This window comes from Adiantum capillus-veneris, chromosome 24 (assembly GCF_014529385.1).
Source record: "Adiantum capillus-veneris isolate H3 chromosome 24, ASM1452938v2, whole genome shotgun sequence".
Taxonomy (NCBI): domain Eukaryota; kingdom Viridiplantae; phylum Streptophyta; class Polypodiopsida; order Polypodiales; family Pteridaceae; genus Adiantum; species Adiantum capillus-veneris.
Genome location: NC_140954.1, coordinates 76,981,264 through 77,053,352, shown reverse-complemented (window position 1 = coordinate 77,053,352; position 72,089 = coordinate 76,981,264). Strand labels below are relative to the sequence as shown.

Below are 72,089 nucleotides of genomic sequence, written 5' to 3'. Positions count from 1 at the left end.
TAGGTATGTGTGCATACTATAGACGCTTCATAGAAAAGTTCTCACAAATTGCGGGACCATTACATGACCTAACAAAGAAAAATGTTAGGTATACGTGGTCTGCTAAGGAGAACAATGCTTTCGAAAAGCTTAAAGAAAAGCTTATCTCTCAACCTGTGCTTACACTACCGGATCTCTCAAAACCATTTGAGGTCCAATGTGATGCTTGTGGTGATTGCCTTGGGGCTGTTTTGCTCCAAGAAGGGCACGCCATAGGCTATGAGAGTCGAAGGCTCGACCCTGTTGAGCAAGCTCTAGGCATATACGAAAAAGAACTCCTTGCAGTTCTACATGCCTTAGACTCATGGAAGCACTATTTATTGGGGACTCCTTTCATTCTGCGAACGGATCACCAAAGTCTTAAGTACTTCATGACGCAGACCAAGCTCTCCGACAAACAAATGAGGTGGGCAAATTTCCTTTCGCAATTTCATTTTCATATTGCTCACATTGCTGGCAAGCATAATCAAGTAGCCGATGCACTCTCAAGACGACCGAGAGTGAATGCGGTTTCCATAGCAACTCACAATGATCTATCTTCAATGATAGATGAGTATGCTATTGATCCCGATTTTAGAGATGTGATTTCAGCCCTTGCATTAGGGAAGAAAGAAGAACCATTTACTTTACAAGATGGTTATCTTCTCTATGGCAATAGACTATGCGTTACTAACTCACTACGTGAGAAAGTAATGTATGAATCTCATGCTCCCCCATATGCGGGGCATAGAGGGATTCAGTCTACCCTAAAGGGAATTGAAACATATTTCTATTGGCCTACCATGAAAGTGAACATACATGAGTATGTTTCCAAATGTGTGGTATGTCAAAAGACAAAATTTGATAGAGGGAAGCAACTTGGATTGCTTCAACCCTTGCCAATCCCTAATTCACCGTGGGAGAGCATATCCATGGATTTTATCTTTGGATTGCCTAAGTCTATCCATGGGAATACGGGAATATGGACGATAGTAGACAGGTTCAGTAAACAAGCTCATTTTATACCTGTCAAAAAGACTATCAAAGCCCATCAAATGGCAACCCTCTTCATTTCACAAATTTTCAAGTACCATGGCTTGCCAATGTCCATAGTGTCGGATAGAGATCCTAGAATGACCAGTAATTTCTGGAAGGGTCTCTTTGAGAATTTAGGAACAAGGCTAAACTTCTCTTCGGCCTATCATCCACAAACTGATGGCCAAAGTGAAATAGCTAACCTAACTATTCTCGATCTACTAAAAGCCTATGTAACGGAAGTAGATCAAAGATCCCAATGGGAGAAGTACTTACCCTTAGTAGAGTATGCTTACAATAACACTGTACATACTTCTACAGGAAAAGCACCTTTCGAGGTAATTGAGGGAAGATCAAAAAGTCCCTTGCTACTTAAGGTACATGGGAAGATCTTCGTTGCAGATGAGTATAGCCGAGACCTACAAGAATCTTTCCAAAAGATTAAGGATGCTATCTCTATCTCACAGCAAAGGCAAAAGGCTGCTGCTGACAAGCACAGAAGAGCCCAAGCCTTTAAAGAAAACGATTGGGTCTTGTTAAAATTTCCCAAGGCTCGATTAAGGCACACGACGGGCAAGAATCCTACGGGCCACCAAAAGTACTATGCTAAACTAGCAAAAAGGTACTATGGTCCCTTCCAGATTCTTAAGCCAATCAATGAGATGGCCTATCAACTTAAGTTGCCCAATCATTGGCTCATACACAATGCTTTTCATGTGAGCCTCTTAAAGCCTTACAAAGGAGAGCCACCTCAAGAACCAACTATTGAAGACCCACCGGAGATCGAGGACCACGAGGAGGTGCTGCAGCCCGAGTCCATTCTCCGACATGAAGACAAGGTATTAAGAGGCGGTAAGACTATCCGACGATATCTTATTAAGTTTAAGAATTATCCTTTTGAAGATGCTAGATGGATGCAAGGCATACAATTAAAGGATAACCTAAACCTTGTCAATGCTTACAATGCTTCCCAAGAGTAAGCAAATGTACAAAATGTTAAAAATGAACAAAAATTTTTGTCTTATAAGACTCTCTTTTTCTTTATTTGTGCACAAAAATGAAGTAGTATGCATGCTTAGATCAAGTTTGCGGAGACGACGTCTCCCGAACACCAAGTAGAGCTTGTCACTCTACTATGGAAGACTGATAGGACTAATGTGCAGACATGCTTGCGGCAGCCTCAGGCTCTCAAGCGCCAAATGGACTAGTCATCCATTATGGAATGATGTCGTAGGGTAACATAGGGATCCTCTACCCGCTAAGAAAAGGACTCATGCATATGCTTTATCTTCTCTACACCATAGTCGAGGACGACTATGATTTCAAGAGAGAGGTAATGTCATAATAATCAATATCTAATTCTCCTAAATGATTTTCTCATATTAAACTGATCATTTAATGTGGGGAAGTGCCAAGGGAGAAAAAGCTAGAATATTGGTTAAGTTAGCAGACCGGCCACAGTAGGGATCCAAAGGAGGGAAAATAGGGATCCAAAGGGGGGGCCATCTGCAAAAGAGCCATGTGAAACAACGGGCTAAAAAGACCCTAAGGTTCAGCCCATTAAGACTTCCAAAATGCTAAGGTTCCAAAATTCAAAGGTTGTGTCCAAAGGTCAACCTTAGGGAAAATTGGATGCTTAGTGTGTGCCCAAAAAGTCTTTCTACATCCCTACATGGGAGGGGGCGAGCCCCAAAGCTAGGGGATGAGAGAGAAAGCCACACACACACACAGGCTCCCTTTACACAAAGGGAATGAGGGACACATGTCAGCTCCCTAGGCCAGATGCCCACAAGGTATGCCCAATTCCTATTGGAAGACCCTTGAAGTGGACCAATGAGAATTAGGCTAGAGTAAATCTAGTTTAATTAATTTAAAAACATTTAATAAAAGAAACCAATAAGAATTAAGTGTCCTAGAAGACTATTGGGCAGTCTCCCAAGGGGTCCAATGAGCATTCAGGAGCCCCATGGCTTGCCTGATTCCTATTGGCCAGGAGGCAAAGGGGTCCAATGAGAGTTTAGTTTAATTATTTAATTATCTAAAGCTCTCACAAAAGGGGAAAGGGGGACACATGTCAGAAGGCTATCACTTATGCTGCTTAATCCCTATTGGCTTGACCTGGGGAGGTCCAATGAGGCAAAAGCCAGACTAACTTAGCAGCTAGGGCTCGCCCAAGAGAGAGAGGGGGCTGATTTTTGCTTGGCATTGACACACACACTCTCACACTTGACCATGTGTGAAGGGAAAATACTCTATCTCCTCCCAAGCTTTAATGGAGAGCTCATCACCTACTCCAAGCTTGTGAGATAGAAGCCTACATCAACACTCTCTTGGCATGTGGATGCAAATCCAACCAAGAGCCAAGCTTCAATGCATGCTCATCTTCTCTACCAAGCTAATTACTAAGCTAAGCTATGCTAATATGAGTGATTATGTGAGGAGATGTACTTCTTTCTCGTAAGATACTTCTTTTTCCTCTCAATCTACTCTCATACCCTGCTAGCTCTCACCATCTTCGAAGGTGTGTGAGGTCTTGGGTCTGAGAACGGGGATAATTCAAGTTGTGTTTGATTAAGTGTTTTGCTTGGTGTATGAAGCTTCCATCTTCATTGCACTAGCTAGTCTTGAAGGAACACAAAGAATTGTATTGTACAATGTCTCTCTTGATGGGAGAAACCATAATACAAAGCCTTTTGGAGGGGGGACCGGCTCCATGCAAATCCGGTCCTCAACAGTTGTCAATAGCTTAATTGCTCTCTCTTTTGAAAGTATTGTCGATGCTATCTAACTAGGTGTTATGCTTTTTGTTGCTCTCTCCACCCAAGCACTCTTGTAATTCTCATTAGGAATCTATTCTAATGAAATGCCCACTATGTTCATGCTAATTTCCGCTACAAATAAGATTTTAGGCCATTAAATGTTACATTGGTATCAGAGCTCAAGGTTTCTCTTTTCTTGCTCAAGAAGGGAGGTCCTCAAGCTAGCTACAAATGGTTGGTATTATTAATTGCCTGTGAGTAAGTAGAATAGGGATTTTTCAGCCTTTCAGTGCGCCTGCCTTTGTGCAGTTAACGGGGCATCACCGTCGAGAGCTATGGTCTTAATAGTGGAGTCCTACGGGGCTTGCCTACGGCTTAACCACTATTGAGCTATTAGAAGCTTGACAGGAGCCGGTGCTGTTTTGGTGTCGAAAGACCCTCTCTTCTATTCCTTGCAATTAATGGTATTCGAGCCGCGGGTACAGTAGCTTGAGTGCTTTTTCTAAAGGGATAAAGAGGAGTAGCAACTAGATCTCATTGCTAGTAGGCTCGAACTCAACTCACTTTGTGATGAGAGATCGTCCGCTAGTTGAACCCTGAACCACTTGTTTGCTTCCGCTATAGATCTAGTGGCCACCAGGTTCACCATCAGATCCGTCGTTTGATACGGCGGGGTGGGGACCTCACACCTGGTATCATAGAGGCAAATAAGTGGCTGCTCCTCCACCAATGTAGATGGAAATATGACTTCAGAAGCAAGCCAAAACATAATTACAAAGCCACAAAAAAAATCCAATATGACTTCACACCCAACATTGTATTCTCAAAACATGTACTCACAATGTGGTGGAAATGGAGCAGGTTGTTGCAATTGCATGCTTGACATTGCGAAAACATATTGCACAATGGCTACAGTCCCCTTGTCCTTGCAGTTATTGAAGCCAAGGAGCTTTCCTTTCCAATGATGATCCAAGTTTTGAGCGTTTCGAACACGGTGAGGGCCAATAAAAGATTGTATCATGTATACCCAAGCACCTTTGGTGAACTCTCTTGGCACCTACTCACCATATACACCTCTTGTGTTGTGGCATGCAAGTCTAGTGACCTCATCCTTTGGCCGCCTTTGCGGAGTAGAGCTTGCCATGTGTGAGTAAAGAACATTAGGAGGAGGAGGAGGAGGAGGAATTTTCTTGTTGCTACAATGCAGGTGGGAGAAAGGGAATGAGTTTTCTTGGCATGCCAATGGGAGGTGGGACTGGTGGAGAAGGGGGAGGATCTGGTTTGATGCCACAATGGAGATCAGAGAAGGTGGATGAATCTTGCTTACTGTGGCAATGGGAGGTGGGGGGGAAGAGAGAGGAGCTTCCTTGATGCTAGAATGCAGGTCGTAGTAGAGAGAGAATGTTAGAGTAGAGGTTGAGTGTGATAGTTGCAACAAAGAAGGGCTTGGAAGAGGAGTTCTAGTGAGAGAAAATCACTTTTAAGATATGGGATGGGTTTGGGGGGCTTTGGAGAGTAGAAAATGATGTTTCAATTTTTTTTTGAAAACAATTTCAATTTTAGAGGTTTTGGTATATGTTTTTGACTTTTAGAGGTCATAATATGCTTTTGTGACCCTAAAATAGGCTTAGATGGTTTTTAAGGAGATAAAATTTGAATTTTGAAAATTTTGAAAATTTTGGGACTTTTTCGAAACCGGGTCAAAAAGGAGGGAAACTTGGAGGTTCCAAGGGACCCCCCCTCAACACTATTTGACACCTCTTCTTTTGAAGGGGATCTACGCTCCCAGATCGTTGCTAATCGTGGATCGTCCAATCCATTTGGAGAAGAAATATGGATTGGATGGGGTTTGCCCTCACGACCTCCCCATCATGAGGCCAATGGTTTATGACTACACTAGCGCACATATTTTAATATTCAAGGGAAAGGTAGCATTATGTTAAGTAGTTTCCTCACGCCCACGATCCTAGTTAATACCGAGTTCACATTCAGTTACACAATGTTCACATTTAGTTCACACCACCAAAATGCACTGCACATACCTTGTAGAGTTCGCATGTAGTTTACATTTAGTTCACAACAAGTTCACGTTTGTCTAAGTTTACACTTAGTTTACATTAAGTTCACATTGGACATCAATGGTTGTAATCTTCACCGACACGCAATGCTGATTTCTAGCCACCATAGATCCCTTCTAAAATTGAGAAGTCATTTAGTGATGAGGAGGGGTGTGTCTCCAGGTAAGAGGCCATTTAGAATTGTAAGCCTACTTTGTCCTCCTCCTATTTTGAGGGCATAGAGTGTTTCACCACCCTCTTTCACTTGGTTGGCTTCTAATTAACCTTAATACCAAAGGACCCCTAGAGGGTTCATATTTTTCCTAATGGTTCTCTCTAGAAGTTTTGAAAACAAAGCAAGACACACCCTTTGTCAATGTTGATACACATCTTAGTAAGTCATCAATAACAAATGAAGGTGCCACTCAAGTAGTGAATAAAAGGACATGGTCACATCTTATGAGGAAAGACAAAATGTTGAGCAGAAAGGTGAGCTAACAAGAAGCAGCAACGATAGTGCTCTCAAGTGGAGCTTGCATTTATCATCAACAATCTCATCTCCCTCTATCAGATTTTGATAGGTTCTTAAATGAGAACTCCATAACTTTGAATATAGTGGTTGGAAAGGATGAAGAGAAGGTAGTTGTGCTGCTAATGTATATCTCTTGTGGACTTATTTTTGCATGGCTCATCAATTTAAGTGAGGTAAACTAGGGCTACATTGATTCCCCCCTCCCTCCCTCCCTAAATATAGAAAGAGTAAATACAATATAGGTACAACATAGCTAGACTAAGTAGATGTAGGTCTTGGGGCTTCATTTGCCAATCTGATTCTCACTGACCTACTTGGTTAGTGCCTAAACTATTTCACATTCTTTGACACGACACACACACACACACACACACACACACACACACACACACAGAGAGAGAGAGATGTTACCATATACATGTGGTAGTGATGTGTGAGAACACACTAGGACCATCGGGGCATTTTTTCCCTCTTTAGGAGGTTTTTTCCCCCGAGCATTGTATATACGTCCATCACTCTAGGGCTATCTATCTTTTGATTGCACACTAAGTAATACACTCACAGTTGTGTGCCTTGAGCTTCCTTCATCTTCTCCAAGATGTGCGCGTTTCTTTGCAACCCTAATTCCAACAATTGAATTCAGAGCAGGTTGCATCCTCCCAGGCTTCATCGCAAGCATCTCCAACACACGCCTGCTCACTTTCTCCGATTTTGGTGAGCTTTGGCGAGCATTCGCAGGTCGACAAAATTTTTGGAAAAGCTCGTAGAGTTTAGTCTGCTCAAATTTCTGATTTGGGCTCATTTCGGCCTCCATTTCCACTACAAGCAGTAATGCACAGGCTATTTTGTCATTTTGTGCAAAATTTTTGTCAGTGTTGTTCTTTACATATCAGGTGCCTTAGAGTCTTCTACGGTTTGTGCTATGTTGTTCCCGCTTTGTTTCTCCTCTTTACGGGCAGTTTTCACATCAGGTGCAGCATTTACCATGGCTGACAACAGCACAGATGTGTTCAAGATGTTTGTTGTTGAGGACAGGTTGGATGGGGACAATTACCCTATGTGGGCTTACATGATGCAACATGTTTTTGTGTCAAAGGGCGCTTGGAATATTGTGCATGGCTTTGATGTACGTCCTGGTTCTGAGGATGTAGGCGACATTGAGGATGTTGTAAGTCTTGATGCAAGGATTGCTGCTATTAGAGTTGTTTTGCCTACGGCACAACAAGCTTGTTGGAATGTGAAGGATACGCAGGCTCATGCATTGATTGTGTTGTCTGTGAAGCGCACCATTGTTCCTCACATTCACTCAGAAAAATCTGCAAAACAGGCTTGGGATATTCTAGCAAGTCTTTATCCAAGCCGCAATGAGGCTAAAATTGCTTTGCTGCGTAAAGAGCTGGAGTCGAAGATTATGCATGAGAAAGATGATATGGACACTTTCCTGTTGGTATCAAGGATATCAATGAGCAACTTATTTTTGCAAGTGGAGTCATTTCAGACAGTTCCCTTGTGCAGACTGTTCTTGATGCCTTACCAGATCCATACCAGAGTTTTGCTAGCACTTGGAGACATAGGACCTAAGGAAATCCTGAAGTTGTCAAGTTTGATGCATTATGCACATTGCTGTTGCAAGAGTCACTTTCCAGAAAAAACAGGACTAGGCAGCGTGCAGTTGAACAGGCTTTTATTGCTTTTCAAAGAAAGGGTGGTAACAACAATGTAGCCACTTATTATGGTTCTATTGTGAGTGGAAAAAAATTTGTTCCTAATGCTTTTGCTGGCAGCAATTCATCTGGAAATTCTGGTGATAAGGGCAAAAAGAAGATGCGTTGCCATTATTGTAGAGCTAATGATCATTTGATCAAGCAGTGTCCTAAGTTGAAGGCCAAAGAGGATAAGAAGAAAGAGGGTGGTTCTACTACCAATGGTGGTTCCACTACAAGTGCAGCCATTGTTGAGTCTTCTGTAAAAGGAGACTGTGATGCTGATGTTGATGTAGAATGGGCTTTTAGTGCAGAGTGCACTTACAATCCTACTGTCCATGGTGCATGCTTGTCAGTTGCTGTAGATTCACATGTGTGATATTTCAATAGTGGTGCTACAAAGCACATTACCTCACATCGTGAATTGTTTACCTCTCTCGAGTTTGTCCCTCATGGGAATTTAGTCACTTGTGCCAACTATGCCTCTTATCCGGTTCAAGGAGTTGGAAAGATTGTGCTTACTGCTCCAAATGGCAGTTCCTTTACACTTGTTGATGCACTTTATGTACCTGGGATCAAGAAGAATCTCTTGTCTGTATCCGCACTTGCTAGACTTGGACTTGTAGTCAAATTTGTGGATGACAAATGTACAGTTCATGATCTCAGTTTTGGTGATGAAATTGTTGCATCTGGGCTTTTGTGCCGTGGGTTGTATAAGCTCACTTTGTATGACAAGTGTAGACAAAATTTTGCAAATGCAGTTGCTGATTCAAGGGCTATTTCAGATGCAAAACTTTGGCATGCACGTTTTGGTCATCTGAATTTTGCGAGTTTGCTGCGTTTGCAGAAATCTGATATGGTTGCTTCTTTGCCACCTCTTGAAGCACCTGTCAAACATGTTTGTCAAGGTTGTATTTTGGGTAAAATGCAGTGTTCTAAGTTTCCAAAGGATGGTTCGGTTAGGGCTACATGCAGCTTGCAGCTTGTGCATAGTGATGTTTGTGGGCCCATGCAAACTCCATCCTTGGGCAATTAGCTATACTTCGTGACTTTCATTGATGATTACTCCACGCATGCATGGGTATTTCCGCTTAAAGCAAAGTTCGAGTTTTTATGTGCTTCAAATAATCTCTGGCTATGGCTGAAAATGTATCGAAATGTACTATGGGCACCCTCCGTTCCAATTGAGGAGGGGAGTATATGTCTCATGAATTTAATGCATTTCTGGCTAGTCGTGGGATAAAACACAAATGTACAGTGCCATATACGCCTCATCAAAATGGTGTTGCTGAGAGGAAAAACAGGTCTCTTACAAAAATGGCATGATGTATGGTCAAAAGTCAAGATTTGCCGCATTCTTTTTGGCTTGAGGCCATCATGTGTGCCATTTATGTACTAAACAGGTTTCCTACGAAAGCTTTGCAGTCTATTACTCCATATGAAGCATGGCATGATAGAAAGCCTTCTATTGAGCACATGCGTGTTTTTGGCCGTTTAGCATATGCTTTGGTGCCACAAACACAACGCAAAAAATTGGATGATAAGACTGTCAAATGTATTTTTGTTGGTTATAGTGCTGAAAGCAAAGGTTACATGTTGTATCATTTGCAAACAAAGCATATTTTGGATTCACGGAATGTACAGTTTGTGGAAGATTCTGTTTAGCCCTTGTTGTCATGTACTAGAGACAATAATGTAAGATCACAGGACATTTATGACACTTTGTTACCTCTTTTCAATGGTGGAAGTTCGAATGTAAATTCCAATGAGGCAAATGTACAACCTATGGGGGTTTCAAAGAATGTTACAGAACAGCCTATTACTGATGCAGATGTACATGATGTACTTGATGAGGAAAGGGCTGAAAATGAGCAGCCTAGAGGTATGCCAAAATAGCTGGTGCATACATTGCGTGATAGAAAATTGGATGCACCTTTGTCTAGTCATACTTGTTCAGGCTCTTGCCATGCATCTTATGCATGAGATTGTTATGCTTTGGCTGTGTCTAGCTGACATGTTGAGGAACCTCTGTCTTTTGATGAAGCACAAAATTCAAAAAATTGGATGGCTTCCATGCAATAAAAATATGATGCACATGTAGAAAATGACACATGGACTTTATGCGATTTGCCTCCTGGCAAAAAGGCCATTGGTACGAAGTGGGTTTACAAGTTGAAACACAAGATGGATGGTGAGATCAATCTCCATAAGGCTCGACTTGTTGCAAAGGGTTATGCACAACAAAAAGGCATAGAGTATGAAGACTTTTGCTCCCACTTGTCGTATGACTACTGTGCGTTTTCTATGTGCATTGGCAGCTCATTTTGGTTGGGATGTACATCAATTAGACATTGTTATTTCTTTCTTGAATGGTGAAATATTTGAGGAAGTTTATGTAACGCAACCTCGCAGTTTTGTCATAAAAGGACAAGAGGACAAAGTGTGCAGATGTAAGAAGGCTTTGTATGGGTTGAAGCAATCTCCTCGTGCTTGGTATGAGAAAGCTGACACTCATTTGGTCAAACGAGGCTTTCGTAACAGTCCAACAGAAAGCACATTGTATGTAAAGCCTGAGGCTGATGTACTTCTCATTGTGGTTCTTTATGTAGATGATTTGCTGATCACTGGACCAAATGAGAGACGTATTGCTGAATTTAAGGCTGATTTGAATGCTACTTCCAAGATGAAAGATTTGGGGCTGTTGCATCATTACTTGGGTATACAATTGAAGGAGTGTGATGGTGGTATTTCCTTGTGTCAGAAAAGTTACATAGAGACATTGCTATGTAAGTTTGGACTTGAGGATTGCAAACCTATTGCCACTCCCATGGAAATAGGTTTGAAGTTGAGTCTACATGATGCTGGCGATGCTGCTGATGTCACTCTTTACCAAACTACTGTTGGCCGCCTCATTTTTGTGTGCAACACAAGGCCGGATATTCAGTTTTTTCAGTCTCACAAGTTAGCAGATTTATGCATAGCCCAGGGTCTAAGCATTGGGAGGCTGTGAAGAGGATTTTTTGCTACCTTAGTGGCACTTTACATCTTGGCTTGTTTTATCCCCAGGGGGATCATTGCCGCCAGACTTAGATGCTTTTTTGGACTCAGATTAGGCTGTTTGTTTTGGCACGCCACGAGCTAATTTTGTTTCATGCTTGGCAGTTCATGTATATCATGGTTGAGCAAGAAGACACCTACTGTGGCTACTTCAAGTTGTGAGGCTGAGTACATGGCAGCCTTCACAGCTACGATTGAGTGTGTATGGCTCAGACGCCTTATGGATGATTTGGGTGTTGGACAGGACACTGCCAACACTATCTACACTGACAGTCAGAGCGCATTGGTAGTTGTGCAAGGAATCAAATTTTTCATGCTCGCTCAAAGCACATTGAGGTGCATTACCACTATGTCAAGGAGAGGCTCTCAACAGGAGAGATCAGCTTGGCTTATGTGCCAACACAGGACAACCTTGTAGATCTTTTCACAAAGGCATTGTCTCGTGAGAAGCTTGAAGCTTTCTACAAAGCTTTGGGCTTACTCCCCTTTGTGGACTGATCATGTCCTCAAGGCATGGCACTTCCCTTTACTCATGTGCCAGCTCTCGTTCACCACATCACTCCAAGGGGTTACCATATACATGCGGTAGTGATGAGTGTAAACACACTAGGACCACCTGGGCATTTTTTCCCTCTTTATGAGGTTTTTTCCCCCGAGCATTATATATATGCCCATCACTCTAGGGCTATCTATCTTTCCATTCCACACTAAGTAATACACTTTCAGTTGTGTGCCTTGAGCTTCCTTTGTCTTCTCCAAGCTGTGTGCATTTCTCTGCAACCCTTATTCCAACAAGAGAGAGAGAGAGAGACTCGACCTTTTTTTTGAGTGCCCAAGCAAAGTTGGTTATTAATTTTTAAATTTTTTCTCTTACACATTCTCATTCTTCATGGTCATGCTTTATGGGCTCAATGTGGATTATAATGCCATGTTCACAGCTATCACATTCATTCTCTTTGTGGAGCTTGTAAACATAAGTTCTTTGTGCGGAATCATGTTGGAGTTTTTCAGCTAGGTTGGAGCCGAGCACATGGTAACTGCAAGGATGTAACAGTTTACTAAATAGAACACGCCTTTCTAAAGGTTGTTCTTCAAATAGGGAGTTCTATAAGTATGTTCCTGAAGGTTGTTCTTCAAATAAGGAGCTCTATAAGTATGTCCATTAATTTTTAACTCTAGATTTACAAGGGATGTTTTTAATTTTTCTACCCTTGCTTGGATCTAGAGTTTTTGGACTACATGAGGAGTCCTTAGTAAAGCATTGGATTTTTGGTGCAATTGTGGACCATTGAATAAAGCTTGCGGATTAGTTCCACATGGCAAAAAATTTTATTTTTCAATATTTCTTCTAGGTATGTGTGAGAGGTGCTTACATCTGTGTACCTCTCTCTTTAAAGAGGGCCATTGAATATTGGTTCACACACAACCTTTCTCGTCCTTTTCCACCTTTAATTCTTTTTTTTTTTGCTATAATGCTTCGAAGTGGTTTTTCAAACATTATTTTTTATCTTTTTGGAATATATTGTAGTTTAAATAGTTTATTGTTACACTTTTTCAAGAAACATAATATTTTATTGTGATAACAATTTTTAAAAAAAAATTGGTGTCACTTTCATATTTTCTCTTACAAAGAAATATTAAATTCTTCTCATAGCCTTATGTAGACCATAGTGAATTTTCACCTTGTTGCAATTGTAAAAGATAGAGCTCATGCCTTATACGAGAAGTAAAAAAGGCTTATAATCTTTGTATGGCTATTTACACCCTGCCTCGCCTCTTGTGACTTTCTTGTCATTTTGGCATGGTAAAGGTCTTAATACCGATATGGTGAAGGTCGTTCAATCTTCATTGTTAGACAAGTGTCCCCAAAGGGGCCTTAAAAGCCTTGTGCTATTTTTCAAAGTTGCATTCACTTTTTTGGATTAAAGAGTGTACTCATATGAGTTTGATCCCAAGATGTGAGGTAGCGATAAAGGGTCCTTTCATTTAAGGACTTTATAAAGATTCATTTCACTAACTTGTTCTATTATTTTCTATGCTTATTAAATTTATATTTTCTTATGAAGAAAGCACTAAAATATTTTTTTGTATTAATTTTTCAATGTGTCTTTCTTATTTATTGTTTCTATTTTACTTTTCTTCTTATTTGATTGTGTTTTAAAATGTTGACGTGCAATGTGCACCTTTCACATTATTTAGGTGAGGACCTTTATGATATATAAACCATTTGTATGCATAGTAGATAATATAATTTCATATTAAAACATAATAAAGTTTCCATGTGATTGTAGGAACTTATTTAAACTTACTCTCCCCCATACCCCCTTAACTTAGTAGGCCTTTGTGCCTCCTCACCTTGTTTTGTTTTAGAATGCCATTGTAAGGCTTGAGCCTTCACCTTATTTTTCAAAATTCCAAAGTGGATGCCGTTGAAATCAAGTGGGCTGTTGAACGTTCACCTCTAATAATCAATTATAGGTTTTATTTGGCAAGTGTACATAAGTAGCCTCTAGTCATTGTCAATCATTTATACATGTGTGTGACCCGTGTGCTGCTGTGGCCAAGAAAAGCATGGCCATCGGGTCACACACATACACATATTTGCATGTATGTGCACACACAAACATGCAAGCATGCAAAAGTGAGGAGGGTGGACTATAGTCTCTTTAATCACTCCAGGAAGATGTAAATTTTCTTTCTCACATAGATCTTGAGATAAAGATTTGCTGAATAGATCTTTGATATCACACTAAAAACACTCTTCTTCTTAACCCTCCCTCTCTTTCTCTCTCTCCTCCTCCTCCTCTTCTTAACCCTTCTTCCCCCCCCCCCCCCCCTCTCTCTCTCTCTCTCTCTCTCTCTCTCTCTCTCTCTCTCTCTCTCTCTCTCTCTCTCTCTCTCTCTCACACACACACACACACACACACACACACACACACTTATGGCTAGTTCTAGCTTGATTGAAATTTCCTATATATTTATTTTGCTGGGATTATTAGCCGAGGGTGCCCTGGGTGTACTATTGGCTTGGTTAAAAAGATTTTTTTGGGACCTTATGGTATCTATACTTTGTGTATAAATTGGGTGGACCTTTTGCCCTGCTAGGATAAGCTTTGAACATTAGGAAATAATGGCTTGAATTTACTAAGGTGGGACCTTACTGGTTCCTAACCTTGTAGTTAATAGAGGTTATATGAGTGTGGCGGGTTTCATGACTCTGCATTACCTATCTTTTTTTGCTTTAACCATGGTGGCTCCCTCCTGGAAAGTTTGTGCTAATATCTCATCCCCATTTTCTCTCTCGTGCTCTCCCCCTTCTATGTACATGTGGCGCGTGTTGACTCTACTTCTAGTGAATGGGCCTGCTATACTATGCCGACGGTTGGATGAAACTTTCTCCAAAGCCCCCCTCTTTCTCTCTCTCCCCCCTTCTCCCTCTCTATCTGGCAGCATGTTTTTGCTTGAGTCACCTAAGGTCGGGCCCACTATACAACCATGAAGAGGATACTACCTGCTCCTAAACCCTATAAAAGGTGAGCTTTTCTAGCTCACTTAGCATTGGTAGTGTATGCGTGTGTACTTGGTGTATTAGTCTGCATATTAGGACTATATATGACTTGCCCTACTAAGTGGTATTGTTAAGTATTGGATCTATGGCAAAGAGCAAGGAGAAGCAGGCCATTGTGGAGTTGGTGGCTCCGACTTAATCTCAGGTGAATGTTGGCATTAAAATGGACTCATGTCCGGCAGTATGATGGTGTTAGTCTCTGATTGGTTTTCTCATGCACAAATAGGACTTGTATGACAACTTATGCTAAATCTTTTCGGTGTTCACTACTGTCCGAATGGTAAGGTTTGATTAACTTGAAGTTATGATGCTATTTCTCATACTTAGTTTGTAATGTCACTTATGCTGAGCCTTTTATGTAAATGGCTTGGTCAATTTATGCTCCTATAAGAAAGCTTTCAACTGCTTGATAGAACATTAAGGTACAAAGCTGTATCCGCGGCCTTGGTTGTGGTTCCCTTTCATAAGTGCGGGATTTTTTGTCGATACACATATTCGGTCCTATCCTTGGCTTGGGTGGTTTTAACATAAGTGGGGGAATTGCAGCCTGTTATGCTGTGTGTTTGGCACCCTATAAAAGCTTAATAATAGGAGTGATGATATTCATAACACTTGGTGATGGAACACATATGGTAATGTGGACCTACTTGTTTGGTGTGTGACTTTTGGGTTGGTATAGTAATGCCCTTGGTTTTTTAATAAGATATCCTCTTGCAATACTAGAAGTTGTTACCTTGGGCCTTTGTTTAAGTTAAAATATGATGAGTGATGTCATTAACACTTAGGGATGGAAACTACTTGATGTGGTTGACCATCTGGAGGGTTGAATACTGTTACCTATTAGTTTGCGTGTCTTGAATAAATGATACATATGGTATTCCTCTATTGATATGTTTCTGGGTTGGATGCCGCACTCACTATGCTTGCTCTAATATAGTCGATGCCGTCTATGTATGGTGGTCTCTTGGAAAAACTTCTCAATTTGGCCGCTCTAGGTAGGTGCTTTGTGGTTTATGAACTTACTAGTCTTGCTCTATTAGGACTTTGATGTCTGAGGATTGTGCTCCCTTTGATAGCTTGTCATAATAACTAATACCTAGTTCTCCTAAATGATTTTCTCATGTTAAACTAATCATTTTATATGGGAAGTGCCGTGGGAGAAAAAGCTAGAATATTGGTTAAGCTGGCAGACCGGTCACAATAGGAATCCAAAGGAGAGTAATAGGGATCCAAAGGGGGGTCCTTCTGCAAAAGAGCAATGTGCAAACAGTGGGTTTCAAATACCCTAATGTTCAGCCCATTAAGACTTCATAAATGCTAAGGTTCCAGAAGTCAAAGGTTAGGTACAATGGTCAAAACCTAGGGCAAATTGGATGCTTGTGGAAAGACTCAAAAGCCTTCCCACATCCCTATCTTGAAGGGGGTCATCCTTTCTAGTAGGGGATGAGAGAGAAACACACACACACTCTAGCAGGCTCCCTTTACACAAAGGGAATAGGGGACACATGTCAGCTCCCTAGCCCAATTGCCACAAAGATGCATTCAATTCTTATTGGATGGCCATGGAGGTGGACCAATGAGAATTAAGCTAGAGTAAATTTAGTTTAATTCATTTAAAAAAACTTGATAAAAGAACCAATAGAAATCAATCTCTCTAGAAGACTATTGGACAGTCTCCCAAGGGGTCCAATGAGCATTTAGCAACCTAATGGCTTGCATGATTCCTATTGGCCAGAAGACTAAGGGGTCTTAATTGCATTAATTAAATGCCTAAATCTCTCACAAAAGGGCAAAGGGGGACACATGCCACAAGGCTATCATTTATGCTTCTTAATTATCATTGGCTAAGCTTTGTAGGGTCCAATGGGGTGCCAACATGAGTAAAAATCATGAGGGGTCGACCAAGAGAGAGGGGGGGCTGATTTTGGCAAGGCATTATCACACACACACTCACACAATCTCATGTGTGAAGCAAAGAAGACTCTCTGTCCTTCTCAAGATTTAATGGAAAGCTCATCATCTACTCCAAGCTTGTGAGAAGGGAGGCCTACACCAACAACTCTTGGCTTTGTGATGCAAATCCAACCAAGAGCCAAGCTTCAATGCATGCTCATCTCCTCTACCATGCTAATTACTAAGCTATGCCAAGATTTTAGGAGTGATTATGTGAGGAGATATACTTCTTTCTCATAAGAATACTCCTTCTTCCTCTCAATCTACTCTCATACCCCGCTAGCTCTCACCATCTTCAAAGGTGTGTGAGGTCTTGGGTCTGAGACCATAAGGGAATTGATGCTGTGTTTTATAAATGTGAGCTTGGTGCTTGAAGCTTCCATCTTCATTGCACTAGCAAGTTATTGAAGGAACACAAAGATTGTATCGTAAAATGTCTCCCTTGATGGGGCAAACCCATAATACAAAGCCTTTTGGAGGGGGGACCGCCGGCTCCATGAAAATCCAATCCTCAATTGTTGTCAATAGCTTAATTTGTCTCTCTTTTGAACTATTGTTCATGCATATCTAACTAGGTGTTATGATTTTTGTTGCTCTCTCCATCCATGCACTCTTGCTATGCTCATTAGGAATCTATTCTAATGAAATTCTCACTATGTTTATGCTATTTTCCGCTACACACAAGCTACTAGGCCATTAAATGTTACATTGGTATCAGAGCACAAGGTTTCTCTTTTCTTGCTCAAAAAGGGAGGTCCTCAAGCTAACTATAAATGGTTGGTATTATTAATTGAAATTGAGTAAGTAAAATAGTCAAGAGCTATGGTCTTAATAGTGGAGTCCTACGGGGCTTGCCTATGGCTTAACCACTATTGAGCTATTAGAAGCTTGACGGGAGCCGATACTGTTTTGGTGTTGAAATACCCTCTCTTCTATTCATTGCATTAATGATATTCGAGCCACGGGTACAGGAGCTTGAGTGCTTTTTCTAAAGGGGTTAAGAGGAGTAGCAACTAGGGCTTGACACGCCAAAGTACACCTAAAATTGTTAGAACGACTGACAATAGTAAAGAGAGTAAAATTTATGTTGATAGCTTTGATTTGCTAATAAGCAGGCTACTAATGATGCCCCTATGCTTGTTAACTACCTTGTTTCTAGGCTTGAACAAGCCATGGGAAATCCATCCCTCCAAAGTGAAGTGCAGCGGCAGCTATGTGCTCATGGGATACTCCAAACTCCCCACCAAGAAGAGAGAGTACCTAGGAAGCCTCCTTGTGAGACTTCCAAAAGAGGCCTCTCTCCGATTCAGCAAGAAGAAGAGGATCCGTATGAAGGGCTCAAAAATCTTCTACTTGATGACGCATCTCCTTCCCAAATAAGAACTCAAGAGACCCCACCAAAAGAATGAGAAAGAAGTGAGTCTTCTGCCACCTCGGCGGAGATGGATCCATGAAGACGGCGGGCAAAATGCTCTGCATCACCCCCTAAATGGAGAAGACCATCACACACTTCTCCACACCATAATTCAAAGATGGATGACAGAAAACAAGAGAAGAAAAAGGCGAGAAAGAGGTCACCCTCTTCTCCATCTTCTTCATCCTCTTCCTCTTATGAAGAAAGTGATGGTGCAGACAAGGAGGACCAAGGGAAGAAAAAGGCGAGAAAGAGGTCACCCTCCATCCTCCTCAAATTCTTCCTCCTTTGAAGAAAGTGACGATGCAACTTTTCGAACCACCAAAAAGAAGAGGCCATAGGAAATTCTATGCCGCGTGGAAGAGGTCGTCTAAGCTCAAGAAGTTCAAAGAGGGAGGAAATAACATCTCTTTCCTTACCTACGATGGCACCTTTGGTGCTACGAACAAAGTCTTATCTTTCATCCAACAATTTGATGCGGTGTTTGGAGATGAGGACTTCACAAAGTCCTCTAAGATACACCATGTAGCTATGCATTTTCAAAAGTCCACCAGGCAATGGTGGTCTAGCCTACGGGCAAACGGTGAAGCTCCACAAATATGGAAAGCTTTAAGAGCTTCCATCAGGAAGCAGTTTTTGGCTACCGATGCCAAAGACAAAGTACTCACCGAATGGCGAAGCTTGAAGCTCTCTCCCTACGAATCTATTCACAAATATGTAGACAAGTTTTGGGACTTACATCTCAAAGCCACTGTATTCAAAAATATGGATTTTGGAGAGTAAAAACAACAATTTTGTGCGGGCTTAACTGAAGAAATGGAGGATTATGTCAACTCCCAAAGGCCGCATACTATATCTGTGGCCATACACCATACCATGGTGGCTTCACAAATCAATTTCCAACCAGGGGCTAAGAGAAATCTTAAGCCCATGGAGAACAAGGAATGTAACAATGTGCCTAAGGAGAAGGACAATGTCCAAAAATCTCCTAAAGGCAACACCAACAATAACAAAGGTAAGGAGAAGGGAGTTTATAAACACAAAAATAAACTCTCTCCTAAAGAGCGTGAGCGTTATCGTAAAGGTAACCGTTGTTTCAACTCCGGGGAGCAAGGGCATGCTTATCGTGCTTGCCCCCACAAGAATACACGAAATGAGCCTCCTAGAGCTACCTTGGTTGAAATCCAAGAAGAGGATGCTCACCACAAAGGATCTCCTCTACGCTATGCTTGGGCAAAGGTAAGAGAACATGATGCTTTTATTCTCTTTGACCCTGGTTCTACTCACAATTTCATATCCACAGAGTTGGCCACCAAGCTAGGCATCCAATCCTATGAGATGGGAGATGTCCTACCCCTTGATGGTGATTTCAAGGGGCAAGAAGCTTCAGTCACTCCCTTAATTGGAAAAGTGAGGCTCCATGTCCAAAGCTATGTGGACAAAGAGGACTTCTTCATCTCTCCTCTCAAGCACGAGGATGTAATCATAGGGACACCATGGTTTGATTGCATGGCTGCCAACGTTAAATTCCCTAAAAGGAAAATCTACTTTAGGTTTAGGGAAAAAGATATGTACATAGATACTAAGGAGTTGGGTAACACCATACCCATTGTACATATGAAAGCTTTCAATAACTCAATAAAGAGCTCAATTTCCGTGTACATGATTTTTGTTAAAGATTCTCAAAATGAACCTAATGCTTTAGCAAAAGAAAATATAAACAATCACAAGGAATTAGAGTTATCCAATTTTCTCAAGGGATTTCAAGATGTTTTTATTGACGACATCCCTTGTGAACTACCTCCTAAACGAGGCAATGATGACCTTGCAATTGAACTTCCTCTAGGAAGTTCACCCCCTATTAAACCTCCTCAAGCTCCACAAGAGGAGATTATGCGGCAAGTGCATGAGTTAGTTCAGGAGGGCATGGTTAGGCCTAACTCATCTCCATTTTGCTCACCCGTGTTATTAGTGCAAAAGAAAGACGCCACATATCGTATGTGTGCCGACTATGGAGCACTAAATAGAATCACTATCAAGAATAGGTTTCCTGTTCCATGGGTAGAAGACCTATTTGATAAGCTACAAGGGTGGACGTACTTCAGTGGAATTGACCTAAAAAGTGGCTACCATCAAATAAGGATAGATGATCAAGACATTGTAAAGACCGCATTTCGCACTACGTTTGGTCTTTATGAATACATTGTCATGCCTTTTGGCTTGACAATGCACCAGCCATATTTAACTGCTTGATGGAGAAGCTAGTCAAGCCTTACCGAACCTTTATTGGAGTGTTCTTTGATGATACCATCATCTACTCTAATTCACTAGACGAACACAAGCAACACCTCCAGGTAATATTTCAAGTCTTACAAGAGAATAAACTTTATATTAATCGAAAGAAAAGTGAGTTTTTCTTACAAGAGACTCAGTATTTAGGTCACACAAGATAATATCCAAATGGATCCATCAAAGTTAGAGGTAATAAAAGGATAGGCTAATCCAAGGAATCTTCATGAACTAAGAAGCTTTATAGGTATGTGTGCATACTATAGACGCTTCATAGAAAATTTCTCACAAATCGTGGGACCATTACATGACTAACAAAGAAAAATGTTAGGTATACATGGTCTACCAATGAGAAAAATGATTTTGAAAAGCTTATCTCTCGACCTATGCTTACACTACTGGATCTCTCAAAGCCAATTGAGGTCCAATGTGACGCTTGTGGTGATTGCCTTGGAGCTATTTTGCTCCAAGAAGGGCACGCCTTAGCCTATAAAAGTTGAAGGCTTGAACCTGTTGAGCAAGCTCTAGGCATATATGAAAAGGAAATCCTCGTAGTTATACATGCCTTAGACTCGTGGAAGCACTATTTATTGGGGACTCCTTTCATTCTACAGATGGATCACCAAAGCCTTAAGTACTTCACGACGTAGACCAAGCTCTCTGAAAAACAAATGAGGTGGGCAAATTTCCTTTCGCAATTCCATTTTCATATTTCTCACATTGCTGGCAAGCGTAATCAAGTAGCCAATGCACTCTCAAGATGGTCAAGAGTTATTGCGGTTTCCATAGCAACTTACAATGATCTATCTTCTATGATAGATGAGTATGCTTTTGATCCCAATTTTAAAGATGTTATTTCAGCCCTTGCACTGGGGAAGAAAGAGGAGCCATTTAATTTACAAGATGGTTATCTTCTCTATGGCAATAGACTATGCATTACTAGTTTTTGCAGTTTCCTACACCACCTTCTTTACCATTGTTAAACTTCAACCGTTTGGGGGGTCAACAAATTCAACAAGTACCCATTATGGCATAAACACCACTCAACCCTAAAGTTGGGGCAACAAAATTCAGTGGGAAAGAATCCTAGGATGCTGACAGTCATGTGGGATAGTTTGAGACAAGATGGTCTGCTAGTGGGTATGATGCACTTTACAATGATGCTATCAAAAAGGAGCATTTTGCAGCAACATTGCAGGGAAAAGCCATGTCTTGGTTTATGCAATATGGTACTGCTGCGTTTCCTGATTATGATAATTTGAAAATTAGATTTTTGGCTAGCTTCAAGGTAGAGAAAACCCTTGAAGATGTTTTGAATAAAATAAAAAAATCAAGCAAAAGGATTTGTTGGTGAAAGACTATGCCCAACAATTTAGAAACTTGATGTGAACAGGTTGCAAGCCAACCAAAGGCCCTCTTGGGAGAAATTAGGTGACTACTTCTGTAGAGGTTTGAGGAAGCAGTTGAAGAGTGCAATTGCAGGTCCTGCTCCTCTTACCCAACCTCAAGATTTTGGCCACATAGTAGATGCAGCCATGAGGGCTGAGAGAAGATATGGCACCAGTGAACAAAAGAGGAGTAAGAAGAAGAAGTCCCAGCAGGACTCAGATTCAGAAGAAGAGGATTCAGATTCAGATTCACAAGGTGATTTCAGGGGTAGGTTTTAGAATTCAAATTAGCCAAGGCCATTCCAGCAAGGGAATTGGAAAAATGGGCCAAGGTTTCAGCAATCAACTATTCCAATGCAACCATGTACTTATTGTGGTTTTATGGGGCACATGCAAGGACCTTCTTGTGAGATTTGGTGTAAGCATAGGAATGAGAGAGGGATTCCAATTGTGAACTTCAACTCTGCAAATGTAGGGACTAGTTCTTCTAATGATGGAAGAATGAAACAACCAGCTTAGGCTAATGCAGTCTTTTTGGAAGAAATTGATTCTTCTGTAGAAAAGCAAGACAGTCAACAAGCAGAAACTGACTGCAACAAATGTATTGAGGAACCAGGGGGGAAAATCACAAACCCACACACCCAATCTTTACATTCTTATCAATGTGATTTTTCTCAATGTATTACAATTGAAGAAGTGCTGGAGACACCAATGGCAGCACAGAGTTTGGTTATTACTAGGTCCAAAGGGAACTTTACCCCACAGGAAATGGAACAAGGGAAAGACCGGAAGAATCCTGTTAATTGGATAGCTCATGATAAAATTGGAAGAGAAGTTCTAAGGGGGATCCAATCCAATAAAAAAACTGAAGATTCAGTAGATTTTTGGCCAACTAGTTTAGTACCAAAAATTTGGGAGAATTTGGGCAGTCAACAATCCGATTCTGAAGAGTTACAGCAGCACCTGAAATCAGCTAATTCAGTACAGTCTCCTGGTAAGGGGCTATCAGATGATCTTTTTGAAGCATTAATGGATGCCCCTATTTCAGTTAAGGTGGGACAATTATTGAAATTAGTTCCTGACTTTAGTGAGGGATTCCCCAAGAAACTGACAAATCAGGTTAGAGAACAGGATTTGCAACAGTAGAAAATGAGTCACATTAATCTGGCACAAATTGATTCTGGGAATGTAGCACCAGTGGATGTGAACTACAAGGTTCCAGTAATTAATATTTCAATTGGAAAAGTATATTTGTCAGATGTGTTGGTGGATGGAGGATCATGAGTAAACATCCTTCCTGAATCAATTTGTAAGAAATTAAATTTAACCAAATGGGAACCTGCACCTTTTCAAGTGAAGATGGCTGACCAGAAAAGAGTGCAACCTTTAGGGATTCTCAAGAACCAAACCATAAGTGTTTCATGGTTGATCTTTATTGTGAATTTTGTGATTCTTAGATTGGAAGAAACAACTTGTTCCTATCCAATGATCCTGGGAAGACCATGGTTAAGAGCAGCCAAAGTCAAATAACTTTGGGGTGCAGACACCATTGTTATTAAACAGGTCAAGAAGAAGGTCAGGATGCAGATGATTCCTAGGAAAACCATTCCACCAAGTTTTAGGCCTTTGTATGCAGAGGGCATTAACATGGGAGAAGTTGTTGAAGAAGACGAGGAAGAAGAATTCCTTTAAAGGAATAAAACAATTATTCCTATTTTTGAAGTAGATGTACAAAAGATTGCAGATGCAATTTATAATCAGGTCCACTCATCTGACATAAAACGGGCAGATAGCAGAAATGATTCAGGACCTATAGTCATTACAAAAAAGTTGCAAGAGGAGAAGGAAACAGTAGAATCAATAAACCATGCAAAGAGAATGTTTGAGGAGCAAATGTCAAAGAGTTCAAGGATCAGAGAAGATGATTTAGAAGATATGAATTTGGGAGAGGGAAAAGAGCCCAAATTTGTTAGGGTGTCCACTGAATTGGACCTGAATTTTAAGAGGTCATTGAAAACCTTATTGTAGGAGTTTAAGATGTTTTTGCCTGGTCTTCTACTAATATGAAGGGAGCAGATCCAGTTGTATGTCAACATAAAATCAATTAAAAAACTGATGGAGTACCAGTCAAGCAGCAGAGGTATATGATGAATCCTAACTATGCCAAATAGGTGAAGGAGGAAATAGATAAACTGTTGGAAGTAGGTTTCATCTATCTAGTGGATAAAGTGACTTGGTTGTCACCCATTGTGGTGGTCCCAAAGAAAAATGACAAAATCAGAGTCTGTGTGGATTATAGAAAACTGAATGCTGCTACAATTACTGATCCATTTCCATTGCCTTAATGTGATATAATGCTAGATGCAATTGCAAGAAATGAAATGTATAACTTTTTGGATAATTTTAGTGGCTATAATCATGTCAGTATGGCTTTGGAGGACAGAAACAAAATTGCATTTATTACAGAATGGGGTGTATATGCTTCCACAGTAATGAACTTTGGACTAAAGAATGCACCACCAACTTTTCAAAAATGGGTCATGGAAGTTTTTGATCCTTACTTGACAACATTCATGAAAGTGTTTTTGGATGATTTTAGTGTTTTGGGAAATAAAAATGAACATTTGTTTCATTTCAGGTTATGTTTTCAAAAATGTAGGGAGGGCAGATATCACTTAACCCTGCAAAGTGTGCATTTGCAGTGAAAAGGGGAATTTTTGTTGGGTCACATAATCAGTCAAGAAGCCATTGCAATTGACCCCAAGAAGGTGGACACTATTTTTGAAAGCACATGCTCCTAAAAATGTTCATAATTAATAAGATTTCCTAGATAGGTTAAGTGGCATACATGGTTTTTGAGATACTTAGCTTATGTCTGCTTACCCCTGACACATTTAACCAAAAAGAATGTGGATTTTGTTTGGAAAGAGGAGCAAGAAAGGGCTTTTACTCTGTTGAAGAAAATGCTAGTACTACACCCATCTTAATTCCTCTAGATTGGAAAAAACCATTCCACCTGTTTGTGGATGCTTCTCATTCAGTTATTGGTGTAGTTTTGATGCAAGAGGCTGAAAAAGGTTGGTTTAAACCAATCTATTATGCAAGCAGGGTGTGTTGTCTTCTGCAGAAAGAAATTATTCAGTCACCGAAAGGGAATGCCTGGGGATGATTTTTGGCCTTCAAAAATTCAGGCATTACTTGCTAGCCAATCAGATGACCATTCATGTAGATCATCAAGCTTTGGTATATTTGGTGAACAAGCCACATTTGTCAGGAAGACTGGCTAGATGGGTTCTATTGATGCAGAAATTTGACTATTCAGTAATTCATAAACCAGGTCAGGAGCACGTTATTGCAGATTATTTGAGCAGATTGGCTACAAGTGAAGTTCCCACTCAGGCAATTGATGAATTACCTGATGCAAACTTGTTTCCAGTTCAGGTGATTCAAGACAAGGATTCATAGTATGCAGATATGTTGTACTTTCTTCTTGAGGGTGTTTTACCAAGACAAATGGTAGTTACACAAAGAAAGAAACTTGCATGGAAAAGCAAGTCTTTTACAGTGATAATGGGAGATATCACAACAAAGAAAATCTTACAAGCATGTTTGTGGTGGCCATCAGTTTTTTAAAGATTCCCGTCAGTTTGTGAAATCATGTCTGACATGTCAAAGGGATGACAGACCCCTGAATGCTGATAGAATGCCTTTACAGCATGTTCTACCACTTGAACCTTTTCAAAAATGGGGGTTAGATTTTGTGGGCCCTGTGAAACCAACAACAAGTTTACAGGGAATAATTATATTCTTGTGGCAACAGACTACTATACCAAGTGGGTAGAAGCACATGCAATGAAAGACAACAGAGCAGAGAGTGTGGCTAAATTTCTTTACAAAAACATAATGACTAGGTTTGGATGTCTACTTGAATTGGTCTCAGATCAGGGAGGACATTTCATCAATAAGGTAAGCAGGAAGCTTACTGAATATCACCCGATCATCCATAAGAAGTCCACAGTTTACTATCCACAAGCTAATGGTCAAGAAGAATCCACTAACAAAACTTTGGTGAGAATTTTGAGAAGAATTGTTTTAGAGAACATGAAAGTCTGGGATACAAAATTGGATTCAGCACTATGGGCATTCATGACAACATTCAAGATAAGCACAGGGATGACACCATTCAAGATGGTGTATGGTCTGGAAGCAATTGTCCCAATGGAATTTGTTGTTCCAAGTTTGAGAATTGTAGTTTGGTACAAATTGTCAAGTTTTTTGTTTTCACACTTACAAAATTCATTAGCTTCCTTCAACACCTTTATCGTAAATAAGGGACTTATATCATACCCATCTTCATCACAAAATTTAGTCAGGGTCACCTCATTCACACACACATCAAGATTGACCAGTATTTGATCCCATATAAAGGGTTCAAATAAATCCTCTGAAAAAGGCTCTGGTATATATGCCTTGTCTTGTATTGACCTATTATGAATGCATAGAGTCTCTAGTATCAACCTTGGTCACTTTTGAGCTGAAAGTAAATAATCACGATTACTTACTTTTGGCCTAAAATGAGCACTTTTTTTAACTTTTTCAGTGGACAGTCTTTTTATGATATATTTTAAGCCTCTGAGTCAAATCAAAACTTGATTTGGACTAAAAGATCAAGAAAAAGTAAATAATTTGAGTTTTTGCAAACTCTTGAAAATTTACCTCAAATGCGTCCTTAAGCTTACCCATTGGTTCATACAACTTTTAAAGCATAATCTCCAGTCGGATTCAATGGTTGACAGTCTTTTGATGCTGTTTCAAGCTGTAGACCTGAAATTTTACAGCTTCACATAAACAACTCACAATTGATTCTTTTGGAGTGAGCAATGTTTTGAAATTCCACCTGGGATTCTACTTACCCTTCTCCTAGATTCTACTACAATGGGATTGTGGAAAGTGTCAACAAACACTCGTTTTTTTGTTTTTTATGGTTTTCTGAGCGTTGATCTTAAGACTTGTCTCGTCCATCAATCATTCTCAAAATCTTAATCTAATCCTACAGTCCTACAATCCTAAAAAGTACTTAGCAAGTACAACCTACTTCCAAGCTACCTCTACATAGCAAAAGATGACAATCTTAAGTTATGCTATTTTAAAAAGAAATTTTTGACTCTAGGTGATCCTAGAGGAAGTTAAAGGACAACTACACAAGACGCTCGTGTTTTTCCCTGGTTTAGGTCTCTTTGATCCCCAGCAGCGGCGCCAAATGTGGGACGGGTGTCTAGCCTCACTCCTATCTTATTGCACACATAGCAAGAACCACGAATAAGATTTGCGATGTCCTCCCCTCTTGTTTTCTCTAGGAGAATAGCCATAGCTTTCATCGGTAGAGAAGGTGAAGAAGAAGGAGAAGCGGGTAACCTCTTTCTTGCCCTTTTCTTCCTTTGTTTCCTCTCTTCCCTTTCGGAGTGACAAGGAGAAGGAATATGGGTTAACCGTTTCCTCTTGGGAGGAGTTGGCGATCGTTTAGTCCGCGGTCTTCGTGGAGCCACATCTTTGGAGGAACTTAGGGATTCATTACTTTCTTGTTCTTTGGATTCCTCCTCTCGTATGGGAGAGAGTCTTTTAATTGTCAATCCATGGGATGAAGCTGACTCGACTAGTGCATAGAGGCTACAAGAGGTTGTCAATCTCTTGGAAAACAACAGACAACTTGCATCTAACTCAAGCTACACTCAACTGACCGAAATCACCAAACGCTAGTCGCTAATCGGTAAACAAATCATAACCGTTACAACATCCAATGACATCCAAACGTTACAAAACTTATAGGAAATGCTTATAAGACCTAGGCACATGTGCTTATGGTCTCAAATCTTACTTTAGTCAAGTGCAAAAATCGCTATTATTAACAGCAGTGAGTTTTTGACCTAGTCGTTTTCGATCCAGAATGCATCTAAATGCTTAGCAATGATGCCCCAATACCCCACCTATACTTAATTTATAATTTTTAAGCTTAAATTCCTATTTATGATGAAATTAGGTCGTGGATTGACGATGCCAAAAGCTACGGATTACCATGAAATGCTTACGTCAACGTGTAGAGCTCTTACATGTGGTTGCAACGCAACAAACGGCACTACAATGTGACAACTAGAAAGGGAATAGGAAGTGCGAGAAGAAGAGAAGTGAGCGTCGTTAGCTCACGCTGTGTTCTATTATTCAAAAAGTTGTAAAATAATTACAAAAATTGGCTTTTATACCTTAGCTAAGGTTTCTGTGGTCAAAACTAATAATTTGGAAGCTCTAATTAAGGATAGGTTGATACATATTGGAAGCTTCTAGCCCCGGCTCATCAATTACACTGTTTATCTGGAAAGTAGGAGTTACAACATTCCCGATTTATTAAAATAATAAGTGTTTTTACAATAAAGCTCCAAAAAATGTTATCCGAGTTAGCTTGCTGCTAACACAAACAAGAACCCATAACAATATAAAATATACTGAGATAAATATAATTTATCACTTAATACTAAATCTAGAGGATATAGAGAGAGCCAGAGAGAAAGGGTGTGAGAAGATCGACACAATATTGGGCACAAGAAGGTGGGTTGGTCCCCCCCCCCCCCCTAAAAGTATCTTTATTTCTGAAGAGAAGTCTATACAAGCACTTGAACCAAACATATTACCACGTTCATTCTAGAATCATACTTGATGGTTCCTAGAAGCATCAGCTTCTTTTTCTTAGGGTGATACCCTATTTCAAGGAACTTTCGTTCCTTATTTCGAATCCTCAAGAACCAAGGTCCTTGCCTCTAGAACTCACCTTCTAGACTCAAGGCATGGCATCCCTGTAACTCTTTTTTGACTCTGTTCCCAGAGTCCTCTACCCGTAGAACAAATCTACTTTCTTAGATGCAAAGTCCTTCATTGGAAGTCAATTTTTGAATTTCAACTCGAGTCAATGCTCTCGTTATTGTGAACCGACTGGAATAGGGGAGGGAGAGGGGTGCCAAAGAGAGAGAGAAAGAGATTGATGGTGCTTAGCCAAAAAGAGAGAGAAAAAGATCATGGGCTGCCAAGAAAGGGAGCGTGGGATTTTTTAATGGTTTTTTTAAATTGATGGCTGCCCACTTATTAAGTGGGTGGCCGGTCATTTTTTTAAAATGGTATGAACCTATTAAAAACTCAAAAATACATTTTAAGCTGAAAACAATGCTTACACAACACTTCCTAGGTGTCCCTGGATGCAATCACATGCACAGATGCAATGCAGACATCGACTTCCTTGCAGGAAAGCATCTGCTTTCCCAAAAAGCAACCCGCTTTCTCAAAAAGCATCCGTTTTTCCTCAAAGTTTTCTATGAACCAATCTTCATTCAAGTGCTTGCTCATTCTTGTGCACAATTCTAACACTGTTTGGAATTTCCTCTCGACTATAGAATATTCTTTTTTTATGTCCACATCACCCACCTTGTGATGCATCAGGAATACCCATCATCTAGTCCTTTCCTACCAAACTTATAGTACAGTCTCCGTCGTGATGCTCTATGTCACCCATCCTATGACACATCAGAGATGTTTGTTCCCGGATAGTGGAATACTTCTTCCCAATGCTCCTTGTCACCCATCCAATGTGACGCATCAAAAGTACCCATTCCTGGTGGCCTTACTAATATTATCGTTCACAGTCTCCCGTCATTACTTTGAATGACACACTCTAATTATCTGTACTCGGATGTCTAGTGAGAAAAACCCTCTCACGTATAATTCCAATAATTCACTTAGAATTATTTTTCCCGGTGTCCAAAGAAAACCCTCGCACTTATAAAATTGTTAATTCAATTAGAATTATTTTTCTATCAGAAAGTCAATTTAGCAACACTCGCCCAGAAGGAACATGAGAAAGTCATGGCTTACGTTGACAAGTATTGGTATGTTCTTCTAAAAGTCACGCCTTTCATAAAGATTTTTGACGTGGAAAAGATGCAAAAATTTGAAGCAAGTCTTCAACCACCACTTCGAAAGAGTATAAAGATGTACCCCAATGATAACCTTCAACGGATGATGAAATCGGAAAGGATCTACATTCCGTTGGTACCCCTAGATGGATGGAACATAGCACGTACTATGCAAAGCAAAGAACGGTTTATGATGACCATGGTGATCAAGGCAAAAAGCATCCCCCTAAGGACCCAGATCAGCCTAAAAATCCAGAGGGCACCAACAAACAACTCAAGTATCTCACGCCAAATCAAGTACAAACCTTCAAAGAGCAAGGAAGGTGCTTCTACCGTGGTGAGAAAGGACACATAAAGAGCGACTACCCTGCTTGGCAGCAATGGTAGTAACAAGCATCTTCAAAGAAGGAACAATCAAAGAAGGAACCCCTGCACTGAGTTTGAATTCTATTCCTAATGTGTAGGGGAATACAGGAACAGAAAAGGTCGGTTGCTTAAAGATTGGGGAACATTGAATAACTAGTAGGTGTTGATCCTCTATGACCCTGGATCAACGATAATTTTATCTCATTGCAAATCGCAGTGTCTTGCTCAACAAGCGGAAACTTTGAAGCAAGTCAATGAGATTTTGGAAAAAGGTCTAGTACGACCAAGTACTTTGCCTTACTGCTCTTCAGCTACTGGTGTAGAAGAAAGCTGGCATGGTTTGAATGTGTATAGACTACCAATTGATGATATTCTTGATAAGTTGTAGGGTGCAAGCATCTTTAGTCGCATTGAACTAAAGAGGGGCTATCATCATATACATATAGCTGCTAAGGATGTCAATAAGAATTCCTTTCACACAACCTTTGACTTTATGAATTTTTGGTAATGCCTTTTGGCTTGACCAATGCTCTTGCCACATTCAATCAATAATGGATCGAATTTTCAGCCCAGACTGAGCTTTTAATGGATTATTCGTTGACATACTCGTCTTTTCAAAGGCCGAGGAGAAACATCAAAAGCACTTGGAGATAGTGTTTTAGGAATTGTGGAATCATGAGTTGCATGTGAATGCAAAGAAAACTGAATTCTTTCTCATAGAGATACACTATCTCGGCCATATGGTCTCACACAACCAAGTGAGTATGGATCCCGCAAAGATCTAGGTGTGGTACAAGATTGACCAGCTCCCACTATGGTACATGATGTACGTAACTTTTGGGGATTGTGTTTCTACTATCGATCGATGCTTTGCTTAAGTAGCAAGACCAATCCATGACCTAACAAGGAATAAGATCCCTTTCAAATGGGGGACAACAAGGTACCTTTGAAAAGCTAAAGTATCTATTAAGCCATGGACCTATTTTGATAGTGACAAACTTAAGGAAACCATTTGAGGTTCATTGTGATGCATGCTTCAATAAAACTAAGTCCATTATTTTGCAACAATATTGTATTGTGTGTCCAATATCAAGCCCTAAGCTAACTCTATTCTAATCATGTGTATGCCATGAATGGCACACTAAACCACCCATCTTGACGTAAAGGGATGGATACCTCTACCACCACCAAGCAATCTGCATGGTAGTGCCCTTGAGGAAGAGAATCATGGAAGACGCACAAGCTTTGCCTTATGCAGATCATTGGGGTATCCTCCCTATGACTTTAGCATTGGAAAGATATTTCTTTTGGCCAAGCCTTAAAGAGGACATTGATCAGTATGTCAGGGAATGTTTGGTTTTCCAAAAGGTAAAGTATGATTGGCATAAGACGCCTGGGTTACTCCAACATTTACCTATGCTTGATCAACCCTGGGAGAGTATTTCCATGGATTTTATTACTTATGGATCTCCCAAGTTCATACTAAAAATGATACGATCTGGAGCATTGTGGGCAATTTTAGCAAGCAAGATCACTTTATTCCAGTCAGGGAAACAATCAAAACAGACCATATGGCTAGATTTTTCTAGCACAGATCTTTAAGCATCATGGGATGCCTAAGTCTATCTATGTTAGTGATTGAGATCCTTGCCTAAGTCTATCTATGTTAGTGATCCAATCCTTGCATAATAGGAAATTTTTGGCATGCTTTGTTTGATAACCTTAGCATGAAGTTGAATTTTTCTCTAGCATATCATCCTCAAACGGATGCGTAGAGTGAGATCATCAATTCCACAGCATTGGATATGTTGAAATCCCATGTGTTGGACAGACAGTCTTACTGGGAAAAGTATATGCCCCTTGTCAAGTAAGTGTGTAACAATATCATACATTCCTCTACAGCGAAAGCGCCCTTTGAGATTCTTTATGATAAGCCTTTGCTTCCATCAATCCTTGTAACTAAAGATAAGATTTTTGCAGTGGATGAGTTTGTTCGGGATTTGGACACGGCCTACAGGCACGTTAAGAGCAATTTTGCGCTCTCAAAAAAGACATAAGAAAGCTACGGACAAGCATAGAAGGAATCTAGAGTTAACAGTTAGTCAATTGGTCTTACTCAAGTTTGAGAAGGAAAAACTAAAGAAACAAGCGACTCATAAAGGAAAAGTGGTAAAACTTTCCAATCGTTATTGTGGGCCGTTTAAGATGATTGACAAAGTGAACAATGTGACATTCTGATTGGATCTACCATCTAATTGGAAGATCCACAATGCTTTTCATGTTAGTTTACTCCGGCCATATGTGGGACTCCTCGAAGTCACCCTATTATCCCGTCTTCACCCCATAAGATCCCGATTGGATCCTTATCAAATTTCGTTGACACTTGTGAAGAATGCATTCAAATTTTGGAACTCTCTAGTTCACAAACACAATCCTTTGCCCGTTGTACAGAATTGGCCCTTCTACTATTTTTATTTTCTCTCACTAGAATGGCCAATTCTAGCAAGAAAATTTTCATTTAAGTAGACCAAAAATGAAATTTGGTGACATTGTGGCACTTCCCCTTCTATTTTTTCTCCAAACATATTGCATTAATGGCCCTATTGGTGGTGGAAAATGCTTTTCTTCATGCATGAATATGTAGGCAATCTGAGTGAGGGGTAAAGAGCTGCAAAGGAAAGAATTTTTCTTTTGCTTGGCGTTTCTCTTTCCTGTGGTCAATGTGCTATGAGAATATCTCTTGCATATCCTAATATAGGGTCCCCCATGTCATATGTTAAGGCCTTCTTATCCAAGTATTGGGCATTATACTCATTGGAAAAATATACTTCAGGTTTAGTAAGTGGGATTTTTGGTGTCTTAGTCAGTGAATGTTTTCTTGTAGAAGTCCTCATCATGGGTGAGATGGTTGAGGGTTTGATTGCCTAACTATAAGATCAATGCATTGGTTATCAATCATGGGAAAGAGTGATAGTTGATGACCAACCCTAGAAGTTTTTGATTGTAGTGTTCCCCTTATCATCTATATTTCCAATAGCTCGTGGGATCTTTGATAGTTGAGTCCCCATGCCATAAGTTTGAAGTAATCTTGAAGACCAAATAGTTTCCATAAACAATCCGCAACATCTTGAGCAATATCGGATTTCCAAGCCACGTTTTTGGACACTTGGGTCATCCCTTATTTCCCTTGAGGAGTTTTTGATACACCCTTGCATGATGTTGGTATCGTGGCAAACTAGTTGATCCTCATCAATATTGGGAAAAGTTGATTGTAAAGCCTTTAAGGCTCCATATTTGACTATGTTTGATCTCCTTCTTAAGAAGTTGGTGATTCTTCTTTAGACTCGTTTCTTTGAGGTACATTTTTTTGGGGTGCCCTACCACCTCCATAAGATGCTCCTCTATGTGTGCCCCTCCTTGTACATACCATCTTTGACCCATGTTAAGTTTAACACTCGACATTAGTACTTGGGTAAGTGTTAGAGATATTTATTAAAAAAAATCGATAGTTTTGGTAAGGAAACCAACTCATGATTTTTTTTATGGAGAGTAGGGTAGCTCTTTGCAAGCCACTCTAGTGTCAAACTGGAGCCTCAAGCAACCAAAAAATCATCATGGCCGCGACTAATATATCTTTGAAGTCATTCCAACTTGGTAGCTATGAAGAAGCATTAAAAATTTTACCTCTCCTTGTTCCTCATTGTGCAAGAAATGCGTAGAGATACTCTGTGCAATAAAGGAAGGTCTACAGCACAAGCCCTAGTGGTCAAAATCGCAATGCTACTTCTTCCCCAAAGCAACTTTGACCAAGTGAATCCCAAAATAACCCTAATAAAATATAATCACCCTCTAAAACCCTATCGACAATCTTTTTCTTACTGCTCATATCATTTTTTTCCCTCATGTCATATTGCACTTTGACACCCCAAGGGTAAAATCGAATTTCCAAAGCAACTTTGACCAAGTGAATCCCAAAATAGCCCTCATAAAACCTAATCACACTCTAAAACCCTATCGACAATCGTTTTCTATTGCTCATATCATTATTTTGCACTCGGATTGCTCTTTTCCCTCATGTCATGCTTCACTTTGACACCCCCAGGGGAAAATGGAATTTCTAGATTTTGCTTCTAACTCCCCCTACAAACTCATATTGTTTTTTGTCACCTATCTATTTTGTCCCTAAAAATTACCTTAAGTATGGACACCGTGGATGCAAATTTTAAGCTAATTTGGGCCTTAAAAACCTCCTTTGTTGCTCAAATCATTTTGTTTGGTGCTTTTTTTTTGGGTTTGGGGGGGGGGGGGGGGGGGGTTCCGACGGCCTTGGAAGGTGTTTGGAAGCATAATGGTGTGCTTCAGTTGATTTTTGTTTTTCTTTTTTTGTCTCTAATCGGTTTTTGTCTCATGTGCCTTGCTGCAGATTTTTGGGCTTTGCGAGGAAGTCTTGACTCTGGGTTTCCTATTGGTCTTTTCAAGACTTTATTTGGACTCCTATAGCTCCATATATTTGCCATTTTTCTCTTGGGCTCCTAGTGCAGAGACTTTCTGAGAAATTATGTCCTCCCAACTTTGTAGAGATCATGGTCAAAGACAACAAGGCAATGCATTATTAAGGTGACAAGCATAGGTATATAACAAAAGAGACAATTGCAGCAAACAAATCATGCATTCTGAAGAGCTTAAAAATGAGCTTGGTTCTATGATTCCTAAGAGTGCTCTTATCCAAACATCTCTTGGTACATTGCCAAATGAATATTAGACTTTTCTTCCCGATGCACAGGGGTAAATACCTCCTAGTGAACATAAAACCCGATGTTTTCAAGCATCATTTAGTTTATATGCTAGTACAAGAGGCTAAGCCCGTGAAAAACAAGGCTAAGGAGCATGTTGTTGTAACTTGTTCAAGCCTCTTAACTTGAGGTTGAGTGCCAACAAGACATATCTCAGCCATTGTGGTGTCCCGTTTTGCCAAAGGGACGGGGTCGTTTCTTGCACATAGTGTTCAGGAAAATCCTTTATCCCAAACATACGCAAATCCCTTTAAGCCAATTCTTTAGCGGAAATTTTGCAAGTTGAACTATTTTTTGGCCATATTTACAATTTTTTCTAAGTGTTGCATTGAATTATTTATAAAGTATAATTCTTGTTTCCCTCCTAGTGGCATTTGTTGACGTATTTATGAAGATCATGATGTGTGTGGATGAAACCCAATAGGACTATAGGTGGCTTATTTCTAGAGAAATCTTTATGTTTTTACTTTCATAATAAATGATGCAACTTCATATGTGTGCCTTGAGGTTCTCCTTCTTCTCCAAGTTCTATGTGTGCATTCCTACAACCTTGATGTCTCTAAAACAACATGCTTGAGAGTGGGGCCACTCCTATAATTACACGCTTCAAAAACTTTGTTGTAGGTTGTGAAGGGCAAGACAATCCCACCATCACATCCTCCCATGCATAGCCTCGTCACTATATGGCACAGCCATATGGCTCAAAGGGGATCATGGGTCCAAATTTGGGGGGGCGAAGCGGCTTTAATCTCAGCCATCGAATCATCCAATGAACTAGGGATGGGTGAACTAGAGGTGAACTAAGGGTGAAATAGGGGCGGGTAAACTAGGGTGTGATCATGTGCCATGTCAACATGGGCAACGACACGTGCTAGTGTGGTGGTAGGGTATTCATGTGGCAACGAGAGGGTCTTGAGTTCGACCCACACCCCGCGAGGCAGGTGAACTCAGGGCACCATTTTTCCCCCGAGTTCACCACGCGATTGGACAGCTGGGATCAAAGCCACTCCTCGCACTAAATTTGGACCCTAGATCCCTCGTGGCTTACCCCGTGTGAGATAGTGACAAGGATAAGCGATGTTCATCTCTAACGATCGCGAGAGGAACAAGAGTGAAGAATGCACTTTTGAGAGAGCATAATCATTTTATGGAATAATCTGTAATTAGTGGATAATTCATCAAATCAAAAGCCTCCAACATCATATCACAAGATTTCTAAAAATCCAACTCACTTGTCCTCAAGAATCGGTGCCATGATGTTCCAATGAATGAAATGAATAAATCTATCTCTATTTTAGCAAGCCGAGAAGTCAGGCCCACTCTCACAAGGTGAAGCTTTTGTCACTCTACTCTCACAAGGTGAAGCTTTTGTCACTGATCTCTCACCGTGCAGTCTATCAACTGCATCCACTACGTCTATATCAAGCGTCTCAATATGTGGACTTTTGGCATTGAACTGGTGGTGCATTGCTACCGTATGGAGTTATAGTTTACTCTTTTTGTATATCAAAGTGCTTTGATATGGGTAGATTTTAATGCTGATTTTGGAATATTCTTATCTGACCCAAAATATTAGCTCTCTAGAGTTCAAGGATCAGGTAGAAGCAAGGGCAAGGTGTAAGCTCTGAAGTGAAAAGTGTAGAAGACAAAAGGACGTGCAACTTGGAATAAGAGGGTATTGCATTTTATTGTCAATGTTGGGTTTGCTATTGAAAGTTACAATAGAACGTGTTCAAGATTTCACCTAGGGGGTGCACTGAATAGCATGTGAAAGCTTTCTACAACAATTTTACATTCAATTTTATTTCCCATACTCCAAACTCATCATGGAGAGGGGCTCATTGAATGTCTGCCTCATTTTTCACAGTTTTGTACAGCAATTTTATTTCAATCTTCAATATCCTAGCACTACGCCAACCAACAAGATGGATGTCCTCGAGAATATACTGTACTTGATCTCATAATGTACAGGTCTTGAGTTCAAGACTCGTCGGATAAATATCTTTAAAGTATCTTGGGATTGTTTCCCATGATGTTAAAACTCTTCTCCTTCTTCTAGATTTGTTGCTTGCCACTCATGGACTCCACAAAATTTCTTACATGCTCACTAGTCCTGGCAGGGAGTATGGATGGGTGACACAGATGTATGGACACTTCTCGTGTGGGGGTAAACCACAAGGATATGGTATGTGGTAACCCGTGCATCAGTTATCAGTAAGATGTTACTGATGCAACTATGCCAAAATCAGCATAGTTACAAAAAGCCTTGCATAGTTGCATATAAGACTGAAAACTGATGCATGTGCCACCATGCATGAGGCAAAGGTGATGGATAACTATGCATCGTGTGACAACTGCCCAATGTACAGCCTACGAAGGCAAAAGGGGTGCAGCTTCATGTGGCTTGGGACAAGCTGCTTTCAAAAATGACATTGCATTTTCGGCCTGGAAAAGGAGAATTAACAATCAACCATCTAAAACACATTTAAAACATGATAAATATCTTAAGATCATTGTACAATTAGAGTAGAAAATTTCCATATGCTCACCTCTTTGTCCCACTTTGCCACCCACATTAGACGGCCTAATAAGGCTACTTGCAAAATTGATCCACAGATTAGTCCTATCCACAAGCCCTGCAACACATAAGATAATATTTCAAGACGTATTTCATGTGGGTGTGTGCGCGCATGGGCATGCGATCATATTTCATTCCAGGTTCATGACTAAGTCTTACATTAGATAGTGGTTTTATTAATCGGAAAAACCAAGTAACCTTATGGAGATAGCCAGGACAATGAGCATGCATGGCAGATTTCTATGTTGTAGATGCAAATTTCACCCTCACCGCTGACAGAGAGGCAGACTGATAAACATAAAAAGTTGTGCAATGGTAAACATAATAATCATGCAATTTCCTGCGACCCCAAGATGGTCGGGGTGGTTTTCCCTTCAAGGCACCGGGGCACCTTCCTTCCCAAAATGTTAATAATCTCTCTTGCATTGCCTAGACAAAAATTGAAGTCTATGGCTCATTTCTAGAAAAATATTTTATTGATGATTACTTCAGGCATGCATGGGTGAATCTGCTTAGGGCAAAGTGTACAGTGTTCATGTCTTCAAGCAATTTCTGCAACCTGGAGTGAATTGCCTTCAATATGCTCACCCTATATACAAGAATATTATAGCTGACTTTGATGACATGCAGCTTGAGCCTCCGAAATAAGCACATACCCTCGCTTTCAATGGGGTCAGAAAAGCCAAATAAGCACCCGTGGGCAGGGCCACGACATAGTAAGAGCTTAGGTTGATCAGAGCCCCTGATACTTGCCATCCACAACCTCTTGCAATTCCTGGCCAAGATATTTTTCTGGTTAGCACAGTTTTTCATCCACCTTGACTGTATGAAACAAATGGTTGAATTACAAAGAATGTCGTATCCTATCTCTATTTGTTTGTTCTGATTGTTTTCGTAATTTTGAGAAATCCACAAGCACAATGTCTGTACAGTATCTTTTGATCTAGTGCTATTGTAAAGTTAATGCAAAATATACAATGGATAATGCAACATATCTGGTTCAAATTAGTGGCGTGTATGATGGGACATTGTGTCCATGATCTAACAAACAAAAAACCAATCATTGTCTATGCTTTGCCCTTACCACTCCTATGAATGATATGTAAGCTTCCAACCCAATCTTCTGATATTTAGCAAAAATTTTCAAATATAAAAGATTGAACTGTTTGGTTTTCAAGCTATGAGGACTCACTCAACCAAGTGAAACTCCCTTGGCAAAAAAAAAATTCTTATGTGCATTGTGAACATTAGCAGCTTGTTGCATCTGCATAAAAACGAAATAGTGTGGTCATTGCCAAATTTTAGGGCTCGTGAAGGACATGATCGGTGAATTGGGCATTTTGGGGATGATCGAAAATAAGGATGGCCAGAATACATTCTCAACTATATCTAGTTGATTTATGGACATGCCAAGGAGACTCTTTACCCATGTTAAAGGTTTGCACGTAATAGATTCTGTTTTATGTTCTTTGAGGTTCAAGAGGCCAATCGAGTAAACAGGAAGAGGTAAAAGGGGGGGGGGGGGGGGGGGGGGGGGTTAGATTTGGCAAAATACCATAATCAGAAAATCTCTTTCGGCATGCCTTAAAATCACCCATACCATGAAGAAGAACAGCAAGAGTATACCTGATATTACTCCTTGAGTGCTGTCTAACAAAGAAGAGAGTGCCAGTAATTGAAGCATAGCTGCAACACTTTCTATGACGTTGAGGTCGCTACTAAATATATGCCCCAGGTACTTGCAAAGTACTAGCAAAAACATTGATGTACAACACCCTTGACATATTGTAAGGCTGACTGCAACAATGGCTGCATTAGAAGCTCTTTGAGGATGGCCTGCCCCCAATTCATTAGACACACGTGTGCTGCAAGTTAAGACATCAAATTTATATGAGCCAAGAATCTCTACAAAGACTTCCACAAGAGAAGCAAGACATTTTGTAACTTTGATGTCTATATTGCAAGCATAAAAAGACACTCTGAAAATGTACACATCTATTTGATTTACCTTGCAGCTGCAGCAAGACCGGATGCTATCTGATACGTTAAGTTGGCATAGTTGAGACTGCAACCATTCAAAAGGACAACACATTGACTTCTTAAAATTGTACGCTACCATAAGCCCATGAATTGATCATATTGACAAACAACCAACCATATTGAAAGTGTAGATGTTTGAAGCTGGGGATTTGGTAGGTAACCAGAAAGCAGCACCAAAATCTCATAACACCACCAATCCAAACTGAAAGAGCATTGTTAACATCTCTCTCTCTCTCTCTCTCTCTCTCTCTCTTTCTCTCTCTCTCTCTCTCTAAAGGAGGGCTACTGACCGTGCCAAAAGCAACATTATGGCATTGATTTTAAAGGGGACATGTTGCACGTAGTTTCACCTCATCATCGTATTGTGAGGACATAGAATACAGTGTGATCTCTCAGAGTATTTATACTTTTGGAATGATTTAGGTACTCTCTCTCTCTCACGCGTTGGACAGCCTGCTGCTCACGTTGCTTCTTTGCAGCCTCAGCGCTAACAGATTTCGAGAGGACTGCTCTCTCTCTCTCTCTCTCTCTCTCTCTCTCTCTCTCTCTCTCTCTCTCTCTCTGTGCTGCTGGCCGCGCCACCTGGGCTGCACCCTGCTACCTGCACCATCTGGGCTGCACCCCTCCCAGCCAGGGCCAGGGCGAGGGCAAGCAGTCAGCCAGGCGAGGGCGAGGGCGAGGGCGAGCAGTCAGCCAGGCGAGGGCGAGGGCGAGCAGCCAGCAAGGGCGAAGGCCAACCAGCCGAGGATGGTGATGCAAGTGGCTTCACCACCCCACAAAAAATGAAAGCGACTTTCAAGCAGAGGAACAGAGATAGTATACTCTCGCCAAGCTCTCTACGGGCAGGGAAATCCGTCAGAGTCCAAGATGATTTAATGATGGACATGGTTCAAGTGATGATTAAATCCGAGCTCAGCTTTATGAGAGATGACTTCAGGAAGGAGATGTACGCAAACGCAGAGAGTTATAAGAATTCTATGTATGCAGATATGAGGAAAGAATTGAATAAAGCGATGCTTGGTAAGCATGATGAGATGTATCTATCTGTGAAAGGGGAGATGCAGGCTCTAATGCTGGCAGAAGTGAATGTAATGGAATGTATTATGCAGAAAAGTTGGATGAGGCAATTGCAAGCTTTGAATCTTGGAAAACCAATATGGAAAAGTGCATGAAGGAAAAGGATGCAGTGATTGAAGAGCTTAAAGGGGAACTTGCAGCTTGCAAAATTATGCCCAAAAGGGGGGGGGAATCAGCCCTTGATGTTAAAGGAGCTCGAAGAAATTAAGGAGCAGGTGAAAACTCTGCACGAAGGGGAAGAACAAAACTCGAAAGAGGCTTCCTCATGAGCGGAGCGCCTTTTGAAAACACAGGAGAAGGTTGACGAAGCAGAAAAATGGATTGAAGGTGCAAAGAAAGGGAAGGCCCGGATGCCAAAAGCCGCACAAACTTCTACCATCATCAATATGACCATTGAGGAGGAATGGAAGAGGAGGAATAGAGCCCTCCATGTGCGTATTACTGGTATCAAAGACACCAAAAATGTAGAAGAAGAAGTGAAGGAACTCTTGCAGCGCATGGGCATCCCGGAACCTATGCACACAGGTGCTTGGAGAGTAGGAAAGAAGGGAGTGGATGAGAAGGGAAACGTCAAAGAGAGAGCACTTATTTTGTGTTTCCCGACTTTGGAAACAAGGAAGGAATTCCTGAAGAAGAGACCAGCACTTAAGAAAACTGGGATATTTATGGGAGATGACCTTACTTTAGCACAAATAGCACATATGCAAGAGTTGATGCCAGAGATCAAGGCAGCAAGGGAGAAGGGGAAAATTGCCTTTTATAGAGGAGGGAAAGTAGTGGTTTTGGAAAGACGCACAACATGACGGTGCGAGACATATGGGACCACACTCCGGATGGCGGCATGGAATTGTAATGGATCGTATAAGCTGGATGTGGGTGCCTTTGAGGATAGCTTCAGAGATAGAGACATTGTCTTTTACTCAGAGACACATCAGATATCTGGACAGTTGATGCCAAGTGTGACTGGTTATTCATGGGAGATAGCTTGTCGGCCAGACACTAGATCCCAGCATGGGAGTCGAGGTTCAGGAGGGGTAGCAGTCTTATTCAGGGAGGAGTTGCAGCCGCTATTACAAATTGTCCGAAGAGATGACCAAGCGAGATACATGTGGGTGAGACTGAGAGCTGAGACGGGCAGATTCTTATACATTGCTATATGTTACTTTCCCCCTAGCACATCAGTCTATACCTCACCTAGAGGGCAATCCCCTTTCTCTATACTTGATGATGACATATGGGAGTTCTCTAGAGATGGAGATATCATTCTCTTGGGAGACTTTAATGCCAGGACGGCCAACTCCCAACCGGTATTTTATGATACCTCGGAGGAGATGCTTAGAGAGATGGATATATCGGAGATGGGGCTTGACAGACACTCACAGGATAGAGAGCACACAGAGTATGGGAGATATCTCATGGAGATGACGACTACGCATGGTTTGGCCATACTTAATGGTCTAGAGAGATTTTTCCTTCGTCTGGGGGATTCACATGCTTTCCACACAGACATGGGGCCAGTACAGTGGACTATGTCATGACTTCACCGAGCTTCATCTCCAGTATTCAGGATCTTAGTGTGGGACCTAGACCTGTTGGAGTAGCAGTGGACCATGCTCTCTTGACTTTTTCAGTCTCTTTCCAGTATAGTGCCTCTCAGACACCACAGAGGATTGCACACACACACGGTATACTTTTACACCAGAGACGGACTCAATTTATGTGGAGGAGATTTACAGGCAGATGAGGGCAGCCGAGCCTGTATATACCGTGGAGGAGATCACCACTCTATTGACAGAGATCTTGCATGGGGCAGCAGCAGAGGCATACCCACACACTCAACCAGATCAGAGAAGACATTCTGGGAACATGCCTCAGAATAGTTGGTATGATGAGGAGTGCAGAGAGATGAGAGTTCAGATTCAGAGCGAGCTTATACTTGGAGTAATTACATATAGACAGTCTCGGATTGCCCTCCGGCGTTTAGTGCGACGGAAGAAGCGGGCCTTTTTAGCCCAGATGGAACGTGATTTGTATCAACTCTTTTTGAGTCGAGATTCAGGTGAGGCCTGGCCTCTCTTCCATGAGCACTCACCTCCTCCAGTGATTACCTCTCCCGAGATTTGGGGTCAGTATGCAGCATCATTATATACAGTACCTGGGCAACCACCACTACCAGACCCTCTAGAGCCATGTCCAGCCACTAGTGGTGAAGAACGCCATTGACAGGATGAGGACTAGGAGAGCATATGATCATGATGGTTTGGTGGAAGAGCACTTGATACATGCTAGAGATTTACTGTCAGAGGTTCTTGCGCGGTTGTTTAACCGTGTCATGTGTGAGGCGCTACCCGAGTCTTGGAGATTATCTACTATTGTACCTCTCTTCAAGGCAGGGGACCCCACGGTGCCAGGGAACTACCGTACTATTATGATAGGGCACACATTGGCACGGTTGTATGCATCCATTCTTGAACAGCAACTGAGTAAATGGGCAGAAAATGAGGGCATACGAGCAGCAGGACAAGCTGGATTCAGGAGGGGTTTCTCCACTTTGGACCATATTCTTACACTCAGAGCCATTATTGAGGAGGGTCGGGCACATGGGAGACGGATGTGATGTTGCTTTGTGAACTTCCACAAAGCATTTGACACAGTGCCGAGGGCCAGATTCATGCGCAGGCTACTGAAGTTGGGAGTACCCACAGAGATCATATGGGGGATCATGGCTTTATACGGCTCAGTGACTGGTCAGATACGCACTCTTGAGGGGATTTCTGACATTGTTCATTCCACTATTGGAGTGAAGCAGGGGTGCCCTTTGTCCCCTACACTTTTTGGTATGGACCTCTCTGACTACATTGACAGAGAGGGCGACAGAGGCGCTCAGCTAGCAGGGACATGGATCCCTTTATGCTGATAATATTGTGTTGATATCAGAGTCACCAGAGGGCATGCAGAGACAGTTGGATGCATTGCACAGCTTTGCACAGGATAGTGGATTGTCTGTGAACCTTGGTAAAACCAAGGTTATGGTGTTTAACACCACACCACAGTGGGTCAAGAGATCGGCAACTACACTCGTATATGGTCAGGACATTGTGGAGTACACAGATGAATATACATATCTGGGGTGGTATTCACGGGACCGAGGTTTACTCTGAGGAGAGCAGCAGAGACTAGACTGTCGAGAGCCTATGCGGCATTGGGAGGGCTAGAGAGGATGTGTTCGCAGGTTCGGTTTCAAGAACCACGAACAAAGCTATGGCTCTTTGATACTTTGGTTGCTTCAACTATGCTTTATGGGGTCCAGGTTTGGGGACCATCTGTGAATCATGACAGTTGGAGGAGCATGGAGAGACCCTTGGTATTTATGATATCCCGGATGATTAGAGCCAAGGCCTCCGTACCACATGCGATTATTCGAGCGGAGGTAGCCGCCCCTCCTATAGAGATTGAGGCTCTTACCAGATTAGTGTCCTTTATGCACAGTCTATGGGATACACATAGAGGCAGATATACTAGATTGGCTCCAGTCCTCTAGACAGTTAGCGATGCAGGGAGAGGCATCATGTTGGTATGCGCAGATGACCTCATGGTTTCAGAGGCATGGTTTTAGCATGGATAGATTGCCTCCTTTTCAGTATTCCCTGGATGCACCCTCCCTGCCAGTCACACGGACGGAGATCACTAGACTCATTCGTCAGGATCTTATACAGTTGGACACCAGGAGGACATGGGTAGAGCCGATGCAGGAGTTGGACACGAAGATGGCTTTCTACAAAGAGCATCTTCTCCAACTTTCGGGAGATGGGTTTGTGATTCATCCGAGCTACATGGACACTCATTTGTCTCATGGTCTGCAATGTGCTATTGGTCAGATTTGCACATCCTCACACCAGCTGGAGATTGAGACGGGTAGATTCAAAGGGATACCACCGGAGTCTAGGATATGCCAACTATGCGATAGAGAGCCAGAGACAGAGCTACACTACATATGCCACTGCACTGTGTATTATGAGATACGAGGGCGCTTCCATTGTTTATTCAGGGAGGGTTTTGGACCGCTAGATAGAGTCATGAGGTATCAGGATCAGAGATGCCTTGGCTTATATCTACTTGAGCTACACCGACATAGAGATAGTCTGCTGAGGAGACCTGGAGTACGACAGTCACAGAGACAAATCACAGACTTCTTTGGATCGAGGGAGCCAGGAGACCAACCACCAGCACAGGGTTGTACCCACATTCATACCAGAGGCACCCTCATTGACAAGGCGTCTGAGCTCGGGAGATCGAGACAACCACGACCGAGACACAGGAGCACACTCCATCGACGGAGACTCCAGCAGAGGATCAAAGGCATTCTAGCACGACACCCAGAGTGTCATTGAGGGCCTATTCTACATTTTCACATTTCACGCTTCATTTTCAGTTTTCATTTTTTACATTCAGTACTTTTTGTACTTGTACTTTAGACATTGTATTAGATTCACCACTTTGTATCTGATGTCTCATAGGTCATTTTGGCCTTTTGAAGACGTTAATATATCATTTCATTTCATCTCTCTCTCTCTCTCTCTCTCTCTCTCTCTCTCTCTCTCTCTCTCTCTCTCTCTCTCTCTCACATACTGACACTCATAGCTGTTATTGAGGAAAGCAGATCAAATGGTAGGAGAATTTACTGTACCTTTGTGGATTTTTGCAAAGCATCTCATACGGTTCCCAGAGCTCGACCGATGTAAAGACTACAGGAGATGGGAGTGATAGGTGGGGGGGTGATGAAGCCACGTTCGGCGGGGGCTGTTTGGAATGAGGTACAAATAAAAAATCAAGACAACAACAAGAAAAGAGGGTGGCATCGTGCCTATTAGTTTTAAGCCCATACGAAAGGTGAGAATAAGGTTGTTAGAAATGATTTGGGGGGGGGGGGGGGGGAGTTTCAATAGCGTACCCACACAGCTGATACACGACAGTCGTGGGGAGGTTCGTACTCTCGAGGGGTTGTCTGAGCATATTCACTCCACTGTTGGAGTGAAACAGGGATGCCCACTCTCCCCTACATTGTTGGTTTGTATGTCGATGAGGTTTCAATACATTGAGAGGGGAGGCAACAGAGGAGCACAGCTAGTAGGGACATGGATTTCATCACTACTGTATGCAGATGATATTATGTTGATCTCAGATTCGCCCGAGGGGATGCAGCAACACTTGGATGCATTGCACACATTTGCTAGTGGAAGCGGCTTGTCGGTGAACCTTGGCAAGACCAAAGTTATGGTGTTCAACACCACAGCACAATGGATGAGGCAATCTGCACCGACCTGCACATATGGTCAGCTAACGGTTAAGTATACAGAGATGCATACACTTACCTGGAAGTGGTCTTCAGTGCTCCAATTTCTCCTTGAGGAGAGCAACAGAGACCACCCTGACGAGCAAATGTAGCTTTGGAGAAGATGGAGAGGATGTGTTTGCAAATTCAAGAACCTCGAGCAAAGCTCTCGCTATTTGACACATTGGTTACTTCAGCAGCCAGCTATGCTTTATGGGGTGCGGATATGGGGACCATCAATAGACCATCATAGCCGAGCTGGCAGTACTGATGGATGGAGATGTATGGAGAGGTCTCTGGTCTCTATGATTTTCCAGATGATTATGACCAAGGCCTCTGTAGCACATGAGATTATTCGTGCAGAGCTTGCTGCTCCTCCTCTGGTCATAGAGGCACTTACCAAATCCGTCTCCTTTATACACAGAATCTGGGATCTCCCCAAAAAATAGATATGCTCACCTAACTTTGGAGTCTTCTCGACAGCTTGCCTCACAGGGCTACACATCTTGTTGGTATGCACAAATGACATCCTAATTTCAGCTACATGGATTTAGTATGGACAGAATACCCCCCTTCGAGTACTCGCTGGATGCACCCTCCTTGTCCTTCACAGGAACCAAAATTACCTGCCCCAACAGACAAGATTTGATTCGACAAGACACCAGGATGGATATATGATCAGACCTGCCTATATGGACGCCCATTTATTCCATGGGATGCGATGTGCTATTGGTCAGATGCGCACATCAACGCACCAGCTAGAGATTGAGACTGGCAGATTTAGGAGAATACCTGCAGTTGTGTCATACAGAGCCAGAGACAGACTTACATCAAATATGTCATTGTCCAGTGTACTATGAGATACGAGGCCACTTTCATTGTCTATTTAGAGAGGGCTTTGGACCCCTGGCTAGAGTCATGAGATATCAAGATCAGAGATGCCAGGGTTGTTTTTGCTAGAGCTGCACAGACAAAGGGAGACTCTCTTGAGGAGATTAGACAGTGGGAGACATTCACAGAGGGAAATCGCTGACTTCTTTAGAGCAGAGAGTCGAGACTTAGCAATCAGATGAGCAAGCTTCACAGCAGACTTCAAAGTCCACCCTATACCAAAGGAAATATTGATTGACAAAGCCATTGAGCTTGGGAGAGCAAGTTGCCCACATCTAGGAGGGCCACCACGACATCGACAGAGGCTCCATCACAGGATCAGGACTATTCTAGCACGGCATGGGAGACGTTCAATACGACTATTTACCAACGCAGACATTGACGATACTTTTTAGCGATCGATCCAGTACATCCTCTGTTACAAACTCCTGATGTATCAAGCCATTGAAGACCCGCCAGGTTAGAGCTCCCTGAGTTGACTTGCAGATCCCGATCAAGGGGCCTAAACCCTAGCAAGAGCAGAAGAAGAAGAAGTCTTTACCAACTTATTGATCCTCGTCAAGTGGCCCAATTATTAAAGAAAAGGGTTCTCATTAAAACCCTAACCCCTACCAACTTATGGGAGCACGTCTGATGGGCCCAAGTTATTAAAAATAAAGCAGGACTCAACACACATACAAAGCAAGATGACGCTTCCAGATTTCACTCGTAATTTTTTTTCCCTTTTCGGGAGACAAAGATCTAAGGAAAGCTTTACAAGTTCTGTAGTAGTTTGACAATGTCTATGCCATGAGGAACTATTCTGAAGAATCAAAGATCTTTCGAGCCACCGCTTTTCTCAGAGACAGTGCCATGTAGTGGTGGATGTCGATAGCTACCAAGCCGCACACTCCAAGGACTTGGCAAGCTTTCAAGAAAAATTTTGCCCGAAGTTACATGACATTTGACATCTTCCTTCAGAGTCCAGCTTCTGGCAGAGTGGGTTATCCTAAAATGCTTGCCACAAAAACCCTAGTATCATCAAGTCTCTCTCCTCGAGCTGGTAACCTTGGAGGCCCAATGTAATTGTTATATCATTGAACTACGATCAACGCTACAGGAACACTGTCTGTCCAAACAAGTCTGATCTAGGATAGGTGAATCAAACTAGATCTAGACTAGAAAGTAAAGATACACTAGGTGAATCTAATCCACCATTGCCACTCAACCTCCCCCCTTAAGGGTGGACTAGATTGTTGATTGCTATTGTGTATCTCACATTCAACAAGCGAAGCTAGTAGCTACAATTATGGGTGTAGAAACAAGCCGATGCAGGAAGTGTGTTGCTTCGGTCCGGGCACAGATTTGGTGAGAAAATCTACGCCTACAAGAACATACTCCATAAGATATGAAACCACGAGCTACAAGTTCCTTCGGAATTCGAACATGCTTGATCTTTCTGAAGAAGCTTGGGCTTTCTGAGTGTGATGTCAGATTTGTTGTTGCAATAGAGGCAAATGTGTGCCGGATCAATGATGTATGGACTCTGGAGGCCGCAACTCATGTAGAAGCTCAGAGAGCCAAAATGAAGCAGCAACATACTCAGCTTCTGTAGATGAGAAGGCAGCAGACTTCTGCTGCTTTGTTTGCCAAGAGACTAGCCCTAGCATAAACATATAACCAGCAATAGACAAGCTGTAGGGGTCATCACTCATCCAGGTAGCACCAATATACCCAGAAAGCCATAGTGGTTTATATGGATCATAGTGATATGTAAGGCAATAGTTTTGTGCGCATGCAAGTAGCAAGCACGCGCAGCTTTCTTGTGAGCACGAGATGGTATGGTGAGTGCACAAGATAAGATATGGCCTGCACAGCACAAATCCAAGTCAGTGCAAGGGATAAGATAGCGGATTCGACCACAAAGCGTACATATGTTTTCTGAGTGATAAATGTTTGCAGCGGAACTATGCTTTGCAAGAATCTCTGAAATGTTGATCAAGGACCCATGTGGATCTCGAATAACTTCAGTCTTCAACGCCAAGGAAGTATGTCGTAGGGCCTTTATCAGAGATAGGAAATTGCATCTAAGTGGTTAGCAAGATCACGTGCTCATTATTGGTTATAAGATGTATGTCATCAATAAAGAACCCTAGAATGGCAAGACTTTCAATACTGTGCCAGATATATATAGATGCTATAATCGACGGTTAATCCCTCCCAAGATACTTGTGCATGCAAGTTTACCACTGGCGAGAGGATCGATTCAGACCATAAATGGGCTGCTTTAGCTTACAAACATATGAGTGCAGATAAGTTGGTTGGGGGCATCGCAGTGCACCTCAAAAGGCCTCTGCAAATCCAAAAGTACCAAAACAGGTCCTGTGATCAGCTTGTCCAAATGCTGTGATTTGAGTAGCTCCCCAAGTGAATGGAACCCCTTCTCCATAGGGGTGTTATCAGTGAATTGATCTCTACAAACTCTCTAATAAACCGCCTGTAATAGGAGTATAGCCCCAAGAAGCTCCTCACTTCATGCATGTGATAAAAGACGCCAATTGCCCAAACAACCAGTGGCCACAATCCTTGCATAAGAAGACAGACCTCTCCACTCCAAATGAAGACACACTAGAGAGTATCACCTGGGCATAAACCTAGCCTCCATAGTAGCAATTTCTGCAACAAAAGCGCCCGGGATCATGATACAACAATGAGACACCAAGCACAGAATGAAGTGATGCATACAATTGGGAGAAAAGGAAAGGTGTTTGGAAAGCAAGGAATCCTGTGCTGACGATTGAACTCCTCCACTCAGAACTTCGGTGGCTCTCTCTTAAGAGACGAGACCGTGAGAGGATTGGGCTGCATGCTAGAAGGGACTCCGAGCATCCAGCATCTGAGAGCATGTCACATACCATCACGGTGAGCTCCAGGATGCGACCCTTGGACCCGCCCAAAGCATACTCGATCACTCCCAGATGTACGAGCAAGTCGGAGTGATCTACCATGCAACCAACCAAGGTCCAACCAGAGTGATGTTGTACCACAACATGAATGATGGCTGAGTCTTCCTCCATACAATGATTTCTCCAAGTGAGAGGCATAGGAGCTGCTTGAGATTGCTTGAAACCAGAATGGATGAACAACGAGCTTCGAATCAAGATCGGAAATTACCCAGACTACAAAGCTACCAAAGCTAGCTATCTTATGCAAGGGACCCCAAGGTTCAAAATTGATAAATGAGGCACTGTTCCATAAGACCCGAGCCAGGTATCATTAGGTAGATAACCAAATGTGAACAGTTAAACAAGTGATCTATCTTATAAGTTGTGCTTCTCAAAAAGTGGAGTAAGGAAAGGTAGTCAGACTAAGCTAGCCACACGTTCAGAGAAGTCCATATGATTATCTTTCAAGTGAGAAAGCTCGCTTACTAGACCAATATCATACTGGTATAAGGAGTCTTAACCATACGGAGGCAACCATTCAAGGAGTCCAAGCCATATAGAGTAAGTAAACTCGGACATCAGCCTATATAGTTACATCTAGTCAAGGACTGTGTGTGTGGGCATGTGTGCGCGCACGTGCATGTGTGTGTTGCAAGTACATCCACGTTTTGGAACGTGCTCATTGCAGAGAAGTTTTATTATACACATATGTACTTCATGAAGCTTCAAGCAACCACATGCATATATTAAAAAAAGTTTGCATGCATATATAACAAAAAGATATAAAATAAATGAACAATACAAAAACTTACCATGTCATGGCTGCAGAGGGTATTGCAAATGTCACAAAGCCTCCCATTACATGCAATGCTTTCAATGAAAGAGGGGCTCGAGCCTTTGAGCAAGACGAAGAAAGCATCACATAGATGTAAAGGAGGATGGCGTAAGTCCAACAACCAATGCTTGTTGAAAGAGCTGCCCCTGTGAAGCCAAAGCTTGTATTGTGAACTAGAAACCAACACAAAGGCACTTGAAAGGCTGCTGCAATGCCGGAGCACACCATCAAAGGCCAAACAAGACTTTGCGTCAGCAGGAACCTAATCAGCGGCTGTGACGATGCATGAGCAAAGAGACTTGGTATCAACCACCTCGCATATTTGCCCGCTTCTATGGATATTATCCTGTCTTGCCCAAGAATAATCAATATCTCACCCATGTATACATAGATCAAGGATATTAATACTGCCAGAGTATTCGAACAAATAATTCCAACTTGTAGATATTGCCCCAGCAAGAGGTACTGCTTTGCTCCAAATGCTTGCCCACATAAAGTCTCTAGGCCACTTGCCATGCCCGTCTGTCATACAAACAAAAAGCTACCCAAAGTGAGTAACAAAACTACAGTACCTTCTGCAATAGAGAGGTCACGAATGTATGAAGCATGTGCATGATTAGCTGCAAACAGAATCAACGTATGATGATGCTGTGTATAAGCCTACATAATTGGTGTGTGTACAAAGTCCTGAACATATTTGCAAAACAAGCTGATTTATACAAAGTCTTTGCTATACATAGGACATCAAGTGATTGGCGTGCCAGGGCACTAAGGCGTAATTACACCTATAAATGGAAATTTTTTATTTTTGGATCTGTCCATTGTTAATTACATTTCCATCCTTGGAATGGTTTAACCTGCTGCCTCTCTTTGTCTTACATATAGCTACTATCAAGATACCACTCAAAAAGATCAAAGTCTACAATCCTAGTTTGCTACAACTCTGGAAAGATCATCCATCTTTGCCCCATACTTATGTTCAAGAGGTGAAAACCACTAATATTGGCGGATAGCATAAAGGGTGGCCAACTTCCTGAAAAGGCCGCGAACATCTCACAATGTACATTGAGCCAGATAAGTCCAAAGGACCATATCCCTAATCACCTCAGGATACCCATTAGCAAAATTCTGCAAAGCCGTGGGAAACTGATTATGTAAAAAATCAATTCATGTCCACAATTATCCCTGTTGAGACCGACTGAAATCATGAGGCAAACACTAATCCAAACTTTAAGAGCAATGAGGCAAACAAGCAAATAGACTGTCTGAAGCTTTTGTGTACTCTACTTATATTGTGTAATGTTTTCCAATATGAAAGAGTTTGATTTCTTTCGCAGATGGCATAAAAGCTTCAAGAAACAAGATTGCCTCTCCTTGAAAATTTCAAGAAATAGGTTCAAAACTATATGCACTTTCACTGCATGCTTCCGATCCTTTGCATTGTCTAATAATACCAGTAATCATCTTAAGCAACAGCGCAGATCACAAATGAGGGGCACAACCATGGCCGCACAAAGGAGACATACCATGATACATAGGCCTGTGACATTGGCTATCGAGGTAGCTATGGAACTGCTAGAGAGAGCGAGCTCTCCCAAGTGACCAACAAAAACAACAGCAATAAGTTGGAATGCCACCTGCGAAAAGCTGACTGCAATCATGGGGCCCGCAAGGCGACACTGAAGCTTTACCTCCCTCCAGATATCCTCCCCCTTAAGCTTCCAGAATCGGTCTACCCAACCCTTCAGCTCACCAAGACCTCTGCTGACACCTAGCTCCTCCTCTGAGCATCTGCATCCGCGTTTTTTGATGCCAAGGTCTCCATGAAAGCTTGCGCTTTGTTTGTTGAGGCGAAGATCTTCATGCGTATTTCCCTTCGAGGGTATGTTCCTCGGTTTACCGTCGGACTGTGCATTGCGATCGAGGTAGCCAAGGAAGCTTGACCTACTACTGAGACGGAGAGAAGGAGTGTAGAGATAATGGGTTGTCTCGGAATCGGAGATCATGACCGGGGCGAGGGCGAGAAGGAAACGAAGGAGGGGTTGACGATGGGTGCTGGCAATGGAAAGCCTGAGGGCGTGAAGGAAAACGGAGTACAGAGAGAGGCCGAGAATGAGGATGCCTGCGATGGAGAGAATAAACACTGTAGTTGTAGATGAGCATTGCGGAGGCGAGTGAGAAGCGGAGGATGGTTCGCAGAACGCGCTTGGAGAATGCCATGAAGGTACGTACGACTCCCAAGAGGCCGTTTGTCAAACACAACTCTTCATCACAAGAGAAATTATTAAGAACCTTTCGAAGGCTAGCGATGCGTTTGATATGGGCAACACACAATTTAGGCACATCTCCAGAGAAAGTTTCGGCCCATTCTCGATTTCCTGTGTAACAAAACAGGGTAGGTACCAGTAGAGACACCCTGAGGGAGGGATAATGTGTCCCTACAGCCAACAAGGCTTGAACCAAAGATCGAGCGGGTCAGATTTGCTGCAGCACCCACTAACCGGAGTAGCTTCTGTGCATTACATTATTGGTCCTTACAAGTTAAATGTATTGGGGTTGGAAGAGTCCTTCTACGGGCCCTCCTACCCTAGCATACATCAGCGTTGCCACGTTGACATGGTCGTTGCTTTACGTAACTATCTTTGATCGCCCAACTTTTTTTATCGAGTGCTCCTATCAACGAATCATCACTCGCGTGCAATTTGCTTAGAAGTTACCTTCTCCATAGTCTGTACACGGGTTGGTAGTCTCCCCTCAGCACTAAAGGGCACGGAGCCAAGCGGTGGGATCAACGGCTGTTGATCCCCGCGTGGATCTCGAGGCGGATGTGTGGTTCACAAAAAAACGTAGTCCCCCCGTGATTCGAACCCACGACCTCCCACACACGAGACTTATGTCCTATCCACCTCACCCGCACGTACATTGTGACCACTATGGGAGACTAAAGCATAATAAATAAACTCAGACATGCACGCAGTTTTTGTCCGAGTTTACTTTTCGGCGATCTGACGATCCACAATCTCTCGATGTCCGTGTTTCCACTCGCGCACCGTCGATCCCATGACCGGACCTTCATTTAATACGCCGTGCCCTTTAGTGCTGAGGGTACTCTCCCTCTCTCTTTCTCGAATTTAGTTTTTTCTCCTGAGGTTCTGTTCCATTCACTGATTTGTGTTCACAAAGCGGCAAATCCGCTTTTTTATCGAGTGCTCGTATTAGCAAATCATCTCTCAAGCGCAATCTGCTCAACAGTTACCGTCTCCACGGTCTGCCAGTTACCTTCTCCACAGTCTGTGCACGGGTTGGTAGTCTCTTCTCCAATCTCTTTCTCGACTTTAGTTTTTTCTCCTCAGGTTATGATTTTTTGTGTTCACAAAGCGGTAAATCTGCTGACAAATCTAGAATAAGAGTTACACGCAAAACAACCTAGAGCTTTGTTGTTGCCATAGCCATGTTGGGCATATACTACAATAAAGAGAACTTTCATGCTTTCTGCAGTAACGTACAGTTGTGGATCTCAATGAGGATGCACCCCAAATATGTTCACCTCTTTTGTTGCCATATAGGCACATACAAACAAGAGGGTGCATCATAGCGCTCTTGCTACGGTGACTCAGACGAAATTGAGGACACCTTTGATAGATGGCCTGATGAGGGCTAATGAATTCAGCGTGACTCAAATGCACCCTTAGCGTAATTTACTACACCGTCCTCATAGTAACGAGGTGGAAATTTTATAATGCTCCCATCAATGGAGAAGAGGGTATTTGTCCCAAACACGGTCACTTACATTACAAGGCCTACTTGTGACTAAGGAGCTCAACAAGGCTCCTTCTGGTCTTAACAAGTTGAGGCCTCAATGAAATTAAAGCAAGCTGCTTTGTGAGCTCCTCAAAGCAATCTCACAAGTGTAGCTTATGCTGAAAGTAAGAGTCCTTGATGTTGTAGGGGATCGTGTTTGGGGTGCATCCCCTGTTCTAGATTTGACTCAATAGCATAGCTTCAAGACATGTCGGGCTCGCCTCTAAATTTGGAGACATATAGTTCTTCATTGCTATGGCTTGACAAGGATCCATGCACAAGATGTGTATGTGGAGTTTGGTTCTTGTCGGTTGATAGGGAATTGTGTCTAGGATAAGATGTAGGTCAAAGGTGCCTATGGATATGATGTTTGCGTACTGCAGAGTTGATATTTCATTATTTGAATGGTTGTTTGCTTGAATGGTTGCATAGGATTTCGATGTAACAGCCCATGCCTTATTGGGAGAATTTGCATCATGCATGTGTCTAATCGTAGTGACTTGTATAATTATGTAATGCACGAGTGTTCCTCCCCTTGGGAAGTCTATAGATGTGAAACTTGAGCATTTGAACCTATACTCAAAAATCATTTTCTTGAGTTAGATTCACTTGTCATTATATCCACTTTTCAAGCTTGTGCAAAGCAAAGAGCAAGCAAAACGGGTGGAAGAAGGCAAAGGACGAGTAAGTGGTAGCGATACCACACCAAAGAAGGCAGAGGACAAGTAGGTTTAAAAGAGATGTCGTGCTTGTGACTGCCTTGGTTGATACGTATGACAAGCACTGATTGCGGGATACACACAACAAGAGGAGGGCGAGAAAGCTCTAAGTTGTTTTCAGCTTAGTCAATATTTATGCCAAGCACTGATTGCGAGATATGCACAATAGGAGCAGGGCTAGAAAGTTCTAGGTTGTTTTTAGTGGATGCAAAGTGAGGGCCTCTATCCATATGAAATCACTTAAGCGTGCATCTTGAAGGCATGTAGCTCTACGCAGGATGTTGATATGGGCTTAAAAATTCACTCTAATATCGTTAGTCAGGGGTTGCTGCAAAAAAATTTCATGCTTGGCAATGCCTTGGTTGATATGTATGCCAAATGTGGTGCACTTCAGAGAGCATAGAAAGGAGCTTCTTGTCCAAAAGGTCGTCTCTTGGAGTGTATTAAATGTGGGATATGCACAAAGGAGCAAGGCCAAATATCTCCAGGCTGTTTTTAGCGGATGCAAAGCGAGGGCCTCACTCCTGATGCAATCACATACGCATGTATTTTGAAGGCATGTGGCTCTACACAAGGTGCTAATATGGGCATAAAAATTCACGCTGATATTGTTAGTCAGGGGTTGTCTAAAGAGGTGTCGTGCTTGTGACTGCCTTGGTCAATATGTATGTCAAGCATTGATTGCGGGATAAGCACAACATGAGTAGGGCAAGAAAGCTCTAGTCTATTTTTAGCAGATGCAAAGTATGCTCTCTCTCCTTATTGCAGGATTTTCTCCACAAGGGCAACACCAGAAAGATGTAGGTTGTTTCCAATAGATGCAAAGTGAGGGCTCTTAGAGAAAGATGTCTTGCTTAGGGGCTCTTGGAGAAAGATGCTTGGTCGTGTTTTGATCAATATGTATGCTTGATGGGGTGCCCCAAAAATTGCGAGTTTGTGTATGTGTATGTGTGTGAGCCTACGGAAAGACACTGTGGTAGATTCAACCTACCCTAAGACCACGAATATCAGAACTAGTGCAGGTAACGGTAGGCATGATAGCAAAAGTGAATGTGACAGTTGACATGACATGTTGACACAAGCACAAGGAATGACAATGTCAGAACACATATTAGTGGGAAGATGGTGGAACAATGTAAGGAAGGTCTAGTAGCGGATCCATCCAAGATTGTGCTCTGATGCACACAACCAATATCAAAGGTATACTTATATTTTGTATTTTGATTTCCTCTATGTGATCTCAAAAGTACTTAGATTACATCATGTACACATTAAAACAATGAATTTACATCATTTTTATTGAAAAGTTTGTAGATGAAGGTGACAAGGGCTAAAGAATTTTTGTTATTCAACAAAGAGACGCATGGACAATACACCACGACATGGCAACGTGGAATGATACATGGTAATAAGCTCTTCCTTGTACAACTATAGTATTTTTACAATAAAAAAAGTTCCTCCAACACCAGAAGAGAAGCATAAGCCCCCCTTTAACACTAGAGGGGATAAAAGTGGTGGGGGAAGGGCACCTTCCCTACAATATTATTATAAATGTGGAGACTGGTGCCAACTCCACACTATACATACGTATGGTTTGATTGTTTTTTTGAGCACAATTATTGCAAAGCACGAAATGCATCTCTCTCCAATGCACAAAATACATCTTCATCCATCTCTAAAATTTACTATTTGAAAAAATTTTCCTCTACACATCCGTTACTACCAAATTTCATTTGTCTTGCGAGGTCGTGGAGCTTTTGGTAAAAGCTTTGAGAAGAGATGCTATGAAGCCTCCTGAATAAGAGTCGATATGAGGTGAAAGGTACAACATTGGTACTCTTCTTTAATTCATACCATTTTCATAGTGAATCAATCAAGGCAAACTAGTTACTACTTCATTACCTTGCTAATTATGACTCCCAATATGATTTGACATACATCTTCCCTTCTTGAGGCATTTTTTCCGTCATATGAAGGGAAGGCAAACTTTTCATGAGTCTGTCTTTGGAAGGGGCTTGTCTGAAAATTGCTCTTCTATAGGGTAGGGAAGTAAACTAGGGTACCAGCCAATGGAAGGGGAGTACACTAAGTTATCCATCTAATTTTAAGAACACGCACATGTTGTATCATTGAGAATGGAAAAATAATATGTAAAATGGAAATGTCTCCCACTCTTCATGTATCTCCAAAACTGTAGTGGAGAATGTTTTGGCCTACACAAATGCTTGTAAATAGAAATTCTATCAATATTGCTCACCAATGCATAGCCTTTTTATATTCTTCACCAAACATGTTACTTCATTGGAAAAAGTGACTTGTAATTATGTGAAGCAAAAATGGACTTGTAATTTTGTGATATTCCGTCATTAGAAGGGCAAAATGAAATTGTGCTCTTCCATAGGGAAGGGTATTATTTCCCATTGCCACTCTTTTGAAAGTGTTAATCAACAAGTCAGACAGTGGAGTCAGCACTGGGCGAATAGGAGACTTGGGGATTGCTGAACACTCCTTATCGCTTGGTGTTGACCTTGGTGTTAAAGTCATTACAAGAGGCAATTGAGTCAATACTAGGCGAATAGGAGGCTTGGGCACTGCCCAATGCCACCTATCGCTTGGTATTGACCTTGGTGTCGAAGACATGACATGCGACAGTGAAGTCAACACTGGGCGAATATGAGGGTTGGGGACTGCCCAACGCCACTTATTGCTTGGTACTGACCTTGGCAAATGGGCGTCGACCCAGTAAACATCCACGAACAATACATTGTTTTGAGTCAGGAACCGGGCTTGTCGATCTAATAGGAAAAGGGTAAGAGTGATCGCCGATGAGAGGTGCACTCTAACTAGAACATTCAAGGGTTAGTTGGCTAAGCATGGGCGCCCAAGTGTGAATGGGCAAGCTCATATAAAAGTCATCTAAACCTAAAAATCACTCATTCTCTCATTTGTGCAATTGAAGAGTACTGCTCTTGCTCCATCTCCATCTTCTTCTTATCTCCTTGTGTGTGTGTATATGCGTGAGAGAGAGAGAGAGTGTGTGTGATCGAGCATTACGAGGGCACGGCGCCGGCGAGGTTGTTGAGTGCGGCACGGCGGTAGCTCCCTCTTTTTCGCGGCGAGGAATCCTCCACGAAGGCGAGCGTAGGGCGGTGAGTGACACACCCTTGCTCTCTTGAGCTTGCTAGATTAGTCTAGTTGTGTGCTTGTAGCCATTTGTGGCTCGCAGACAGTGTACGGCAAGTCCCTTGCTTTGACACGTGCGATAGATGCGCACATTTTTGGTGCCGTTGTCGAGGAAATGCCCTGCACTAAGCTCGAATAGCACTCTATGCTGCTTTGTGGTGCATTATGAAATGTAGGAAAGGTAGAGAAAGAAGGTGTGTGGCTTGTTGAGAAGGATTTCTGACCTTTGTTTTTGCTCCGGTGTACTGTTTTTGTTAATAAGGTGTTGCAATGTACTGTGTTTTCTGTTGATAAGGTGCTAGAATTAAGGTATTAGATCTATAATGTTAGTTCTGTAAGGTACAATAAGTAGATCTGTTAGTTAATTAGTTGTTGTAGTATTGTGTTAGTGTGTAACAGTAGCTCTGTTAGTTGTAAGTAGGTAGGTTAGGTGTGTGTGTGCTCTCGCGCGCGGCATTACCTCGGCGACCTTATCCAAAATATTTTATTTTTTTTATTTAAAAAAATTAAAGGTAGGGCTGGGATCGAGAATATTCTCCAGGCCGAAGCCCAAGCCCATGCTCAGGCTCAGGCCTCAGTCACCCTTTAGAATTACTTATTTTAGCCTCACGCCTAAGTAAAAATCGACCCTTTTGAGGACCCATGAAGCTTCGGGTAACCGAACGCTGTGCTATAAAGCACACCACAACCCCCTGAGAGATACGCTCGTTTTAAGCTATCACACGCTCTAATCCAAAAACCGATCGTAAAAAGAATAAAAAACATCAACAGTTGAGTGAAAACGGGGTGCAAAACGCCCAAAAAATTAAGCAGTTAACCTTCGATCGAGGGTATTTGCCGACGCTTGTAGGGTGCCAAAGGCACATGTATCTGAGCTCTGCTCGGGTTCTAGAGGCCGAGCAACTAGCGAGCACTTCGACTTACACAGATTCTCAATACCCACCTACTGTAGGTTCCGGGCCCTCTGCGGGGACCCAAGGTAGTACAACTAAAGAGCCAAACCTAGTGACTCTTCCTCTGACTACAACGTCATGGAGGGTTACCCAATGCCTAATCCTGATATCTCAAGCCAAGACATGCATGCCAAGGGCCCACGGTCCGGGCCGAGCGTGCTTAGCCGCTTGAAGGAAACCTTTAGTAGAGCCACTCGCTCTGAACATGGAGCTAACGATGTAAGAGGGGGGTGGGGAAGGAAATTTGCCATTCATGGCCAACGTAGACCCCATGCTCTTGGAGAGTGTGCACGTGAATACTCCATTCACTGCACCCCCTGACTCTTCAGAGCTATTCCCCTCCGAGGTTATATTACCTGATAGTAGAAGCCTTTCTGAAGTGCAAGAGGTTGAGCGATATGTCATTGTGGCTAGGGTAAAGGACATCAAGAGCTTACGCAAGGCGGATCAACGAAGAGAGTTAAAAGCGAAAGCCCCTATGTCAATATCCTTGCTAGGAGAGCAATCTAGTGCTCCAGAATTAGCGAACAGTAAGGGTCAACCCATAGAGAACCACATTGCATCTAGTTCAAAAGACACCCCTAGCACCTCAATCCTAGATGGAGCGTTTCTAAATGAAAACTGAGAGTATGAACTACAAACGAAGACTCTAACCGACCTATATACAGGTCGCACCTATCATGTGGGTTGGTTAGATGTCCTACAATCCACAACGGGTGCTACTAGCGTAGAGGATCCACAACAAAGGGTTTGTGATGTTGTCCATAGGGTTATTGAGCTAGAGAGACAGAACAAGGGGATCCACATGCCTTCAACGAGTCTCATGAGATTCTTGGATACAGGGAAGGTTAGACAACCAACCTTATCGCAAATGGAGACTCCCTCGGTAAGTCCGATGGATCCTCCATATGTTGTTTTGCTAGGGGTCTCAGTGCAATCTGAGCCCACAACTGATAGCTTTACCTTTCCAAGTCTAGCAGACAATCATAGATGCAAAAAAGATAAGGGGCAATGCTAATGGACAAGAAACACCTGTTTGTGTCGATGGTCGCACTTGATTTGAAGAGTGAGTCGAGATAAAGATTCCATGAAGGTCCAAATCCTATCAATAGCAACACGCTGCTGTACCCACTAGGAAACAAAAGGAATACCTCCAGGAGGCACATTAGTGGGAAAAGGTACCAACACTTATTGAACACAACAAAAAACATAAGGAACCCTAACCGAATTATTTTCACTCCCCCTAGAGAGTCAAGGGAATGGATATTGTAGAGGTTGGGGGGAAACCCTAAGGCTAAACCCCTATCCTCGTCGTCGAGATAAACAAAGTCATCATCCATGAGACCATATGTGCCATCCGTGTAGTCCTGTAAATTTTCTTCTTCATCATAGGTGCCCATGTTTACTAAGAAGGTCACTAGACGCCTATAGTCATCTTGGTCAAAAGGGCAATGGGAGAAACGCTCTCTACTAAGTATGGATCAGACGTGGTCAAGAGACGTATCAGCCATTCTAACTCCTCAAAATTCCTCTCACATGCTAGCGTACCTATCAAATCCCATTCACATGCAAGCATTGGAAAGACCATGTGAAATATTTGTGAAAAGTAACAAGGGTACCTCTCACCCAAGGCAGGAGTGGATGACTCTAGCGTACTAGCCATATCTGTACACGCAAATAGATGATGGTTAGAGTGCAAATATTACAAGGGTCGTGTTCTTGTGCATAATTTGTTTTTATGATTTTGTGTTATGGCTCTTTCTCTTTTACTTTTTTATCTCGTTTTTGTGAGTATAAGGCTTTATATATACATTCCCTAAGATTGGAGATTAAGAGGTTGGGGAGAAAGGTTGAGAGGGAAGCAAGTGAATAATGGATGTCCACAAACACTCCCCCCTTCCTTGGGTAGATCATACCGTTTGAAATGATGTCGTCACCCTTTGAAACCAGTTGTTCCAAGTTGTTATAGGTGAAGATTTTTGCCATTAGTTTTCTATTACCTTAGGTGCCTCGTCGAGTTGCCACGGTGGTAAGGTACTCTCCCAGGATCGAACTTGAAGTAGTTCATCAGGTGATTCTTGAACACTGGAAGGTGTGGATTCCTTTGTAGCTTCATGGAGGTCCACTATTGTAGGTGGAGGCTGTGTAGAAGCTTTTACCTCTATGGATGTATTACATGAGGAGCTAGAAGCTTCATGGAACTCCCCCCTTCCTGAGCTAGGTGGAATAAATTGGTTTTGCCTTGGAGCCCAAACTAGCTCTGGACTAGGTGTGTAGCATTCTGTGATCTTTCCCTTCCCACGGTCTGCCATTGGATTTAGCGTTACACTGTTTGACTCATATGGGTTTGTTGTCGATAGGGAAGGACACATTTTACGTTTAGGTACCCAGATTTGCTCATTTCCATCATAGTAGCCTCGGGCTTTTAATAGTCGTTTTGGAATCCATCGTGATTTGGTCTTGACTCTCCTAGAGCGCGCTCTTGGTTTTCCAGGGGAATTTTTTCTTGGAATGGATGGGAGGGTTGAGGTAGTTGAAGGTAAGGCCTTGGGGACCCATTGATATGTACTCTTAGGTCGTGCAGGTTGAGTACTTGCAATATTACTGCTTGCTGCAACTAGAGTTGAAGTGCTAGGTTCATGGGTAGCCGGCAAAGACGAGTTAACCACCCTGGCTTGTGAATGTTGCCTATCCTTCAACTTTGCTAGAGTTTGCAACGTAGGTGACTTTGCTTGAATGATAGGGGTAAGAGTTGGTGGTCGCGTCGTGACACTACCAGTATCCCAATCAATAGTGCATTTGGTTGCCAACATCCACGTGCGTCCCAGGTTTACGTTGCCTTCCATAGCTCCCGCGGGCATGACTAGAAACCTCTGCACTATGCTTCCATTGTCATAGACAATAGGGGTCTGAAGGATTCCAAGAATAGCAGTTTTCTTTTTATTAATGCCCTTGACTTGCATCGTACTCGGGGATAGGGTCGGTTTCCCTAATTGACACCAAACTCCATAGGACAACAAATTGTGTTTAGCTCTCGTATCTAATAAGGCATTGTATAGTACTCTCCCATAGGGGCTATTTAGCTCAATTGGGTATCGTAGGGGTGGCTCAGATTCTAATGAGTCGTCATCTGTGTCCTCGAAAAATGCTTGCGTGATTCCCAGATTAGCCTCTCGTTCGCGTCTAAGACGTTGTTGTCGTTCTCGAGCCTCAACTCTTGCTTGGATTTTTTAAAGCTCTGCTTGTTCCTTGGCAGCCTTCTTTTGATGGATGGCTTGCAACTCTTCCTGGCTTAGAGGATTATAATATCTTTTGAATTTACTCCCATTAAGGAATCCAATGGTTTCAACTCCATCTAGAGTCTCCACACGAATGGTACCTTGCGGGGTAATTTCACACACTCGATATGGTCCCTTACCAGCGTATTTCAATTTCTTCTTTTCATTACGTACCCCGTACATAAGAACTTGATCACCAACCTTGATGTCTTTATCCTTTAAATGGCTATCAAACCACTTCTTTCTCCTATCCTTCTCCACTAGAGCATTTCGCACAACTAATTGCCTCTCTTCATCTAGCCTTTCCAGGATATATAATCGCTCAACTAAGGGGTTACCATCCCAACCTTCTTGAGAAGCTACTCGAAGACTAGGAATGACAAACTCCCCTGGCATAACTGCTTCTTGGCCATACACCATTTTAAACGGTGTGCAATTAATAGCAACTTTATACGCAGTACGATAAGCCCATAAAGCTGATGTAAGCTTTAGGTCCCAATCAGTGCGATGAGCCTCAACTGTCTTTGTCAAAATGGAGATGAGAGTTTTGTTGGCACTCTCAGCTTGGCCATTTGCTTGGGGATAATAGGGTGTAGACTTGTGGTGAGATATCATGAAGTTTGATGTGAGTTCTTTTATTACTTCATTTATAAATTGAGTTCCATTGTCACTCACAAGTTCAAAGGGGCATCCAAAACGTGTGATAATGTTCTCAAAGAGGAACTTAGCTGTTGTTTTTGCATCCGCCTTTCGTGTTGCTTTTGCTTCAGTCCATTTGGTTACATAGTCGGTAGCCACAATGATATATCGTGATTGCGTGTTACGTGCAGCCGGACTAATCGGTCCTACAAAGTCTAAGCCCCACTTTTCAAATGGTTGGGTTACCTTGATGGGATGTAGAGGCATCCTATCCCTTCTTTGTGGCTTCTTGAAGCGTTGGCATTCATCACATCCCTTTGCAAAAAGTGATGCATCCTTAAACAGAGTGGGCCACCAATAGCCCGACTGTAAGATCTTTCGGGCAGTCAACTTTCCTGAAAACTGACCACCAGCTACGCCCATGTGTGCCTCTTGTAGAATATATAAATTCTCATCCTCGCGGGCACAGCGTCTAAGAACATCATCTTTTCCTCTCTTATAGAAAGTTCCAGCCAGTAAGCAATAGGGTTCGCATTCCTTGATTAATTTTCGAGCTATATCTTTTCGCAGTTCTTTGGGTGGAAAACCATTAACTAAGAAGTTAACAATCTTTTCACTCCATTCAGGCATTGTCTCAACAATGAACAAAGGAGTATCAGGCAATTCATCATCAACCCCCGTAGGAGCTTCGCCATTAGGGATACGAGATAAATGATCCGCCATGACATGTTTCCTCCCAGGCCTCACAACAATGGTGAAGTCAAACTCAAGAAGAATTAACAACCATCGTGTAATTCGACCCGTGGAACACGGCTTGTTTACCAAATATAGCAATGCTTGATGATCAACATAAAACACAAACTTGGTAGCAAGAAGGTAATAGCGAAATTTCTTTACTGCATAAATCATAGCTAGACCTTCGCGCTCTGTAGTAGTGTAGTTCATCTCGGCATCATTTAATTGGCGACTTGCAAAGCTAATAGGGTAGTACAATTTATGTTCTCCTGGTTGAGCTAGAACACACCCAATAGCAAAATTTGATGCATCAATATGCACATGAAAAGGTACATTCCAATCAGGTGTTCGCAGGATTGGAGCACTTGTTAGGGCCTTCTTTAATAACTCATAAGATTGATGACATTCTTCCGTCCAGTGAAACTTGATAAGAAGCTTGTACAATGGACGCGCTATCTCGGCAAAGTTTAAAATAAACCTTCGATACTAACCAACATGGCCCATAAATCTTTGAACTCCTTTATAGTTAGTAGGTGGTGGCAAATCGGCTATGGCTTTAATCTTACTCTCATCTGTGGATATCCTGTTCTTGGACACTATATGCCCTAGAATGACTCGATGCTTAACCCAAAATTGGCATTTGAAAGGGTTCAATGAGATGCGATAGAATCTGCACCTTTCAAATATTTTTCGTAGATATAACAAATGCTTCTCCCAAGAAGAATAAACACAAAGGTTGTCTAGGAAAGCTTCACAAAACTCCCTTAGAAATTCTTTAAACGCAGTGTTTATTAATGGTTGGAATGTAGCAGGGGCATTTGTTAAGCCAAAAGCCATAACACGAAATGCAAACACTCCAAACTCTGTGATAAAAGCAGTTTTAGCTTGGTCCTCTAATGCAATTGTGATTTGATTGTAACCAGAGTACCCATCTAAAAAGCTATAAGCTTCCTTTCCCGCAACTCTTTCAAGCACATGTTCTGAATATGACAAGGGATAATGATCTCTCCTAGTTGCTGCATTAACTTTCTTGAGGTCCACGCACACTCTTAGTTTCCCATTCTTTTTTGGCACAATGACTATTGGAGAAACCCATTTTGAGTGCTCAATAGGGTATATGAATCCACATTGGATAAGTTTTTCAATCTCCTCTTGTACAATTTTGGCGTACTTAGGATTCATTGGATAGGGTCGTTGCTGGACGGGTTTAGCAATGTTGATCATGGGAATTGTATGTTGCACCACAGAAGGTGGAACGCCCTTCATGTCATGATATGTCCAAGCAAAGATATCCTTGTATTCCTTGAGGAGCTCCTTAAGTACAGCCTCTTCAGTTTCGGTAAGGTCTTGAGCAATAAAGACTGGTTTAGACTCCTCACCTGGTTCTGCTAATTCTATCTCTTTAACTACCGCTGGACCATCATAGACTCCACTGCTTCCATTGGTAGGTATTCGTTGGGCTTTGGCATACACAACCTTTCGCTCCCCCGTGGTATAAGATTTAAAATGTTCAGGAGCCGTATGTAAGTCAGCAGGCTCTTGTCCTGACGGAGACCTTTCTTTTAGTTCTGCCTCCTTTTGTTGTTGTGCTAACTCTCGGTTTTGATGTCTTCTTATAGTTCGACTCAATTTCGGCTCTATAACCTCCAATTGAGCGAGGTCAATGGGTCGCGGGCTGCACCACATGACACTTTGGAGATGTTCACCCCAATTGTCTACTAGCTTTCGATGAGCATCACATGCCCCTAGATAGCTAAGCCATTCTGCAGTAGATCTTTCCTTGTTTATCCTAGCTCTTACATTTGCTCGATATCGTCGTCTCTTATATGACCTTTGTTTCTTGTTAAGGTTTTGATTTTGGTAAATGTTTGAACTCGACTCGCCTGATAGGTCTTCGCTTGTATCTTCTTCACTCTCATATAAATTACCATAGATGGTCGTACTAGGCCTTGAGTGTTCAGTTTCTATACTTGGTTCACTCGATGTTTCCTCAGGTTGTGAATCCATTTCTCCTTGAGATTCCGTTTCTGATGTGTATTGGCCTGAAGCCTTTGAGGAATCATCGGTTTCACTCTCAGGTAGGTGTGCCTCTTTCTTATCATCGGATGTTACATGCGCTACACCTAACATGTTTACTGGTGCAATGTGTGGTATCTCTTCCCCATCTGGTGTTACCCAGGTTGTTCCTCTAGCTCCCCATGTATCTATAGTTGCCGCTAGGTGTACCCAATCAACATTGTCTGACTCAGCCATTCCGGGTAGGATATCCATATAAGGAGAGTTCTCCCCAATATCCGTGTCTTCGTTACACGTGTAACAATACTATAATGGATCTGAGTGAATTGTTGTGTCTGATCGATTATCAATGATGAATTTATTTCCTAGAGGATGCGTTTGACCACTTAAAAGATCAACTCGAATGACAGAGTCTTGGAACTGTAAGTAGACGTGGTTTTTGGACCAGTCATGCACCATTTTTGCTTCCCTCATGAATGGACGCCCTAAGATCATCTCAAATGACATAGGATGCTTGGAAAAATCCATAACAATGAAAGTCTGCCTTACCTTGTGTCCCAAGACCTTCATCCTGAGATCCTTTAGCATTCCAATAGGCGTAACAATAGATCCATTAGCCATTTTTACCACTACGCTTGTGGCTTCAAGGTGGTCGCCCCATAGACTCCCAACAACTCTTTGTCACCATGCTGACTCCCGCACCACCGTCAAGGACCCCCTTTACAGTTAATCCTTTAGTAGTGATTGGTAGAGTAGCATTAGATTCATCACCTTCAAAGTATTGCCCCAACTTGTTAACGGGTATTTCAATTACAGATTCATGTCCCGCTAGGTCAGATGGTGGTGCTAAATGTTCCTCATCGTTCATTACCGAGTCAGGTTTGTTCATATGTGCAAACTGTGGTAAGCCGGCCTGTAATTCTCCATTGAGGAAGGCTCGAAGAGCTGAGACTAGCTCGGGGTCTTTATATAGTTTGGACATGATGGTGGTTCTAACTTCTGAAGACATGAAATCCATCAATTTGGCAACATTTAATGGCATCTTGTGGGACGTAGGACCCTGAAAAGAGAATGGTGAAGATGGAATCTCCACTTCCTCAAGGGGGTCGGGCATTCCCTCACCAAACATTCTCTCTAGTAGGAAAGGTGTGTGTCCACTTTCAGATGTCCTACCCTCACTCTCTTCCCGAATGATACTGGGTATAGCTAACGGCCTGTAGTTCTTGTGAGGTTGAACTTGTGTGGGAAACACTGTGTCCGACATCTGGATATGTTTGGGTTCAGGTTCTAATGTCTGTTGAGTTTCCTCCACCAAACCCCTCAGTTGTTGGACTTGTTCAATTTCCACTGTTGGGTTTGGATAGGTTCCAATCTTTCTCTTGCAATCCTCATTTTTTGTCTCTCGTGGCTTATCTTGGGGGTTCGCAACTGGGTGGTTTAACTTTGAATACTCTTTTGGTGTTCGTGGTAATTCCCTCTCGTGATCCTCCTCACTGGCTTTTTCCTTTGTAGTAACAGTTTTGGTCTCCGTGGTCTCTATCGAATCTGAGTCATCCTCAGGGTCATTCATATACACGGGATCCTCTCCTGTCCCTATGTTAGTCTTTGAACTAGGTTTTGAGCTAGAAGCATTAAGGGATTTCTTTCTTCGTGTTTTCTTCTTTCTCGCTCGGCCAATGGATGTAGCATCTCTCTCTTCGAGGATGTAATTTTGCTTTTGGAGCATCGACCGTGTGAGTGCATTCACTGGTGCTATGTTTATAGTTGGTGGTGTCCCATCAACAATCTCGATTAAGTTCAATGGTGTGATTTTCGGTGCATTTGGATTGTTAGGACATTGTGCGATCAAATGATCTATGCCACAATGATTACAAGTGAGTATTGGCATTGCCAATGCACTCCCTTGACTTGTTTGCATTAGTGCAGCATTCTTTTGCATTCTAATGGGGCACTCAGCTACTCAATGTGGTCCACCACATTCGTAGCACTGAAGAGGTGTTCTCCTGGCAAAACTATTAATGTTTTGACCTCTTGCTGCTAGCGCAGTAGCTTGATATACCGGTTTGATTTGTCCCCAATGGTCTTCCATATAGTACATGGGACACTCCTCAAGCATGTTGACTCCATAGGTGATACTAGAGTCTATGTCCTCTTCGCAATCTACATAAGTACTAGATGACTCGCAACCTATTTGGTTCATAGGTGTAACTCTTGGATGAGGGGGTTGCGGTCCTAGCACTGGAGGTGGCAACGGTGTGGTTTGGACCACATTTTGGGTTCTTGGGACCATGTGTTGTAATGGCAACTGTTGCTCCATGGGTGGGGTAGGCATCAATGCAGGGACTCGAGGTGAGTCTGCCCAAGCTATAGGCGGTCTATTTTCCATGATGCGTTTAAGCATTAGGCAATCCTTCGCTTGATGGCCATACCTACCACACGCGTTACAAGTCCCGTTAAACTTTACTCTGAAAGTAGGGCATTCACTCGTAGTATGTGGGCCCAAGCAAATTGAGCACCATTGTTGCTCCCTTCTTGGATACATATGAGTGTTTTGTGGAGCACGATTACCCCTAAGGCTTTCTTGGATGGCCTTGGTGAGATCTGCCAAAGTCATCTCAGATATCATTTTCTCTTTCACGATTGGCTTTATCTTCATTGGCTCATGCCCTGACGCTTGCGAGCTACTAGACTTCGGCTCGGCGGACACTCTTTCTCCTGCAATCATTAAATTATCCTCCAATTGGATTGCATTCATGGTGACTGCTTCCCAAGTAGTGATACCTCTAATGACTAGGCCATTATAGATACTTTCATGTCGTAGTCCCCTAATGAATCTATCGAGCAATTGGTTGTTGTTGAATCGCGCGTTTGGATTGCATCGAGAATTCAAATTCTTTAGGCGACTAATGAAGTCTCTCACGGATTCACTTTCTTCTCGTTGGGCTTTCTGGAGCTGAGAGGCTACACCCCAAAGTACTCCCTCTCATATCTATTCTTTTAAGAACAGTCTCCTAAGAGTAGAGTATATCTTTTTCTCTTCTACTCTTAAGGTTCTATACCAATCTCCAGCCTTTCCGCTTAGGGTCAAACTCAAAGCCTTACACTTATGTAGCTCATTGTGCTCTTCCAAGGAATCGCACACATGTTCAAAGACTTCCATATGCTTTCTAGCATCTCCGTCTCCACTGAATTTCTGTGTGAGCTTAGCTACTTGAACTGCCTTGCTCTTAGGCTCTCTATTAGGTGCACTACGCATGTTTTCCGCAATAGAGCGACCGATAGTTTGAGCAAATGCTGCCAAATCTTCTATTTGAGCAGGTATAATGGGTGTATGTGCTTCTGGAACCACATGTGAGATGGGAGTTGGCCTTGGCCTTGGCATACGCGTGGCTCTTGGGTCCCATATTTCGTATGGTGGTGTACCAGACGGTGGTCCAAAGTTTACAGGCGTGGCCCTAGGCATAGGGGGTGCCTGATATGGCATGTTATTATTAAATGGCATGGCTCCACTTGTATAAGAGCTTGGATAATTCCATTGTGGATTGTAAGCTCTTGGAATAATCGGAGGTGTAGGAGCTACATGAGGCTGAGGTACGACAGGTGCACATGATTGATACATACATGTAGGTATAGTTGGGGGCACTGTGCTACTAGGCATCGGCGCAGTGTTAACAAATGAACTCCATGGTGTACTTCTTGTCATGCTCACCACTGGGATATGCATGGTAGCCGTAGTGTCATTAAGAGAAAGATGAGCTAGATCTGGGAAGGTAAAGCTGCCACTTGTGGGCTCAGATTGTACTGAGGCTCCTAGCGAAACAACATATGGAGGATCAATGGGGCTCACTAAGGGAGTCTCCATTTGTGATAGGGTTGGTTGGTTGGCCTTTCCCGTATCTATGAATCTCATTAGGCCTGTTGAAGGCATGTTGATCCCTGTGTTCTGTCTTTCTAACTCGACAATCCTATGGAGGACATCACAGACTTTCTGTTGTTGCTCATCTATGCTAGTAGCACCCGATGTGGATTGTAGAACATCTAACCAACCCACATGATAGGTGTGTCCTGTGTACCGATCAGTTAAAGCTTCTGCTTGTAGGTCATACTCCCAATTTTCGTTTAGGAATATCCCATCTAGGCCTGGCGTGCTGGAGGTTTCCCTCGAAGTGGAAGCATTATTGCTCCCCATCGCTTGCCCCTCCGTGACTGCTACCTTGGGAGCACTCGGTTGCTCGGCTGGCATGCTTGTTGTCATAGGAGCCTTTGCTTTCAGGGCTCGACTTTGTTCTAGCCTTCATAGGTTCTCAATTTCCCTCTCCCTTGTTGCTTGCATATAGCGTTCGATCTCTTGTACTTCGGCAAGACTCCTACCATCGGGTAGTAAAACCTCAGAGGGAGATAGTCCTAAAGGATCAGGAGGTGCAGTGGATGGAACATTCACATGCACACTCTCAAGAAGCATAGGGTCCATTTTAGGCATGAATGACGAATTTACCTCCCCACTCCCGTCATTTATTTCATTAATCGCATGTTCGGAGCGAGTAGCTCTACTAAGGGTCTCTTTTAAGCGGCTGAACACGTTGGACCCGGGACGTGGACCCATGGCATGCATGTCTTGACTTGAACTATCAGGGTTTGGTGTAGGATACCCCTCCATGACTTCGTAGTCAGAGGAAGAATCACTAGACGCGATATGAGGATCTTGGGTCGCGCTACCTTGAGTCCCGACCGAAGGTCCAGAACCTAGGGTGGAGGAATAATGGGTGCCCGCGTAAATGGAGGCACTACCAATATGCTCGTGCTCTAACACTCGTCCAGAGCGTAGGTTCATATGACTTGGATCCGCTAGAAGTGTCAGTGAGTGCCCGTGAAGGTTGCTCACCTAGTAATTTTGGGTGTTTTGCAACCTTAGTCTTTTCTTATTTATTTATTTTTTGATTTTTTGGTCCTTTTTTTTTACCTAGCTATAGAATAGAACGTATGATAGCTCAAAACGAGCGTCTCGGTCAGAGGGACGTGCCGTGCTTTACAGCCCTCCGTTTGGTCACTTTATGCCCTCGGAATCCCTAAAACCGTCAATTTCTAGTAGGGAACTAGGCCCAAATTAGAAAGTCTAAGGGTGCAAGTGGGAAGAGAAGGGAGCAGAGTGGAGGACTTGCCCCACATGCTCTCATTCCCTCTTGAGGGGGTAGGGTATATATATAAGAGTGAGTCTAGTGTATATCATAACACTGGGGACTGAGGCCTGGGCTTGGGCTTGGGGAAATGATCCCGATCCCGATCAAAATTTTAGTGTAGCCCCCCAGTCACTCACGCTTAAATATTTTCGTTTTTTTTTTTTTTTTGAGGCGACGACCGCACGCGGTTTAGGCGACCCTTTCTTGGCCACACACACTGTCAACACCTACCTAACCTCTCTGTCAACAGCTCACAGACAGCTCACTACCTTATCTACTTACTAACAGTGCTGCTAACCACTAACTAATCTGTTAACCACTCTGCTAACTGCTTACTGACAGTGGGCTAATTGTCCACCTACTTCCTCTCTCACTACCTTACTGTGCAAAGACTGTGTGCAGGCAAACCTTGACAGAAAACTGTGTACAGATTGTGTGCAAACAGAAAGTGCTAACTGTCTACCTACTTATTCATTCACTGCGAACAAGCTAACGACTACTAATTGTTCAAAGACTGTGTGCAAACGGAAAACACAACATTATGCAGAAATCACAGAACTTGCAGACAATACAGAAATTAACAACTTGCAGAAAAATAACTCATTCCTCTTCCTCTTCCTCTTCCTCTTCCTCTTCTTTCCTACTACAAACAACTCATAGGAGAAGCACAAAGTGCCTCTTGGGCTTAGTGCAGAGCGATTCCCCGGCAACAGCGCCAAAAATGTGCGCTCCTTGTCGCACTGTCGAAGCAAGGGACTTGCCTAACACTGTGTGCGAGCCACAGACGGCTCCAAGCACACAACTAGCTTAAATAGTAAGCTCAAAAGAGGGCAATGGTGTGTCACTCACCGCTCTATGCTCCTGCCGTGGAGGATTCTTCGCCGCGAAGAAGAAGGAGACGCCGCTACGTCGCGCTCAACCGCTTCACCGCCGTCGTGCCACCGCAATGCTCGATAGCACTCTCTCTCTCTCACACACATACACACACACACACACACACACACACACAAGGAGGTGAAGAAGA

At 42.4% G+C, this 72,089-nt stretch overlaps 1 protein-coding gene across 3 annotated transcripts; it reads right to left on the bottom strand.

Moving 5' to 3' along the window:
• Window positions 1-36,819: 36,819 nt before the first annotated feature.
• Window positions 36,820-52,825, bottom strand: LOC147426616 (protein DETOXIFICATION 12-like). Of its 3 annotated transcripts, none has more exons than XR_015186319.1 (8): window positions 52,091-52,822; window positions 50,542-51,086; window positions 39,621-39,707; window positions 39,474-39,530; window positions 39,092-39,330; window positions 38,054-38,240; window positions 37,437-37,523; window positions 36,820-37,332 (listed from the first exon to the last, which is right to left on the bottom strand). XR_015186319.1 is itself a non-coding variant. In XM_086499349.1 (8 exons), the coding sequence occupies exons 1-8, from the start codon at window positions 52,568-52,570 to the stop codon at window positions 37,258-37,260; spliced, it is 1,689 nt and encodes a 562-aa protein (XP_086355475.1). In that variant the 5' UTR covers window positions 52,571-52,819; the 3' UTR covers window positions 36,820-37,257. The 3 variants fall into 3 exon arrangements, 2 of the variants coding, with proteins under 2 accessions (XP_086355475.1, XP_086355476.1); XM_086499349.1 differs by having other exon boundaries at window positions 38,122-38,240; window positions 52,091-52,819; XM_086499350.1 differs by lacking the exons at window positions 36,820-37,332; window positions 37,437-37,523; window positions 38,054-38,240; ... (1 more) ...; window positions 39,474-39,530; window positions 39,621-39,707 and adding an exon at window positions 39,720-50,031 and having other exon boundaries at window positions 52,091-52,825.
• Window positions 52,826-72,089: the final 19,264 nt, after the last annotated feature.

What these genes read in the sequence shown, in the direction of transcription:
- LOC147426616 (XM_086499349.1), bottom strand. Translation starts at nt 52,570, where the DNA reads ATGATCTCCGATTCCGAGACAACCCATTATCTCTACACTCCTTCTCTC. An exon ending in ACATCTACACTTTCAATATG is followed by an intron (nt 39,531 to 39,620) that starts GTTGGTTGTTTG and finishes GAATGGTTGCAG; the next exon opens with TCTCAACTATGCCAACTTAA. An exon ending in TGACCCCATTGAAAGCGAGG is followed by an intron (nt 37,524 to 38,121) that starts GTATGTGCTTAT and finishes TATGTGTTGCAG; the next exon opens with GGCTTGTGGATAGGACTAAT.